This window comes from Manis javanica, chromosome 2 (genome assembly GCF_040802235.1).
Source record: "Manis javanica isolate MJ-LG chromosome 2, MJ_LKY, whole genome shotgun sequence".
NCBI lineage: Eukaryota > Metazoa > Chordata > Mammalia > Pholidota > Manidae > Manis > Manis javanica.
The window spans coordinates 12,161,839-12,233,927 of NC_133157.1; the positions used below are offsets into that span (position 1 = coordinate 12,161,839).

At 40.9% G+C, this 72,089-nt stretch overlaps 5 protein-coding genes across 7 annotated transcripts; 1 reads left to right on the forward strand and 4 right to left on the reverse strand.

The window, feature by feature from the left end:
• Positions 1 to 268: 268 nt before the first annotated feature.
• LOC108405078 (olfactory receptor 1J2) lies at positions 269 to 11,591 on the reverse strand. Of its 2 annotated transcripts, none has more exons than XM_037022247.2 (2): positions 8,235 to 8,728; positions 269 to 1,214 (listed from the first exon to the last, which is right to left on the reverse strand). In XM_037022247.2, exons 1-2 carry the CDS (start codon positions 8,726 to 8,728, stop codon positions 269 to 271), a joined length of 1,440 nt encoding a protein of 479 aa, XP_036878142.2. The 2 variants fall into 2 exon arrangements, with proteins under 2 accessions (XP_036878142.2, XP_073081115.1); XM_073225014.1 differs by lacking the exon at positions 269 to 1,214 and adding an exon at positions 11,574 to 11,591 and having other exon boundaries at positions 7,787 to 8,734.
• A 1,030-nt stretch (positions 11,592 to 12,621) lies between these two features.
• Positions 12,622 to 21,202, forward strand: LOC108405041 (olfactory receptor 1J1-like). The gene is made up of 2 exons (XM_017672956.3): positions 12,622 to 12,639; positions 20,255 to 21,202. Exons 1-2 carry the CDS (start codon positions 12,622 to 12,624, stop codon positions 21,200 to 21,202), a joined length of 966 nt encoding a protein of 321 aa, XP_017528445.3.
• LOC140846880 (olfactory receptor 1J21-like) lies at positions 20,192 to 29,552 on the reverse strand. Of its 2 annotated transcripts, XM_073225030.1 has the most exons (2): positions 28,642 to 29,552; positions 20,192 to 20,207 (listed from the first exon to the last, which is right to left on the reverse strand). In XM_073225030.1, the coding sequence occupies exons 1-2, from the start codon at positions 29,550 to 29,552 to the stop codon at positions 20,192 to 20,194; spliced, it is 927 nt and encodes a 308-aa protein (XP_073081131.1). The 2 variants fall into 2 exon arrangements, with proteins under 2 accessions (XP_073081131.1, XP_073081126.1); XM_073225025.1 differs by lacking the exon at positions 20,192 to 20,207 and having other exon boundaries at positions 28,614 to 29,552.
• An 8,380-nt stretch (positions 29,553 to 37,932) lies between these two features.
• LOC108405294 (olfactory receptor 1J4-like) lies at positions 37,933 to 62,111 on the reverse strand. Its single transcript, XM_073225017.1, has 3 exons — positions 61,614 to 62,111; positions 57,007 to 57,008; positions 37,933 to 38,875 (listed from the first exon to the last, which is right to left on the reverse strand). The coding sequence occupies exons 1-3, from the start codon at positions 62,109 to 62,111 to the stop codon at positions 37,933 to 37,935; spliced, it is 1,443 nt and encodes a 480-aa protein (XP_073081118.1).
• A 7,740-nt stretch (positions 62,112 to 69,851) lies between these two features.
• LOC108405057 (olfactory receptor 1J4-like) lies at positions 69,852 to 70,796 on the reverse strand. The gene has a single exon (XM_037022257.2). It carries the CDS (start codon positions 70,794 to 70,796, stop codon positions 69,852 to 69,854), a length of 945 nt encoding a protein of 314 aa, XP_036878152.2.
• Positions 70,797 to 72,089: the final 1,293 nt, after the last annotated feature.

Consider the following 72,089-nt stretch of genomic DNA (forward strand, 5'->3'; position numbering starts at 1 on the left):
ATTTCCCAAGAAGTAAACAGGAGATGCACATGTTCCACTAGCTATGTAATTTCTCAACCTAATAGACAGGAGCAATAATCAATAATATCAACTCAGAATTCTCAATCTATACTAAAGAATTACGGGGAAAAGACAGAATAACTATAAGAGAATGCAACTCAAAGTCGTCAGATGTTTACTGAGCACTTACTCCAGGCTGGGCTCAAGATTAGGCGTCTAGCATCTGAAGTTATGTGAGTACATGCATCATCATAAAGATGAGCCGACGTCATTGAGACAAGACGGTTGCTCTGCTGAAGAGTTTCTCCAGGGCGTCCTTCATGTCCCTGTTCCTTAGGCTATAAATGAAAGGGTTCAGCAGTGGGGTGACCACTGTGTACATCATAGATGCAATTATGTCCTTGTCACTGGAGGTGCCAGATGAGGGGAGAAAATACAGCCCGATAATTGTTCCATAGTACAGAGACACCACGGAGAGGTGGGAGCCACAGGTCGACAAGGCCTTGCAGATCCTCTTGGTAGATGGAACCCTCAGGATGGTGGCCCCAATGTGACCATAAGAGATCAAGATGCATATTAGTGGTATAGCTATAACTGCCACGCCTACTGTGAAAATGACCAGCTCATTGAGGGAGGTGTCTGAGCAGGAGAGCTTTAGCAGGGCACCAAGGTCACAGAAGAAATGGAGGATGGTGTTGTCAGCACAAAAGGACAGCTGGGCCAGGAGGAGGGTGTGAGAGAGGGCACTGGCACAGGAGAGGGTCCAGGATCCAGCTACTAGGAAGATGCACAGCCCCTCTCTCATGATGGTGGAGTAGTGGAGGGGGTGACAGATGGCCACATACCTGTCATAGGCCATTGAGGTGAGAAGGAAATTGTCCAGATCAGTAAAAAATATGAAAAAATATGTTTGTGTTATGCACTCTGCATAGGGCATGGATTGATCCTGAGTCTGCATGCTCATCAACATCTTAGGAACAGTGACAGATGCGAAGGAGACATCAGTGAGGGCCAGGTGGCTGAGGAAGAAGTACATGGGGGTGTGGAGGTGCGAGTCCAGCCTGATGAGCAGGATGATGAGCAGGTTCCCCAGCACCGTGGTCAGGTACATGCCCAGGAACAGGGCAAAGAGCATGCCCTGCTGCTCCGGGGGGACGGGGAGCCTCAGGAGGAGGAACTCGGACACGCTGCTCTGGTTCCCAGGCCTCATGTGGCTCTTCTGTCTGCTGGGGGTGAAGGGGAGTGAAAGAAACACAAACCAGCAAATCTTGACATGCAGCAGACAGATAAAAATGAGATCCTTTCTACTGGTGAACATGCCAATGTCTCTCTGCCTTACCATCTTGCTGCAAAAAAACCTTTATGGTGGGTGGGGTTCTCATGTAAATGAGAGCATTTGCAAACAGAAGAGAGTCTGATTTAGTAGAGGAATTGGCTCAGTTGGCATTTTTCCACAATGTAGGGAGAGACAACCCCTGAGTCACAATTTGCAGCCATGTCTAGTCAGTAAAGAGAAAGTCACTGACTTAGCAGAGGGGTATATTAAACTAAAATTTCTTTAATTCCTCTTCTGTTTGTGCATGTTTAAAAACAATCTTAAGGCTTGACCTTCAAATTGTGACATACTGAATTTTTGAAATCTGGCTTCAAAATCCATTAATAAGTAGAGTACAGGGAGGAAACATCAGCATTTACTCAAAGGGAAGTGGATCAGAAATAAGCAGCCAAAGTTCCCATTATGTGTAAAAGTCAAAGAGAAGATAAATATAACTGTTGATAAAACCCAGAGTTTCTCAGAGCTCAGTCTTGCAATACCACCACTTTAAAAAGTAGAAATATATTACTGGCAGTTATGTATTTATTAATAGTAATCACCTTTATCAGGCTTTTTAAAATCACACTCCAGTCTCCTGATTCACTGAGCTCTCATGACACCATGAAAACCCACAGTCCACGAAAGGAAGAGCTGTTATCAAAAGAGGTCAGAGAGAACAATGGAACATTATTCAGCCATAAGAAGAAAACAAATCCTACCATTTGCAACAACATGGGTGGAGCTAGAGGGTATTATGCTCAGTGAAATAAGCCACGTGGAGAAAAACAAGTACCAAATGATTTCACTCATACGTGGAGTATGAGAACAAAGAAAACAATCAAAGGAGCAAAACAGCAGCAGAATCACAGAACCCAAGAAGGGACTAACAGTTACCAAAGGGAAAGGAACTGGGGAAGTTGGGTGGGAAGAGAGGGATAAGGGAGAAAATGGGGCATTATGATTAGCACACATAACATAGCCAGGGGCAGGGGAGGGTAGGCACGGGGAAGGCAGTATAGCACAGAGAAGACAAGTAGTGACTCTATAGCATCTTACTACACTGATGGACAGTGACTATAATGGGGTATGTGGGGGGGACTTGATAGTAGGGGGAGTCTAGTAAACATAATACTGCTCATGTAATTGTACATTAATAATAGAAAAAAAAAGAGGTCAGAGAGAAAGGCCATGATATGCGCCCCCTCCCCTGCCTTGTGGGCTCCTGGCTTCCTGAACTACATCTTGTTAAATTAACCAGCCCCACAAAAATTCCAGATACATAGAGGTCTCCCTGTAAGGTGTTGTATCTTACAAAATCTATTGGTGTCCTCCCCCAGCAGCACCTTCCTATCTATTAAAATATTCTAAAGCCTAAGTGCCAAATCCTGCAAGGCAAGTAGGGAAAGAAGTTTATGATCTCACTGTATCTAAACTAAAAAATTCCCTTTAAGCCAAAAATCACTGTCAAATGCCTACATACAGTAAGTGAGGGTTTAAGACTTCAGTATACCACCTCCTCTTAGTCAAGAAGGATTCAGAAGAGCTCTAGCCAGGTTAATGGTAGGCTTAGCCGATTGCTTCTTCAAGCTGGTAAGTGGAGCACATTCCTATTCCATATGATATCACCACCCTCCTTTTTAAACTTACAGAAGAGCAGCCAGCACAACAGGGCTGTGGACGGGCCAGAAAGCAGCACGTGCACATAAGCCTGGCCCGGGTTTGAGGTCTGTGCCTGCTCACCCAGGCATTTCGTGGCTCCTGGCTGTGACCTTAAGGATAGAGCCCCACGTCCAGGGGCTGTTTGGTGTGTTGGGAAAAGCATTACAATTAGAAGTAGATTCAAATTCTGGCAATACCACTTCATATTTATGAGTTCTGGACAAGAGGGCCAGTTTGTGCCTCAATTTTCTCATCTCTAAATTGGAGATAAGACTATGAGCCTCAGTCATGAGAAAACTGGGAATATTAATAAGATAACATTAGTGGAGCGCCACTGCAGAGAGGCGGCACCAATTAATGTTAGTTTCCAGCCCTCCACTTCACGAAGCCATCTTTATTTCTCCCTTCCCAACTGCTCAATGCTCTTGACAAGCAGATAGGAGAGATCAGGTGCCACAAGGCCACTTCATGGTGGGGCTACAATGTGACGGAGGCAAAGACCATGGACAGTCATGATGACGCTGGAGCTCAGGCAGGTGCCACCACACCCTGCCTGGTAGCGAACAAGGACTCCAACACCCCAGCGTTCTGGACTTCTCCCTCCTTTTCTCCACTCTCTGGTTTCTCTCATGCTTCACAGAAAGGATTACCCCTTCCCGCATGTGTAAACTTATCTAGTCTGAGATTTAGGTCTTTAACAAAAACCCCTGAACCCAATTTGACCATACCTCTTCATTTTCTCCACATTAGCCTTATATAAGGACCATATACAGACTCTCCACCACATCCAACCTTCTGGTCAGTCATACCTCAGCCACTGCTTCCTGGTGACTGATAGCTCATTGACAGGGGGGCTGTGGATGATAGAAGGCAAAGCCTGGGCTTGGGAGCCAGAAAGGACAGCTTCAAATCTCTTCTCCAACACTCGTGAGATCTGTGTCTTCGGGCAAGGTGCTGCACCTCTTGGAGCCTCTGGTTTCCTCTGTAGAATGGGGATACTAGTCCCTGAATCATAGTAAGATTTGAATAAGCTAGTGTATGTAAAACACCTCATTCCCAGCAGGTGTCCTGTATGAGATGACATTGTTTCCATTAACTATAAAATGCAAAGATCTCTTGTGAAGAAACTCTGTGTCTTATCTTCACTGGAACCCAGGCAAATGTAACTGGGGGAGGAGATCTTTCCTGGGCCAAGTTTGATACCTCTGATGAAGGTATGGACTACACTAGGGATTGCAGGCAGGAAATTGTTCATCGGATTCTAACAAGCAGCTCTAGTTAGGTGCTCATAGAAGAGAAGAGGCACCAAAGCTCTCTTGGTTGAACTTGTCCTTCAAGTATACTTTCAGGAGAAAAAGCAGCAGCACTGTGCAAGGGGAGGGAGTGGTCAGGGACTCAGGAGAGCAGCACAGAGAGGGCTGGTTGACGCTGCATGCGCCGAGCAAGCACACGTTCTGACGCCCGGAGCTTGAGTGATGGGATGGGGCACCCAGCCTGGATTAGGGCAAGTGCCCTTAATTAACGCAGCCAGCCGGCTCAGTGCCTCATCTCCCAATCTCCCAAGGCCCAGGGTTAAAGGCCAGTGGCAATTGTAATAAATCCCTGTCTTTAGGAACTGGTAGTAAAAAGTGACTTCAACAAGAGCACAAGAAGTGATGAGCACCTGTGTACACACACACACACACACACACACACACACACACACACACACACCCCTCCTCCTCCTGATGAAGGATACCCAGGTCTACTTCAAACTTTATGCTTAAGTCATCTCATTCCCGGGAATATAGACTGGTTTCTCAGCTTCCCTGTAGGACATGCAGAGGACTGACTGAGCCTAGAACTTTATCCCTAAACCTCTCTCTGACATCAGAGAGAAAAGTCATGAGCCTGGGACTTGCCTCAGTTAACCAGCCTCAGAAATGGAGATGTGAAGACTCCACTCTCCCCACCAGGGAGAGGACCCAAGGGGACAGAGCACCACGCTCCTCGTTAGACACATGCATTACACATACAGTAATTGCTCAGTTTTCTTACTCCCTCCAGGACAGATGCCCCAGGGCAGTGGTCCCTAAACTTTGAAGTTGAGCAGAATCACCTGGGGAGCTCATTTAAGATGCACACACCAGGTCCTGCTCCACAGATGCTCGTTATGAGGTCCAGGGCCTGGTCCTTCTGAGGCAGATGGCTCTCAGGGCGGACACCTGTCCTGGGGAGGAGCATCGGAGTGGATGCCCTGTGAAAGTGAGCCCAAAGGAGATGAGGAGAGCCCTCCTCCAGACCCTTCCCTACCAGATTCGTGTTTCCCCTAGTTAGGTCGTAGTGTGGGATGCAAAGATGGACTTTTCTCCCCAGTGGAAATTCCTTTTTGGTTTGCTGCTTATAAAATTAATTATGCTTCATAATGGAAATCCACATAATATAGACATGAAAACAAAGGATAAAATCAAAGTAATTGACCCTTCCATTTTTTTATCCTTCTGAAATGGTTTTTTTTATTTGTAAAATGTGCAGTTTACATAAATGGGATTTAGTTTATGCAGCACTTTATAGCTTCCTTTTCCTATAATAATTTATTGTAGTAATATTTGCATTTCTACTTCGATGCATAACCATATATAGAATACATACAATATCAATACAGCAATCTGTTAAACAATTTTAAGTTTTAATCAATCTCTTATTGAATGAAAAGAAAGATTCACTGTGAAACTTTCCTATAGATTCTATTGTGCCTTAAAATCTCCTCTTGTCAAGGCTGCTTTAATATCTCCGAAAGCAGCAATGTTCCTGGGCTCCCTTGTTCCAGGTCCACGGTGCCTGTGGCTCACTCTTTTGAAAAGAGAGGGTAACTGAAAATGCCCATAAAATAGAAGAAGAATGGAATTCCAGGTTGAACTCTGTGGAAGGAAGCAGCAAAGCCGGATTGTTTTTATTCACCTGTTGCCTAAGTCAAAATCTGAATGAAATAAGTGAATAATGAAGGAAAGTTGCTGCTCTGACATGCTGCACATGTATCAAACAACAGGCTCCTTCAAAATGCTTTGATTTGCATCTTCACAACCCAAAGAGCCTAGAGTTCAGGGCACCATAACTTTAAATGCCACTCCAGTTGCTGGATGCCTACTAATTAGTCTTATATTTATCTATACAGTTGGGTAAACATATTGCATTTTGAGTAGGCAAATGCAAAAAAAAAAGTAGATGAAAAGACAAGGATAAAAAAACCTGATGCCCGTAGTAACAATACTATGGACTGGATTATAGACAAATGCTATTTTATGGGCTACGTCAAGAAACACGGCGAGGTAAATGAGGACTCTTAGCCGCAAATGACATCCTAGAACATAAAATTGTACAGTGTCCTGTCAGGAACTCAAATATCCCTTTGTGGAGGTACAGCTACTCTGAAATCAACTTGTGCTTTACAACAAATGTGTACATTTGATTGTGCACTATACTGTGAAATACTTGTTAGTTAAAACTATTTTTGAGTGACATGAGCAAAGTGACAAGTTGCCCTGAAATCCCACAAGGCTTAATGGAAACAGGAAGCAACCAGTGGACATAAGATGTAACTTTTATTTCAAAGTTTAGGTTTCATATTCATTGAACATTTAGTCTGGTGTGATGACACAAAGCATGATGTGTAGTATCAGAGATGTAGAAATATATGATATTTTCACATGCTGTAGGAAAAATAAAAAATAGGATACCTGAGAGAAGAACCTCTTATATTAAGAGGTTGAGAAAAGGAATTTGCTGCATCCAGAACGAATCAGAAAATATCAGCATGAACCACAGATTTCTTTAAGCATTCTCTTGTTTCACTCTACCCACCAGAATTCGTGTGAGGTGATATCAACGTGCATCCCCCAGCATCCATGATCTGATTCTTTACACCAGTGCCCTTCTCACTGTAGTTCACAAATCTGCAGCATCAGGGTCATGTGAACGCTAGTGAGAAATGCAACTTTGGAGGTCCTGTCCCAGATATACTGAATCCAATTTCATGGTGGTAGATTTCAGACATCTATGTTTTATTTGTATGCACACAAAAGTGTAGAAGCATTGCTTCGTTCCTCATTTGGGAAGGCAGGATGCCCATGAAAGACAGTCAGTGATGAATCTGGAGTGGCATTTGTAGGAAAGCAATGGCACATTCAAAGAGTATGCACTATAATGTGGTTATGTTTACAAAGGACAGCAAGAAGCATGCTTACATCATGACTGTGTATGGGGGCTCACCACAGTGTCGGCAAGGAGGAATCCCAGAGAGTCTTGATCTTTTCCAGGACCTTCAGCTTTAGAGCTGCTGTAACATTTTATACCATGGCCAGAGATTACTGTGTTTCCTCTAGGCTAAGTGCCAAGTAGTTTGAGTTCTTTGAAGCAGACCCGTAAAAATTAAAAGAAAACCCATTTAGTCTGCATAAGTGTGTAGCGAATCCTATAGCTAATCCTTTAGATTACCAGGTGTTAAATCCTGAGATTATGGGCCCAAAGTATAAGGGTTTCCAAAGATCTCCTCAGATAAGGGATAAGCAAACTGTGTATTACTGTATTATTTATGCCTCAAAATTGCAGAACTAAGAAATTAAAACTTAACATTTACTGATCAAAAGTTATTTATAAAGGAGAGCATTGTTAATAACAGAATTCTGGTCAACAGGTATTTACCAAGTACACCCGACATGGCATCTTTTGTCTTAGGGCTTGGAGACATTAAAGTTTTGAGACATACTCAAACGGAAAATCAGATACACAAGATCAACCAAAATGAGGTTCTGATTTAAATAAAAGGCACAGATATCACCGTGAGAAAAATGTCACTCTAGTGAGGAGTTTCCCAAAGGCCCCTTTCATGTCCCTGTTCCTCAGGCTGTAGATGAAGGGGTTCAGCATGGGGGTGACCACCATGTACATGAGAGCCACAATGATGTCCTTGTCAATGACATTGCCTATTGTTGGGAAAAGGTACTGCCCAACTATCGCCCCATAATACAGAGACACCACCGAGAGGTGAGAGCCACATGTGGACAAAGCTTTGCAGATCCCCTTGGTAGAAGGAACTTTCAGGACGGTGGCCCCAATGTAGCCATAAGATACCAGGATACATATGAATGGCAGGGTAATGACCACCATGCCTACTGTGAACATGACCAGCTCATTGAGGAAGGTGTCTGAGCAGGACAGTTTGAGCAAAGCAGCAGGGTCACAGAAGAAATGGGGGACAGTGTTCGCAGCACAGAAGGATAACCGGGTGAGGAGGAGGGTGTGACAGAGGGAGTTAGCACAGGACAGGACCCAGGATACAGCCACTAGTAAGGCACACAGCTCTTCCCTCATGATGCTGGTGTAGTGAAGAGGGTAGCATATGGCTACATAGCGGTCATATGCCATTGATGTAATAAGGAAGCTGTCCAGGTCAGTAAAAAATATGAAAAAGTACACCTGTGAAATACACCCTACATAGGGGATAGATTTGTACTTAGTCTGAATGTCCATCAGCATCTTTGGGACGGTGACAGATGAGAAAGAGACATCAGTGAAGGCCAGGTGGCTGAGGAAGAAGTACATGGGGGTGTGGAGGCGCGAGTCCAGCCTGATGAGCAGGATGATGAGCAGGTTCCCCAGCACCGTGGTCAGGTACATGCCCAGGAACAGGGCGAAGAACATGCCCTGCTGCTCCGGGGGGACGGGGAACCCCAGGAGGAGGAACTCGGACACGCTGCTCTGGTTCCCAGGCCTCATGCTGTTCTTTCCTCTGCTGGGAATGAAGAATGGTTGAGAATATGAAGGACTCTGAAATAATCCTGTTTAGTAGCCCTAAGAAAAATATGTGTTTTATTTTGGAAAGTGGGAAACTTAACCTGCTTCTTGTATGTTCCTTATATGTTGGCATGTAAAGGAATCAGAAAAATTGTCAATTAGCTTAATTTCTGCCCGAAGAATGCTCTGTGGTGAGTATCCCATATCATCAACCATGGCACAGCAATTTCTGGAAGATTTGACTTCAACACCCATTATTAAATTTCAGATGGGAGGTGGACTTTTCAAATAAAAGGATGCAAAGAATAATATTGTACTGGTACAGTACTCATCACTGAATATGTGTATTATGTCACTGTAGACACACATTTTGTCTATTTCAGTTCAGTAGCAAGCCGTTAAGAAACTCTGGATTGTATCAATCCATTTTTCCTACAGCAGCCAAAGAGAGAAGTTTTTTTAAAACCTGTATTTCTTTAAAACCTATATGACTTCCCCTGTTTAAAAACATTCAAAGGATTCCCATGGGGCTTAAGATGAAGTAGAACAACCTTAATGTGGCTTAGAGAACCTGAAAGATCTGTCTCTCTCCTATATGTCCACCATTTCTGGCTCACCCCCACCTCTTACCCTTCCGAACTTCTCTCTTTCAACTTCCCTGGAAAGACACATTTCCATGTGATGTCATTTAGACTCTACCCCCTTGGTGTCTGTGGGTTTCCTGGAATCCCATGTCACAGTGAGAAAGCAAAGGCTAGTCTGACTCCCAGAAATTATATTATGCAAATTTATTTATAGTGTATTTTCTACTGTCAGCATATAGACGGTTAAGTGACAATGCAACATCTTATATACAAAGTATGTTTTTTTAAATACGTTTCCTTTCCTCCCTCTGCAGCATCACATCTCATAATTAAAAATGAGGCCTGTTTTCAAAAGATGCCAAAGAAGTAAGATTTTTAGCTGTCTCCCAAGCTTATATCTCCCTCTTGGTGTTCCTGCCATCTGAAAACACCACCTGCTACGTGGTGGTGATGAGCAGAAATAAAAACCCCTGAAGAGGCCCACTTCCTAATGCTCAGAACCGATGGCTGTGGTATGGTAGGTGACAAGGTGAATGAATGTGCAGATGGAATTAGGGTTGCTGATCAGCTGACTTTAAGATGAGATTATCCTGGGTTATCTGGGTACCCCCAGTGTAGTAACAGGTGTCCCTAAATGCAGAAGAGGGCAGAGGAAGTCAGGCACTGAGAGATTTCAAGATGTTATGTTGCTGGCATAGAAGGGGGAGGAGGCCTCAAGCTAAAGTAAGGGAGGCAAGTAGCCTCTAGAAACTGGGAAAGGCCAGGAAACAGATTTTCCCTTAGAGCATCTGGAAGGAATGCCGCCAACATTTCAGACTTCTGACCTCCAGAACTGTAAGATAATAATCTGTGTTTTTTTAAGCCACTGTGTTTGTGGATAACTTGTTAGAGCAGGAATAGGAAACTGATACACCAATATTGGAAAGATTTCTGGTATATCCAAAGCTTCTGGTTGTCTGGGTACCAGTCTGCAACAAAATCCACGCGTCCTTTCTCAGCTCCCACCTTGTATACAACAAAACAAAGCCGTAGCTTCCCAGAGCTTATTTCTACCTAACACATCGGGAAATGGGATGACTGTCTCATTGGAAGCATTTGGCTTTAAACACAATGGTGCCCTAACACCTGCCTCCTACATTCAGCACCTGGACAATGTCAGGATCTAAAGCCAATGGACATGACATTCCTCCTGAAAGGCTCTGCTTCCTGCATCTGTCTTTCGTTCTTGGTTCACTTTCTCTCTTGTTCTGCTTGCTGGTCTCTTCCTGTGTGTCCCTTCACTTAGTCTTTCTCCCTCTCATTTCCTCCTTCCTTCCCTCTGCTTGCAGTCTCCCCACCCCAGTATCTCCCTGCTTCCGTCACTTCGTGCCTCTGTTCCTTCCCCCCACCCTCTCTCACTCTCTCTTTTTCACTCTCTCTTCTCCCCCATGGCAAAATCAGCTTTCCGATTCTTCCTTTTCTATCCCCATATAAAATCCCGTACATTGCTGAGAAACAATACCCATTCCATCCCCAGTACTGACCTTGACTGCATTTACAATCCAGTGCTTTGTGGGTAAATGTGTCCTGAGATTCTCTTTATGGGACCTCCAGCTCAGCCTCCAAGGTCCTAGGCATTCCTTGGGCATCAAAAGGAACACAAGCCGCAGTCGTCGTCCTGTCTGCCAGCCCCACATCTGTGAACTGAAGAGGGTGACCCGGAGAGAGCTCTAGGGGGTAGGGAGCAGAACTTGTCATTTCCAGGTAGAAACATCCATCCAACCTGCATTAGTTGCCCAGTTTACCCGTTGATTCCCCTTAGGAAAGATGCCCTCTGGGAGGGATCTTTGTGCTGGAGACCTCAGAGAACAAGTCCAGAGAGAAGGGCTCCCAAGACGCCCTCAGTCTCCTCTCTGTTCCAGACTCTGCTCTCCCAGCCTTAATCATACTTTTGCATAAGATAAACTCCAGAGAGTTTAGGTCCAGACAGAAAGGTCCAAATGACTGGATGGCCTCTGAGAATTCGGGTAGACCCACATCCCACTCAAAGGGATCTTACTAGGCCCCACCCACAGGTGACCCAAAAGACAGGACTGTCTGTCTCTCTCTGATGCAAAGGGGGAATGACCACTTGTTCTGATGTTTTGTTGCCTTCTTGACAAACAGGTTTGGTTACATCAAATAAAAATAGTTCTCAAGAAAGAAGAAAAGAAAAGAAGGAAGGAAGGAGAAACAGTCAAAAATAACCCACAAAGAAGGAAAACTTGGAAAAAGGAAAACATGTTGACACATACATTCCAGAAAAACTGTCTCAAAATTTGGCCCTGAACCTAAAGTTTCAAGTTCTTTGAAACGGACCTTTGGAAGAAAACAATCACTTATTGGGGCGCTAGTGATTTTTAAACGTGAATATGTAGGACAAACAAAGAAGTATGTAGACCCTGAGATAACAATTTTTGAGAATTTATTTTGGCCTTTCTGATATCTGGATTTACCACCACCTGTACCTGGGCAGCTTCTTTCTAGTGGTGATGACCATGTATTGCTGCCCCAAGCTTGCGTGCCTTGCAGCAGAGGAACTTGGGGTACAGTCAGCTCAGAATTGTAGAAGTCCAACAACATTCTGGGCAAGAGCCAGAGAATAAAACTGCCAGAATATTAGCCAAGTAGCAGCTTAGCAAATGCAACATGGGCTCTAAGCTAGACTGTCTACGGACTCTGGATCTCCTGGGAGGGACACACCAGACCCTTGGTGCAGTGGGAGGGAAGCTCATGGTGAGTCAAGTAAGCAGACTGAGCAGAAAAAAAGACTTGATGACAGGGTGTAGGGAGCTCAGATAGTGGATGCAGGAAACTATGTAAGCAAGCAGTACAAATAGGAACAGACTGCAAGGCCCGGACAAAGGTGTGTGTGGTGGATGTGGACAGTGAGTAGGAAAGAGACACCTTGGGTTAAGACCTGATGCTGTGAACAGAAAAAAAGACCTGTGGCAGACAGCATGGGAGAGGTCACAGAGGAGCTCACAGTTGGATGGGTGCAAGGCAAGACTCCACCTGGAAAGCAAAAGACAAGTGATTGCATTTCTCACAGAGCTCTGTAGGCCTCTTATGATTTTGTAGACAGTTCATACAACACCAGGAATTCTGCTCTGACCAGTCCAAGATGACTTGATTGGCAGCTGGTTTTAAGTAGGAGTGAGAGCAATAGAGGTCTCTGGCTGATTTGGGCTATGGGATGAGAACCCTACTGACTGTATCATCTAAATCAGCAGAACCCACATGCTGGGGGTATACATGGTAGATAATGGCACCATGTGGAACCTCTGGAAAATTCTACTGAAAGTTTTGTGATGCAGTGTTTCTGGAGCCAGGAGTTTCTGGCAAGCTACTGGGCCTTAGTAGAGGCTGAGTGCCCAACCAGAGGTCTCCAGGGGACTGGAGCTGAGCATTGCCAGGCGCAGAAACTCATAAGGTCAGGTAGACACAACAGCAAATTTGGCATTAAGCTTTAAAAGTAGTTGTATTAAGTCTGGAGATAAAAGTAAATTTAAGAAACAGGTGGCCTGAGCCCTCATATCATCCAAGTGATGCTGGGGTTTTTGTTCCCAGAGTTGAAGAATGAACTTCGCAAACACTCAAGGTAGCAGAGCAAGTGAGTGCTATTTAGAGGTAAAGCGAGAGGACAGAGCTCTTGGCTCATAGCAGGAGGGGACAAGAGAATCCAAGACTGCTTGCTTTGCTCCCAAGGTGGGCTGAGTTATTGTCTGTTTGTTAAAGAGTATGTTAAGAAACTTATTTTTTAACTAATTGGGTTTTAAAATGCAATCTTATTTTCAAGATGGAATCCTTCCTGTTTGTTTTGGGTTTGCTTGTTAAATTGCCCAGGTGGCAAATCACGTAATTAGGGCTGGAGGAAGAAAAGCAGCACCTGGGTAAAATCAGAAAAATAATCTGGGCCCCCCAGCAGGCCAGAGCAAAGCCCGCAATGGATTATCTTGCTTTGTTTTTTCCAGAGGCCCTCACCCTACTTTGTCTAAACCCTTTGTTTTTTTCAGATGCCCTAACCCTACTCTGTCTAAGTCCACAGTCCCTGTCTCACAAGTATGTTGCACTCATGTCTCTTCCTCAGCTCACACCTAAGGCCACATCCTAAGGGTTCCATAGCAAGACGTGAATGGACTTGAACAGTGTCAGGAGCGAATGTAGCAGACTGTCTGTTCCCCACTCAGCTGTTAACCTTCTTTTTCAATGTATTCTAGAGAGAACCTCAATTACCAGTGTTCTTAATTCTTTTAGGGCTTTCTCTGGCCACTGACACCCAATCTGCCAATGATGTAGCAGGTCAGCAGTGCTAGAAAATCAACACCCTCCATCCCCCACAACCACCCCCACCAGTCCTCAGTTATATACAGACAGGAGTTGGTACATAAATACACCAGCTCACTCCTCCCTAGTGTGGAAAAATCTGAGTTGTGTTGGATTCTAGTGTTTCTCCCGTGGAATTAGTTTCCATTACAGGGTAATTTTGTTGATATGTGTCCTTCATGTATAGCCTTACTTTCCCTGCTTACTTCCCTACTCTCCTGTTGCTGTTTCCTTTGATCCCCAAATAAACTACTTGTCCTTAATTCTTACTTCTGAGTTGACTTCTAGAGGAATGCAAGCTAATCCGTCTTCTATAATCTAATAGTGATTTTCTACTGTTGACTATTTGGAAACAACATTCTTACCTTCACTATGATTCAGGGAGCATTCTTTAAGTGGATCTCTTTGTGCCCAATGCTAAGGGATAAAAATTCAGGGATAAATCAAAGATCTTGCTTTCTTCTCTCCCTGCATGTACATTTAGAAAGACTGAGGCCCCATAGAGCAGTCGGCTATCAGCTGTTTGCTAGTGTCAATTGCATGTGCTTGTTGGCTGCACCACCCCATCCATCTAGCTAAGCTTCAGTCTTGGCTCGGGCCAGCTAGCTGCCTTCTGCCCTTCCATGTCTTCCAGTTATTCCTCAATCCCTGTAGTCTAGATTCTGTTCCCACCGCTCGCTGATACTGCTCCCCGTGACGTCAACAAAATCCTCCTAATCACTAAATTCAGTGGGTGGTTTTCAACACTTAACCTTCTTGTCTCTCAGCTCCCTTGGTCCCACATTTTCATATTTTTTCTTCTGTGTCTTTAATTGTTCTTTGATGTCTTTGGGGGACACACTTTCTGTCATTTCCTTAGTTGTCAGTGTTCCCTGTGGTCTGTTCTCTTCCCTTCCCTCCCCCTTCATCCCCCTCCTTCTCTCCTCTCCATTCTTATCCTCTTTTCTCAACTTTTCTTATTCATCTTGCTATGGAAAAACTGGAAAACCTGGACTGGATCGCTGACAGAAGAACCACGAGGCACTCGGAGGTCTTGGAGTGCTGAGGTTTTACTTTCACTCCGGCGGGCCCAGAGGGGAGTGATCCCCCAGGGTCTGAGCCCTGAGCACAAGCAAGGGGAGCGATTTATTTATTTTTATATGTGGCATTTCGGCGTGCGCGCAGGGCAAAGGAGGAGCCCGGAGGAGGGGAGGAGGGAGCTGGGGGGGCTCTGCTGACTTTGCCTACCGGAGGAAAAACGCGGTTTGCTGACCTTGACAGCTGTGCCAAACGTTTTCCTTATCCATTTCATTTCTTTAAAGGCAATGTCATCCTCTTCGCCTGGTGGTCCGTGAATTTCCATCTCTGTCACCTGCCTTTCCTGACTCTCCTTGTAGTGCCCACAGGTACTTCACAGTCAGTGTATTAAAAGCTCCTCAGCTGTGTTGCTCCTCCTGTGTCTTCTGTCTCAGTACGCAGCACAAGCATACACTCAGCTGTCCAAGCCATCAATTTAGAGGTTTTTAATTCCTTTATTTTTCTCATTTTCCTATAGTCTTATCAAAATTCAGCTCACATCAAAACTACCACCTCCTTTAGATCGACTCTGAAGGAGACTGAAATCCACGCGGTTCTCTCCAGCTCCACCAGCTCTTAGACAGACCTCCGTAATCTCCTGCCTGACTAGCCGTGACCACTTCCCAACCAGTTCTCTTGCTTCTGGTCTCGCATCCCATCACCCCATCCTTGCCCTGCCCTCCCTCCACCCTCTGCACACACATGCCCATTATCCACTCTTCACCTAGAGTGATAGCTTTTAACATGACCCTGTTAATCTTCCGATCACATCTTTCTGTGGTTCTCCCCATCCTTTTGGATACAATGCAAATTGTCCAGCATAGCTTCCAAGCTTCTCCGTGGTTCATTCCTGTGACTTTCTCTGGCCTCATCCTGAACCCCCTCCCCTGCTGAAGGGTACATTTCAGCCATTCTTATTTTCCCTGTAATAGTTCCCCAAATTTGTCGTCCTTCCTTCACTCCAGGTCTGTTCCCGTTCCTCTGTGTTTCTCCCTTCCAAGTGCTCTGCCTCTACACGGTCCACATCACCCTTTGCTTGTTCGGCTTGTCTTGGGGCTCTGCTTCCTTGTACCTTCCTAAAGCCCACCTTGCGTGACGCCTTAAATCTGGGTTGGATGCACCTTCCCTGTGTTTACGCAGCCCTCGGCACTCGCCCTCATCACAGCATTTGGCACACATGGTTTTGCCTCTCCAGCTCCCTAGGTTGGGGGCTCCTTTAGGGGAAAAAAAACAGTCTTTTCAAATCAGTACTCACAGTACCTCAGAAAATTCCTGCCACCTAGTAGTTCTGCAATACTTGTATGAATGAGTAAGTGAATGAATTCTTGAAAAAAAGTAATGAATAAAATGCTATATCCTCCACTTGATTCTGTGTCTATTCTGTTTTTGCCAATCTGAATGGAGTAGGTTTCTAAAGGTAGGTTTCTGTCACATTCATTCTTATGGTTAAAGAATATATTTGGGGCCCTGCAGATGTACCAACTATTATGTGACTCAATTAACCCTGCTCCCCCCTCAAAAAAAACCTGCATACTTTCAGGTGTCTCTATAGGAAGAAAAAAGTCTCTGTTTCTGAGAAACAGAAGCCCAACTTCCCTTGGTGAATTTATTCCCCAGGGAAAGGTAACAACTCTTCCCCTAGTTCCAGATTGAAAGTGGGAAGAGAGAAGCCCGTTTGATACAGGGCCCACCGTTACAAGGGAGGCATCATGCTGTCATAGAACCAGACTTTAGGTTTGGAGTTAATGTATTTGGATTTCAATTCTCATTTGGCCATTTTCCTTTCAGCTGCTCTCAAATGCAATAAAATGGGAAAAAAATACTATCTACCTCAAGAATTACTGGGAGAGTTAAATGAGCTCATAGATGTGAAAAATTCCTTAATAAATCAATCTGCAAATAGTGAGTCCTCATTTATATTCCCAAAGGAATTGACTATCTTTAGTATCTGGCAAAGGCACATCTCCACTGAGAATGGATAAGGGAAATGTAGTAATTATTCCCAAATTGTCCCTGCCCATAATTTATGGCCTTGGTCCCCTGAGTCCCAACATGGCTGGTAAAAATCGATCTGGTAGAAAAGAGAGCATGTGTACTTCCTCCCCACTTGAAGGCTGAGCTTGTGACTTTTTTCCCTGTCGCAGATCTAAGATGTTTGGAGAGAAAAGAAAAATTAGTTCATACCCTGGAGCTGACAGTATTTGACTTTATCACTCCTGAGCTAGGTAAGGTCAGTGCTTAGCAATAAACGTGTGTGTGTGTAAATGATCTGCTACAGAATCTTGTAGATAGATACACTTGTTCTAAGCACTTTTATAATTTTTTGTGTCATCTCAAATAGCTTAGATGGACATATTAGAATTCCTTTGGGTTTGTACTCTCATCTCTAGTAAAATGTTCTCTCTTGCACAGTTTTGCTGAGTATCTAGCATGCATCCAAGCTGTGAGCAAAATCTTCCAGGTTTAAAAATAATAACATAATATGCTGATGGACAGTGACTGTAATGGGGTATGTGAGGGGGGGACTTGATAATAGGGGGAGTCTAGTAACCATAATGTTATTTAAGTAATTGTACATTAACAATACCAAAATAAAAAAATAAAAAAATAATGACATAATATAATCTGCATTATGTTTGCAAATAGTTGTAAACATGTCTATATATAATTTTCATATTATGTTCCTTCAAAAATTGTAAGATTTTCATGACCTCATGTTACTGGCTACATGATATGACTTGCAACGGATTGTACCACAGCTGCCTAAATCTTTGCCTTATTGATAGAAATTAGAGTCTAACATTGACCAGGGCCTGGCTTGCTTTTGTCCAGGAGCATGAGAAATTCACTTTATGAGCAGCTGTCTTTGCAAAGCTGGTAGCTGGTATCCTGGCCTCTCTATTCACTTCTGATCATCTGGTCAAGGTCTGACACAACACGTCCATCCAAAGGCCGGCGGGAAATTATCCATCCCATCTTCTCTGTAATGAGGAGCACATATGCAGATGTCCCTTTTTCATCAAATAATGCTCTGCCGGAGGCAATATAGCATGGTGATAAGGAACATGGGTTTGAAATCAGATAAATCTGGGATTGAATGATCTGCCCATCATTTTTATGCTGACAGATTTCAGGTCAATTACTTACATTCTCAAAGCCTGTTTCCAACTGGTAAAATAAGAATAATGCCTTTTTTTTGTGGTCCTGTTAGGCTGCTGTGATATAAAGTACATGTCCCGGCAGCTGCCCTGCATTACTCACACATTAAATACAGATCAATGAATGATTGTTAATATAATTTACTGTTATCATTATTATGGACATTCCATTTAGGTGCATATCTTCAAACTATTCATTTTCATTCATCCTTGAACTTCCTGATATACCTCCTAAAATTCTGGACTGCTCTCAGGCAGAAAATACTATGTTACTTGAGGATATAGTTGAAGGCACGTACTGTAGTAAGGATATAGTCTTTGAAGGCAGATAGAGCTAGGATCAAACCCCAGGCTCACCCGATGCTAGTGCTATATAACACTGGGCAAGTTTCCTCACTGAGTGCCAGAGTTCTCTCTAAAATGAGGCTCAGGATGCCTATGTTAAACAGTTGTGGGAAGAAGTGAACAGTATTTGAAAAGCATCTGGTGCAAATTATTGCTCAATCAGATTTTATGGACAATGTGACTACTTCTAGCCCTACAGTAGTCATCTTAGCCAAAATGCAAAGACAGCACATTTGTTCTCTGTGTCTGCAGCCTCGGCTTTCATTCTGCCTGTAATCCCCAGCCCTCTGCCTTCCTCATTGTCTGAGGAGGTCAGCACCCTCGCTCTGCCATCCAAACCTGGTCCCTCCATGTGACCGGGGACCAGCCATTCCATCTCAGAGTGCTGGCATAGGGCTCTCTCTCCCAAGGATATTCATTTTTAAACCTAATCTATAGGTGGGACCTTAAAGCCTTTTTCTCTTGCTCAAAGAATTTCCATACCAGCAGCCTATTGCAGGTGCTGTTTTGGGTAGGGATAGGGAAGGCACAGAGTTGTTCTGGAAGGCACACTACACAGGCATAGTTCTGCATGCCCCCCCCACGAAAACTGACCCAGACAATCTGAAGACTCTCAAGAAAATTAGAGGGCTCCATCACTGATTTTCCACAAGCCATGAAGTCTTTGCGGCAGGGCTGGGTCCAAGGTGTTGGAATCCTTGCAGAAAACCTTCTGCCTCTGGGACTAAGTAGCAAACTATCTTTCACCTGTTTCTGGGAAACCCAATGGTAAAGGATTCATAAATATTCTGATTTGGTATCTGGTTTCAGACATTGTAGGGAGCCAGTAGGCTACTTTGCTATAGGTACTGAAAGTTATCTTTTGACATGAATTTTCATCTACTGGAATTAGCTGGTTCATAATCACACCCAGTTGCTGGTGGGGGAACCAGGATGGATGATGGTCCATGGTTGCCTTCTGAATTGCTTGACAAAGTGATAGTGACACCAAGTCCTTGTTATAAACATGTCCATTTCTAGGCCATTTTTCTCCATTGATTTATTGATTTATCTTTGCAAAAATACATTATTTGTTATAATCAATATAATTTTGTAACAAGCTTTGAAACATTATAGTGAATTTTTACCTTCTTTTAAAAATTTATAGATATTTTCATAAATATTGATTTGAGTTAGGAAATAAATTTCTTACAGGTTAGAGATTTAAAGACACGGAAAAGATTAGAATTCCTTTTAAAAATTATGTTCTGCTGTTATCTTGTACTTCTTTGATGCCCTATGGCAACTAAATAACACAAGGATTATTAGGTTTAAGTCTGAGTCTTAAACAAGGCCTGATGAAAGGTTCTTAAAGAGGCTGCCATGATTAATTTAACTGGATGTGACATCTTCTATTTGATGACAAATTTATACTGTGTATTCATTCATTGTCTATGATAGATTCTGGGTCTACAGCCAATGAACACGTTAGAAATAATCATGGAATGTGTAGAGAAGAGGATGCATAATTAAACAGATGATTACACACGGCATTAGGAAGAGCAATGAGATTTCTGGTGTCAAGTAATTTGTTCTACGTCCAGAGAATAAACTCTGGAGGCAAAATTCTGAGTCCAGATCTCAGTGTGTCCTCTTCCTACCTCAGTGACTCTGAGACCGTCTGCTTCAGCTGTCTCACCTGAAAAGAAGAAATGACAGTGCGTACCCAGCTCAGATACGTAAGACTATTGAATCCGTTCCTACATGTAAAGCTATTCGAGCAGTGCATAAGGACATTTAATAAACATTAAACAGTTAGTGTTATCATATATAGAAACTGGCATCAGATTGAGAAAGTGGGTGTGTACCTAAACCTATGTTTTTCTACATTTATCCAGCAAAATATGCACCAACTGTAAGAAAATATGAAGACATTACCTAAAACAAAAGAATATCTCTAGGAAGCTATGTCACAATGGTCACTTTTTTAAAATCCTGAGACATTCCCTTCACCTTTCCCCACCAGCCCCTCCAGCTGATACACCAGCATGAGGCCTGGGAACCAGAGCAGCGTGTTCGAGTTCCTCCTCCTGGGGCTCCCCGTCCCCCCAGAGCAGCAGGGCATGCTCTTCGCCCTGTTCCTGGGCATGTACCTGACCACGGTGCTGGGGAACCTGCTCATCATCCTGCTCGTCAGGCTGGACTCGTGCCTCCACACCCCCATGTACTTCTTCCTCAGCCACCTGGCCCTCACTGATATTAATTTCTCATCTGTCACCGTCCCTAGGATGCTGATAAACATACAGACGAAGTACAAAGCCATCCCCTATGCAGGGTGCATTTCACAGACGTATTTTTTCATACTGTTTGCTGATTTGGACAGTTTCCTGATCACGTCAATGGCCTATGACAGGTGTGTGGCCATCTGTCACCCTCTGCATTATACCACCATCATGAGTCAGAGCATTTGTGTCATGCTGGTGGCTGGGTCCTGGGTCATTGCGTGTGTTTGTGCTCTTTTGCACACCCTCCTCCTAGCCCGGCTGTCCTTCTGTGCTGACCACACTATCCCCCACTTCTTCTGTGACCTTGCTGCCCTGCTCAAATTGTCCTGCTCAGACACCTCCCTCAACCACTTGGTAATCTTTACTGCGGGATTAACCGCCATTGTGCTTCCATTCTTATGCATCCTGGTTTCTTATAGCCGTATTGGGGCCACCATCCTCCGGACTCCCTCTGCCAGGGGCATCTGCAAAGCCTTATCCACCTGTGGATCACACCTCTCAGTAGTGGCTCTCTACTACGGGGCAATTATTGGTCTATATTTTCTTCCTCCATCGAGCACCACCAATGGCAAGAACATCATTGCTTCAGTGATGTACACGGTGGTGACCCCCATGCTGAACCCCTTCATCTACAGCCTGAGGAATAGGGACATGAAGGCAGCCTTGAGAAAACTCTTGAGTAAGAAGACATATTCTACCAGCTGATACTTACTGTTCTTTTAAAACACCTGTATGCTCTTATTTCCTCATTACATGTTAATGCAAGTTATTTTAAACATAGCTTATTTGTCTTCCTTCCACAGCTGTCACTCAGAAACGCTTTGCTGACATTATTCTTGCACCTGTTAGGGAGAATAATATAATGGGACTGGCTTCATAGGACTGGATAATAAGATTAGAAATTACTTTGAAGATGCTCTGTCACTCTGGCTGGTATCACCACATGGGAGCCCTCAGGGCTGGCCTTTCCCCCAATGTTAAAGTTGTCACATAATGTATGTGGCCTGTCACACCTGCATTTCTAAGGAATTTTCCACTTTCGTGGTGATGTGGCTCCTCCTTCACCCAAGCACCCAGGCATCCAGGGACCCTGAGCTTTTCTGGAACTTCCAGGGAGAACATGCTAGATTTTATTCTCCTTACATAATAATTAACACATTGCTTTCTTATCCTTCAGGAATTCACCCACACTTGCTTCCTTCCCAAACACAGATGTTTAACAACAAAATAAATGTCACCTCAGTTGTCGCAGATACCAGCCTAAGAGCCTACTGTGCATTACAATCATCTAATTTAATCCTGACAACAACTGTAAGAGATATTTTAGGGGAACTCGGGGTCAAAGAGGTGAAAAACACCTTAAGGTCATAGTTAGTGAAAGGAAGACTTGAATTTTGGCTGTGTGACTCCAGAGACATTCAGGGCAGCAAGGACTGTAATGATTTCTGCGGAGCACTGTGTCCTGGGGAGGAAGGATTGGCTCAGCCTAGTGGCGGAGGATACGCAAGACTTCCCAGAGAAGTTGTGCCTTACCTGAGACCTAACAAACAGAAGTATCCAGGCACACAAAGTTCCCGCTTGTCCTGATGATCAAAGGAAGAGAGGGAAGCCCCTGTCAAGATGTTAAACTGAAGTTTCAGCTGGGGTATGAAGACTGGTAGACACCAGATACCAAAGTGAGATGTGAGACACAAATGAAGACGTTTACATGAAATGCCCAGTCATCAATTTTATAACTCTTGATCCTTTGACCTAGATGTGGGTCTAAAAAGTACAAAGAGTTGGAGATGGGAAGTTCTTGTAAACGGGTGGGGGTTTTTGAGAACATTGCACAGTGAACCCCAAATCTGCTTAACAGAGGGGGACACTTTCCTACCACTTTGAGCTTAGTGGGAGAAGCTTCGAAAGAATCATTAAGAGACTCTGATATATATCCCTGGCTGTGGGAGACAGAGGATTGGAAGTAGGGAATAGAATTATGTTTGGGAAATACCTCCATTTCTTTCCATGGTGGAGCAATAAAGGCAAAAAATGTTTCCTGTGGACCACAGGCAGGGTATGTGAGAGACCTGATTATGGAGCCATTTTCAGTTCTTCCTAAGGAGACCACTTAGAAATTCTAGGAAGCTCCAAGAGAGAATAAGCGATCTGCAGGGAATGTACCACCACAAAACCAGGGGCTTTTCCTGAGTAGCATGTGTATATAAGTGTGCAGCACTTGTCGAAAAATCGACATTCCAGGTATTAACTGTGGTATATTGGACTATTGTTTAAAAACTATTTACTCCTTCCTCTTTACTTCCGTGGCAGGAAGACACTTCCCCACTCCACTGATGCTCCGCTGGCCTTTGTGACTAAGGACTTTTTTGTACCCCTGTGTATCAGCCAGCTCTTGCCACAAAAATGCCAGATAACAAATGGCCACAAAGTCCCAGCAGCATTCAGCAATAACATTTATATTACTTATGATTCTGAGGGTTGGTTGAGGCTTGGCTGATCTAGCTTGGGATGGTGGTTTTCCTGGACTTGGCGAATCTACCTCACGCTCCTGTGGCCAGCTGCAGGTGAGCTGACCTACAGTGGGCTCGTCCCAGAGGGTTCTGTCCCAGGCATCCTTCATCCTGTTCCTTGGACGTGCATATGGGCACTCAGCCTCCTGTCCAATCCCCCTTTCTTGTCCTTGTGCCCTATGCTGGACTGTGTTGTTAGCATCACCATCACCCACTTCTAAGGCTTCCCTGCACTCTAGTGATGAGGCTGGCAACTACATTTTCCAGATTCTTCTTGGCTGTATTGTTCATGTTTAATGTTTTCCAACAAGAGGAACTCATAACCAATTTGGAAAGCAGAAGGGAAGTCATTACTCTTTGGTAAGTAATTATAGGCAGGTGTGAGATTCCTGTACTTTCCCACTAAGCCTCTAAGAGCCTTCTGAATTACTGAGACAGACCCAGATATTTGGGAGGTTTTCAGTGATTCTTGAGATTTGCGACTACAACCCATTAACCTTTCAAAGCCATCTATTTTATGCTTTGGGTTGAATTCTTTAGTTTTAGCGTTTTTAGCCTTCAAGGGCAGCTTCCCTGACCTCTGTTTCCCAGCTCTTTAAATCATTGTACAAGAAAGCACTTCTGCTCCGCCCTCCTGAACAAATCCTTACTGATACACTTCCACTTGATAATTATCCATGAATTATCTACATCTCTTTTTTGGAGATGAAACTACCTAATTAATTCTTTCATTTTTAGTCAGGGACTTCTACCGCAAAATAATGGGAAAACAACGAACTTTTTAAAAATGACTTATTTTTTAAAACTTCATTTTTAGTATGATAAACATTAAAATGAATCTCTACCTCACACTTCATTAAAAACAATCAACTCCATGTACTTCAAGGACCAAAGACAAAATTTTAAAATTTTACATGAAAATATAAGACACTAGGTAGGGGGCTGGGTGAAATAGGAGAAGGTTATGAAGAGGGTCAAACTTCCAATTATAAAAAAATTGGTCATGGGGATAAAAGGCATAGCATACGGAACATACCCAATAATTTTGTAGTATCTTTGAATGGTGACAGTGGGTAACTACACTCACCATGGTGAGCATTTCGTAATGCATATAATTGTTGAATCACTATGTTGCATGCCTGAAACCAATGTAACATTGTATGTCCACTACACTGCAATAATACATACATATATATATATATATATATTGCTATCTTCAAGTACATGAGACAGAGAAGTTCTTTTTTTTCTTTTAAAAATTCAGATATATTTGATGGAAAGCACATGATTTACTATCTAATGCCAGTATGAAACCCAAGGGGGGACTGAAATCTCCAAAGCGCTATGAAAGCTGGATCCTGTTGAATTGTTATCAACACATATTGTGTTTTTTTAATTCTCACTAATATTTTATCCCCTTCACCAATTTTTCTATTTCCCCAACCCTCTCTCCTGTGGCAACCACCACTCTCTTGTGTGTTAATGAGTCTGTTTTGCTGTTTTATGCATTTCTTTTGGTTTTTAGATTCCAAATGTAAGTGAAATCATATGGTATTTGCCTTTCTCTGATTTATTTCACCTAGCATAATACCTCCAGTTCCATACATGTTGTCCCAAAGGCAAGATTTCATTCTAGTTTATGGCTGAATAATATTCCATTGTTTATTCCACATCTTTATCCATTCATCTATCAAAGGACACATAGAGGTTGCTTCTGTATCTTGGCTGTTGTAAATAATGCTGCAGTAAACATAGGAATGTATACGTCTTTTCAAATTAGTGATTTTATTTTCTTCAGGTAAATTCCCAGAAGCGAATTACTGGGTCATATGGTGGTTCTATTTTTGGTTTCTTGAGGAACCTCCGTACTCCCTTCCATAGTGGATACACCAGTTTGCGTTCCCCCCAACAGTGCAAGAGGGTTCCCTTTCCCCCACACCCCCTTGCTGACACTTGTTATTTTTCGCCTTGTTGATATTAATTACTCTGGCTGGTGTGAGATGATAAGCTCATTGTGGTTTTTATTTGCATTTCCCTGATGATTAGTGCTGCTGAGAATCTTTTATGTGTTTGCTGGCATATGTGTCAAAACATGTACTATCGATATTCTTTTATTCTATTCTGATGGTGTCTAGTTGAGCTTCTTATCACACAGTATTAATTAGGTCAGGAGCATGGGTTTCACGCCACTGATTCAATTGGCTGCTATTCTCCAAGGCTGCAAACTTCCCCGGACTTTGGGCAATGCCTTGTACATACGAACTGTTAGTCATAAGGGCTGTGTATGTGCATGTGTGTGTGTTTGTGGAATTGATAATAGCATGTGTGGATTTAAAGGACATCACTGTGACGCTGACACTACAGTACCACAGAAGTCTAGTTGCACGTCATTTTGCTAAACAGCTCTATTCTTTGAGCAAGAGCACAAGGAGAACCTACTTAATGCTGAATTATCTGTAGCAAATCATTCTAGATGGGATTCCCCTGGGGTGTCCTCCTATTTATGCAAATTCAGGATGCCCCTCTTCCCAGAAATCTGAGTCCACCCTTCCTCAGCGTCTGTGCTTGTCTTGACACAGTAACCCCTCCTTTTGCCCGTGAAATAGAACAGTTGCCATTTTTAACTTGACTTTCTCAAGGAAGCACCTAAAGTCTAGGGCACAAGTCCTAAAATAATGCATTAATAACTTTAATCATGTTAAAATGAAGACACTGATAGTTCATTTAAAAAGGAAGTAAGTTCCCAATAATGGAAGGCATTTACAACATATATAACTGATAAAGGATTGATTTCCAAATTATATGAAGTCTGTCTTTACAATGCAATAAATGAAAGAAAAAGCAAGGAAAAGACATAATCATGAATTTCGCAAGAGAAATTCTCTACTGACCAGGATAAAAATGGCTGCTCTAATAACCCAGAGTGGGTCTTTTAGTAAGTTGATGGCATTTCACTATGTGGTAATTCAGGGACCAGGTTCAATGACCCTTTAAGTCAGTAGGTAATTTGCTTCAGACAATAGAGGCGAAGACATATGTGCTGTTTTAAAATTCTGGCCAGGAAATAATATGTATTCTCTTCCACTGGGGAGAACATACCACAAAGCCACACCTACATTTGTAGGAAATGGAGTAGCTGCTTCCCAGTGACAACTTCACCCTTCGGAAAGAGGTCATGAAATTTTGATGGGCAGCCAACCATCTCTGCCACAAATATCCAATAAGCATAAACTAAGCTGCTCTACCTCATTAATAATCAGAAAGTAAAGCCACAATAGAATATAATCTCTTCACCAGAATTGCAAAAATTAAGAAATCTGCCAATACCAAGTATTGTTGAAGAAGTAAAGTAATAGGAACTCTCACGTTCACGTGCCAGAGATTTAAATTAGTATGACCTTTTAAAACTTAATAGACTTCCTTTTTTTTCATTTATTCATTTATTCAGTTACTTGATCAGAAATGGACTTGATTTCTTAGAGCGGTTTTAGGTTTACAGAAAAACTGAGCAAAAATTTCCATTTACTTCTCCACCTTTACTCAGTTTCCCCTATTATTAACATCTTACATTAGCATGGTATACTTGTTATGATTGTACAGTATTAATATATTACTAACTAAAGTCCATAGTTTAGAGTTCACTCTTTGTGTTGAGTTTTGAACAAATGCATAATGACACACATATACTGTTAAAGCATCTTACAGAATAGTTTCACTGTCCAAAAAAGTCCCCTTTTGCTCTATCCATTCACCCTTCTCCCCCTCAAGCCCTGAATCCCCTGGTAACCGCTGATCTTTCTGCTGTCCCTATATTTTGCCTTCTACAGAATGTCATATAGCTGCAATTATACAGTATGTCGCCTTTTCAGACTGGCTTCTTGATACAGCTGTTTTACAGAAGAGCTTAGCAGTGATGGTTAAGTTAAACACACAAACACACACACACACACACACCTACAACCCAGGAATTCTTCTTCCTGACGTATAATTTACAGAATCTCTTGCATATGTGCACTAGATGATGCAGAAGAATGTAGCAGCATTGCTTGTAATAGCAAAAGGCTGGAAACAAACAAGACAGCCATAGAAAATAGAACAGGTAAGTGTGTGAAGTCTCACAGTGGAATGTGATAAAATATGGATGAATTTCCCAAGGGCAATATTAGCAAAAGCAAAGGCTAGAAGAAATAATGTAGTACTATTCCATTTATATGCAATTCTAGAGCAGGCAAAAATTGAAGGATCAGTATAGAAGGTGTTAAAGCTTTATAGAAAAGCAGGAAATACTGAAAGTATTAAAGATACTGGAAGCTTTCAGTAGCAGAGGAAAATACAACTGAGGAAATCCAAGGGGCTTCGACAATATCGTTAGTTTTCCATTTAAACCGAGAGACTGTTACATGAATATTTCTTTATATTAATGCTATCTTTGAAGTGTGATTATATGTCACACATGTATATAAACACATACACACATATATACATACATACAACATACTATATATGTATACACATATATTTAAACTGTATATATGTTATATATGCTTTTCATTTGTTGGCTATTTCAATATATTTCAACATTTAAATAAAGTTTCCAGTAAAATGGGTAAAAATATTGCTCAAGTTCAAAAAATATTCAAGTGACTTAAAGAGTTGAAAATATGACTCACACATACAATACTTTGAGTACCACCTCCACACATTGCTGGTTTAGTATCACTAGGCTGCTCAACCAAGCCTCTCTTAATATGCTTCCCTCCTTTGTACCAACTGCTAGGAATAAGTGATACAATGGGTATGGAAATATTTGTTGCAGTTATCAACTTACAACAATAAACTTAGTTATATTTGCCTTAAGCAAAGGTGCTTTCTCAAGGACTGAAAATAAAACTTCACCATTTAAGATGGAAACATAGGACACTCTATTTATGTACTTGGGACAGGGTTGTACTTCAAAAAAAGAAATCTGATATATTGGGTTCAACCACACTGAAGTCCTCAGTTCAATTCAGGGCGCCTGGACTTCTGGATATTCTGCCTAGGCATTCGTAGCCCCATACCCTGAAAAGCTGTTACCATCACTCTCTAAACCTAACTGAAAACCCAAATTTGGACAATTGTTAAGAAACTAGAAACAAAAATAAAACTCAGTTTCTAATTAATGTCATTCATAAAAATTAATTTCAAATGTATCACAAAATATTAAACACACAAACAAAATCATGAAACTGCCATGCCAGAAAGAATATTTTTGTTACCTTGAGGAAGAAAGAACTTTACTACATAAAAGTTGAAAACTATGAAAAAAGAAAATAAATAAAAAGACTGAAGGCTCTGACTGCATAAACATTTAAGATGCTTGTGGGACAAGGGATACCACATGAAAGAGGAAAAAAGAACGGTTAGGAGAGGATAGTTCTGCAGGTCTGTTAATATACCTTTTTCATGACTCTCTAAACTGAACAAGAAAACTCAACAGAGAAGAAAACTAAGTCCAAGATGAAGCACATTGAAGATTCACTAAAAAGCAGCTGTTCACACAGGCAAGTACACTCATGTTTCATGGAGCAGGTCTTACGTCCACTTAATAGGGAAATCAGTGCACCTCATGGTGAAAATATTCCTCTACTGAACATGTTTTCCAGAGCTCCTTTCATGTCCCGATTCCTCAGACTGTAGATGAAGGGATTCAGCATGGGAGTGACCAGCGTGTATAATATGGCCACAATGACATCCTTGTCATTGGAGTTACTGGATGATGGGAAAAAGTACAATCCAATAATTGCTCCATAGTACAGAGATACCACAGAGAGGTGGGAGCCGCAGGTGGACAAGGCCTTGCAGATTCCTCTGGTAGAGGGGACCCTCAGGATGGTGGCTCCAATGTGACCATAAGAGACCAGGATGCATATAAATGGAAGGGTGATGACCACCACCCCCACAGTCATGATAACCAGCTCATTGACAGTGGTGTCTGAGCTGGACAGCTTCAGTAAGGCAGAGAGGTCACAGAAGAAGTGGGGGAGAGAGTTGCCTCCACAGAAAGAGAGACGGGCCAGGAGGAGGGTGTGCAAAAGGGCACTAGCGCAGGACAGGACCCAAGACACAACTACTAGCAGGAAACACAGGCTCTGACTCATGATGGTGGTGTAGTGGAGGGGGTGACAGATGGCCACATACCTGTCATAGGCCATCGAGGTGAGAAGGAAGCTGTCAAGATCCCCAAAAAATAAGAAGAAATACACCTGGGAAATGCATCCAGCATATGAGACGGATTGACTCTGTGACTGCATATTCATGAGCATCTTTGGAGCTATGACAGATGCGAAGGAGACGTCAGTGAGGGCCAGGTGGCTGAGGAAGAAGTACATGGGGGTGTGGAGACGCGAGTCCAGCCTGATGAGCAGGATGATGAGCAGGTTCCCCAGCACCGTGGTCAGGTACATGCCCAGGAACAGGGTGTAGAATATGCCTTGATTCTCCATCCAGATGGGAAGCCCCAGGAGGAGGAATTCGGACACACTGCTCTGATTATGCCTCGTCATGCTCTTCCTCTCTTTGCTGGACATGAAAAAGAGGTGTAAATGTGAAAGAATGAGAAATTGTCATGACCATCACATAATGGCAACATGGTTTTGAATTAGTACAGGAATTGTAACCTGAATAGCTCATGCTTTTTGCCCCACTAATGGGCTAGTGATGGTCTGACATCAGGATATTATGTGCCCACCAGAAACCAACACAATCTCTTTTGGAGAAACCATGAAACATCAGAATGATGATCACGTCAGATCAAGTTCAAACTTACAGAGTCCAGGAGCTCATGACAGAAATCTGAGATGAGGAAATTAGGGTGCAAGGCTAGACTGGTAACCAGTTGTTAGAGACATTAGTGAGGCTCCTCCAATTGGTCTGTTTGGCCTTTCTTAATCTTCTCCACACCTCTCACACATGCTTTGGCTGATGACTGATTTCCATGGATTGGATCAAGATAAGACCACCCAGTGGGCTGCTCTGGATCTCCCAGATATCAGGATCCAGAGATTTGGTGGAAATACCAAACAGCTGGTGAAGGCAAAACCATTAAAGACAAGAATCTATGTCAATAATATAAAAGAGCAGGTGTCAGACCTTCTCATGTAGCTATTGGCCCTTCCTTTAAGAAAAGTTCTCTCTTCAGCATTGTCAGTCTACATCACTCTTGCTAAAGGAATTTTCATGGAATGTGGAGAAACAAATCTGTCTCTCTTCCAAATTCCCACCTAATTCTCTCAGTTCTAATTAGACCACTCTTCTTCTAGTTCTCAGAACAAACACCAGGAAATAGTTTGCTTTTCCTGTTATGTCCTAGATCCGCCAAAGAATAAGCTTTTTGTAAGTATGTCCAGTTTATTTACCAAATAATCCTTCCTTTTCCCTGGTTCCTAACCCAGGTTTTACATGAGTGACTCATAGCTGATGTATTTCATGTTATATTCTAATACTTCTAATACTATCATTTCTGTCTGTCCTTTAGGTCAGTTAGCCTTAGACCTGGTCATGTGAACATTCACAAAATGGAAGGGAAAGAGAGAGAACGCAATGGCCTATCTACTAAGAAACAGAATCCACATATTATATAAACACTTATTCACTCCAAAGGTCTTTCTTTCGAGTGCTCAGCAATATCCTCCTACAAGACTCATCATTCATCATGAGGCTCAACTCAAGTTTCCATTATGTACCAATTCTCCCAATTGGATTGAAATTATCTCTATGATTCCTACGTTCTTCAGTCCCCTACAATAAAAATCCTGTTAATTTAATATTGTTATCTGAGCTGAATTACACATTCAGTGTTGCTAGTCTTCCCATGTTAATAATAATCAGTTTATCACAATGAAAGTACCAATTAACTGTCTAATGGCATTTAGATTGTTTCTTTTATTTTATTAATAATAATATTAATAATGTTTTTCACATACCAGTTTTCACATTAGCATATGTATCTATAGCATAAATTCCTAGAAATAGAATTGGAGGATATATATTCACAATTTTGATAGAGATGAGGTAGGGCAGGGAAATGGAACAAGGGTCATGCCACTGTAAAATATATTTAACCTGTGAAAAAGGTCCAGCTTTTCCTTAACTTAATCTATAGTCTATTCTTCCTCTTCTTCCCTCCCCTTAATCAATAAGGAGATAGACCTCCAAAGTGTAAATGAACCTATGTCGATCAAGAACGCCAAGATCTGGACCAACACAGTTACCTAAATAACCCTATTCTTAAGACAAAACTTCAAAGGAATTATGAATCACCTGTATACATCATGCCATATGCTGACCCTACCCAAAAGGCTCTGTAAGAACCCCAAACCCCAAGTGCCTCCTCTCTGAGGTTGCCCACACTCCCTTTTCTTCGAGTGTCTGCTTTTTAAATAGTCTTCTCACTGCTCAACTTACTGCATGTTGTCGCCGTGCTCTTCCAGTAGTAAGTGTCTTTGTCACTTTGCTCTTTTGTTCTATTTTCCAGACTTAAGCACAAGTCTTCCTCTGTCTCTGTTCTACTCCAGATAAATAGGGAGAGGCTATTGAGAGCTCTGATTGGGGCTTGCAAGTTCCCGTTGCCTGGGCGACCCAGGCAGGCCTGCAGCTGCATGATCATGCTCTTTAGTAGCCTGTCTGAAAATCTCCTTTCTTTGCCTTTGGGAAGTTCTCAGAACATAATCTCACTCCATTCAACAGCTCCCCTAGATCCTGGGGTAATAAGGACTTAGTTCCCATGCCATGCAGATTCAAGCAGACACTAGATGCCAGGTGACCCTGGCTTTAGGAGTTGGCAAGAAATTTGCCTTATGCTGAGCAGTTCAATGAAGTTCTCTTCCTTGCCCTCTGCTGCCTGCACAACTGCTGCCATTCGCTGCTACTCTTGATTAAATGAATTCCTTCCTTACCTACATTTGTCTGACCTTCTCAAGAATTCTTCCTCATTCAGGGTCAAGAAGCCTCCCCCATCCAGGTAGAAGTTTCTCCTAATGTGCAGGTAGAGACCTCCCCAGACGCAGCTACCTGGCAGCAGATACTGTCAAATTACAAAAAGCTAAGGTGCTGAGGAGGCCTGTTCTTATGGGTTCTTTGAAATGAGTTCTGAATAATAAGAGCCTGCTGCGTGAAGATAATAAAAATGGACATTGTAGTTAAGGGTTTGGGAAGAACAAGGTTATGGTGTTTGAGGAGCAGAGAAAATCCAGGAACATGTTCAGCATGAGAAGGCTACACGTTGGAGAATTATCTCAGAGCCAGACTGTGTAATGTTCTCTGCTATGATGGAAAGTTTTGATTCTGGTATCAGAGCAATAGACACCCAATGAAAAGGTTTAAGTAAAGGAGTGAGAAAAAATTAAATAGTATGTTGACTATGGGGTGGAGAACAGATTATAACAAGGCAAGAGTGTCAACAGGAATCTCAACGGAGGGCGATTGTGGTAGTTCACGTACAAAATAACCCGCTCACACCCGGACCATGGCAGCAGAGATGAAGTTAATTACAGGTCTGGTATAAAATTTGGAGGAAAAACCAAAAAGACTTAATGGAGATGAAGATAAGGAAAAGGAGATGTCTTTTTCACTATCTTTTCAAAAATTAGAGGATCAGTTTGAGATAAATTATTCTACATGATGCTGACTGTTATATTCTGGTGTGGGGAGGAACAGAACCACATTAAGGTTTAGTAGCACACACTGGACACACACACACACACACACACACACATGCAATCACTTTACGGGCTGTAAATTCTACTGCTCTGACATTGCCTCTTAAGCGATGAGCACATATACCTTCAGCTACAAGGCTGGGGAGGGTTCTTCCATTTCTCTCTAGAAGACGCAGAATAGAGTGAAGCAGGTGAAGTCTCTTAAGAGTCTCAAGGATGCATTGCAGCCAGGAGAATTATCAGTTCAGAACCAAATAAGACACATGTATAGACACATACTTGTTTACAGATCCTAAACAACGGGCATGGGTTCTAATTATATAAATCATGGCTAAGGGGGAGGGGAGCAACTTCCACCCCCAGCTCCAGATTAGAGACAAACAGGAAATAATTGTTTCATTGCCTTTATTTCCCTTGAGAGAACTATTTGTTGATAGCAGGCAATGGGAGTTAACCCTTGGAGGAATAATAATAATAACCACAAAGCTGCACTAGGAATGTGGCAATTCACAAAGCTTTTAGCTTTACACACAGGCATATAAAGAGCCTCCCCCTTTCACTTCCTCTTTCCTATATTCTTCCACAACTACACTCTGTTTCATCATGTGGATGGACCACCATGCAACTAGAGAAAATTGCATTATTCCCAATTTTTTTTTTACAAAGAAGACTGTAATGAGTAACACTTGTTCATATGTCAGGTGTGGATGTACTTTTATAGAATAATTTCTCTGCCCTAGGATTGCAAAATCAGAAGTTAAATACATTTGTACTTTAGATATACATGTGGCCAAACTGCTTCCTTGGAAGGCACCTAGCATTACCCATTAGCAAAGAGTAAGTTTTTCTATTTCCCCAGAGCCTCAGAATGTACACTGGCTTTTATTTTTGTAATGCAAGTGCCTGACTTAAGCTTTGATTACCAAGGCATCCACTTCAAAGAAGCATATCTCCAATAAATGCATTGCCAGCCACGTAACTAGATGAAGAGCCTGGAAGCTCCCCTTCCCAACCCCAGGCTCCTTTGTTCAGAGAACTTGGTTGATTTTTGTTTATGATCTTGATTGTGGTGATGGTTTCACAGGTAAATACTTATTTTCAAATTCATCAAATTGTATGTATTAATTATATACAGCTTTTTGTATGTCAATCATACCTCAATGAAGTAGTTAAAAAAAAACAAAACTGTGCTAGAAATCCTAGTCAATGAAATAATCAATATATGCCACCTTGTATATACCACTCATAGGAATTCATATTATGTGCACCAAAGATATGCTCAAAAATTTCTGTAACAGAATTATTCAAAATAGCTATCAACTGGAAACCACAAAAGTTTCTAACAGCAGTGAAATTCACTGTACAGCCACACAATGGAATACTATACAACCACAATAAAGAACTACTACTAAACGTAACAATGATAAATATTACTAGCTTTATATTGAGCATACACAGCCAGACAAAACAGAAACTAACTCAAGTATAAAAGCTACTAGAAGAAAGCATACAAGAATATCTTTGTGATCTTAGAATAGAAAAGATTTCTAAGAGAACACAGAAAACATGACACATAAAGAAAAAAAATGATAGATTAGGAATTCACCAAAATTAAAAACTTCTGTCCAGCACAAGACAGCTACAAAAAGAAACATAAGTGAACCACAGACTAGGTGAAAATACTCCCACCATATACATATCTGACAAATGACTGGCATCAATATGTATAAATATCCCCTACATCTCAATAAGAAAGACAAACAACTCAGTAAGATAATGAGCAGAAGACTTGAACAGACACTTCACAAAAAAAGATAAACAAATTGTCAATTAGCACATGAAAATTGCTTTAATCATCAGAGAAATGCAAAATAAAACCAAAATGAGATACTATTATGCACTCACTACAAAGGACAAAATGAAGATTGACAATACCAGCCATTGGAACAAACGTAGAATATATTTTTATAGATATATTTTTTCCTGATCCCTTTATTTTTTTGTTTTGTAGATAAGAGCATATCTTAATGTTTAGGTTGCTATAGCAGAATACCAAAGATTGGGTGCTTTAAACAACAAACATTTATTTGTCACAGTTGTGAAGGCTGGAAAGTCCAAGATCAAGGAACCAGCAGATTTAGTAGCTGGTGAGAATGTGCTTCTAGGTTCAAAGACAGCTGTCTTCTCACTGTCCTTCCACAGCTAATGGGGGTAGGGAGTACTCTGGGGTCACTTTCATATGGGCGCTAATCCCATTCCTGAGAGCTCCACCCTTGTGACCTAACCACATTGCAAATGCTCCGTGTCTTAACGCCATCACATTGGGCATTAGGATTTCAACATATGAACTTGGGGGACACAACAACCTATAGCAGATCATATACATAAGATCTACCTACTTAGCAACATTTTTATATGATACAATATTGTTAATGTTATAGACACTATTCCAGCACAATTTTGAATTGAAATAATAGAACTGATACCCTTGTTCTTGATTTTAAAAGGAAAGCTTTAGGTTTTTCATAGATACCCTTTACCCATTTAAGGAAGTTTTCTCTATTCCTAGGTTTCTCAGATTTTTAAAAATCAAGAATGGATATTAATTTTATCCAGTGTTTTTTTCTTCATATATTAAGATGATAATCAAATTTTCTTCAGCAGTCTATTCAAATGATGAATTACTATAACTGACTTTTGAATGCTAAACCAACACATTGTATAGTGAAACCTAGTTGGCTATGGTTTTAGCCTTTTTATATATTGTTAGATTTGATTCAATAAAATTTTGGTAATGATTTTTGCACCATTGTTTATGGGAGATATTGATCGGTGGTTTCCTTTTCTTATACTTTTATGAATTTGGTATCAGGGTTTAATGCTGGCTTAAAAAAAGTGGGTTAGTAAATTCCTTCCTCTCCAATATTCTAGAAGAGAGTTGGTATTTTTTCTTACTTAAATATTTGGTACAGTTCACACATAAGACCATGTATACCTGTTGTTTTCTTTATAAGATGGTTTTGAACTGCAAATTCAGTTTCTTTAATACATATTTTATATGTATTTCTTTTTGCATGAGCTTTGAGATTTTTGTTATACAAAGAATTTGTTTCATCAGAGTTGTCAAATTTATTGACAAAGTTGTTCTTAACTTATTTTAATTTCTTATTTTCTTACTTCCTTTTTAATATCTGTAGAATCTGTAGAGATGTCACCTCCCATTCTTAATATCAGTAATTTGTATCTTCTTTCTTATCTTTCCCAATTAGTCTGGCTAAAAGCTTATTTTATTGTTCTTCTAAAAGAACCAGTTTTGGTTTAATTAAGTTTTTCTATTTTTCTGTTCTCTATTAATTTTGTCATTATCTTTACTGTTTCTTTTGCTTATTTTGTGTTTAATTTGAACTTTTTCTTAAGTTGGATGTGGAAGTCATTCTTTTTCTCTAACATAAGCATTTATTGCTATAAATTTCCCTTTATCCACTGCTTTAGCTGCATCTCACGTATTTGGTATGTTTTGTTTTTATTTTAATTCCATTCTAAATGTTTTTTAGTTCCACTCTTTATTTCTTCTTTAATCCATGGGTTATTTTTGAAATGTGTTACTGAATTTCCAAATGTTTGGAATGTTTTCAGATGTCTTTTGTTATAAATTTTTTAATTTAACTTCATTGTGGTCAGAGAACACTCTTCGTGTGATTTAAATTCTTTTAAATTCATTGAGACTTGTTAGATTGCTCAGAAGTCATTCTTTATCATGGCCTCTAATGCTACCATGCCTGACGTGAGACCTACATCTCTTGTCTATACTATTCCAATAGCCTCATAATTGGTCTCCCTACTTTCACACTTACCTTCTTTCAGTCTAGTCTCAACAAAAGAACCAGAAGACTACTTTTAAAACTTAAGATCATGTAACTCCTCTGCTGATGACTTTCTATTGGTTTTTCAAATCATTCAGTTAAACCACAACCCTTATAACTGTCTACATAGCCTTCCACAACCAGATCCCCTGTTGCCTCTAAACTTCATCTGTCAATCCCAAAATACACTGTTCACTGTCTGATAATCAACCTACCCTCCTTCCTGTTTCTTTAACATGCCAAGCAGTCTCCCATCTCAAACCCTTCGCAGTTTCTACTAACCATGCCCTGAATGTTGTTCCCCTCAGATAAAAGCAGTAACTTCTTTCTCTGTTCTCCTTAAGCTGATTGCTTAAATCCCTCTTTCTTATGGAAGACCACCCTGACCACTAGACTACTTAAAACCACCGTGCCACACCCAGCACTTTGTCCCCCTCACCCTGCTTTATTATTGTCCATAATACGACACTCATTTTCTTATACCATGTGTTTTCTTGACTTTTTTAATTCACAGTGTCTCTCCTCTATAATGTAAACCTTTGCAAAGGGAGAAATTTTGACTCATCCTGAATAGAAAAGCACCTGGCACACAGTAGCTATGGATACAACTTTATTCAATGAGTAACATCCTGTGAATATATTTATCTTTGCTTCACTAGAAATGGGCTGTCTCAGTTTGAGCAGAAAAAAAACAGTCCTTCTCCCAAACTAGAAGAAAAAGAATATAGGCCATCCCACCAAGAAAAGTCCTGTAGAGGAAAAAAGACTTAGAATCAGGAAGTGTGTTCGTAGCTTTGATTGCCCTATGCATCTCTGTTGGGGTTTTTCCCCCGTGAGCGAAATAAAATTAAAACTTTGCATTTTGTTTAGGTTTTAGGAAGCTGTAAGAAAACACTATTAATCAGCCACCTCATTAGGAAAACAAGCATTTTGAATTTCCTTGCTTTGAAAACTAGGAGCTATACTATGTTTTTATAGCTCTGGGGAAAAACGGAGAAACTAAACTATACATTATTATTAATTTTTAGGCAACTGTTTCATGACACCTTAATTTCCCAAGCCACTCAATTCTGTAAACATTAAAACTGACTTAAATAAGGGGTCAAATGTACATTTCACTCTATTTAAAAAGTCATGTTTTACAACACATTTGACAGTGCTAATTTTCGACTTGAAGAATTTAAAGACTGCAAAGTACCTTCTGCAGCTCTATTTCACACTCTAACACCAGGGAGTTTAGGGAACCAAAATCAGGAGAGATTATTAGAAGGAAGCAAGAATTAAGGTTGGTCATTTACCACACATCTTTCAAGGAGATCTCTTACAGGGCCAGTGGATCAAATAAGAGCAAGAGTAGGGGACTGTCACTTGGAGAAAAGGGTCTCCCTTCTGAGAAGTTTCCCCAGTGCCCCCTTCATGTCCTTGTTCCTCAGGCTGTAGATGAAGGGGTTCAGCATGGGGGTGACCACCGTGTACATCACTGAAGCAATGATGTCCTTGTCATTGGAGTTGCTTGATGACGGGAAAAAGTACAATACCATAATCGTCCCGTAGAACAGAAATACCACAGAGAGGTGGGAACCGCAGGTAGACAAGGCTTTACAGATCCCCTTGATTGAGGGAAACCTCAGGATGGCGGCTCCAATGCGGCCATAGGAGACCAGAACACCAATAAATGACAGGATAATGACCAACCCCCCAACAGCGAAGATAAAAATCTCATTGAGGGAGATGTCTGAGCAGGAGAGTTTGAGCAGGGCAGCGAGGTCACAGAAGAAGTGGGGGATGGTGTTGTCAGCACAGAAGGACAGCTGGGCCAGGAGGAGGGTGTGGGACAGGGCACTAGCACAGGAGAGGAACCAGGAGCCAGCCAGCAGAAATACACACAGCTCATCCCTCATGATGGTGGTGTAGTGGAGAGGGTGGCAGATGGCCACGTACCTGTCATACGCCATCACTGCCAGGAGAAGGTTATCAATACAACCAAAAAATATGAAAAAATACATCTGCGTTACACACCCCGCATAGGGGATGGATTGTTCCTGAGTCTGTATGTTTATCAGCATCTTAGGGACGATGACAGATGCAAAGGAGACGTCAGAGAGGGCCAGGTGGCTGAGGAAGAAGTACATGGGGGTGTGGAGGCGCGAGTCCAGCCTGATGAGCAGGATGATGAGCAGGTTCCCCAGCACCGTGGTCAGGTACATGCCCAGGAACAGGGCAAAGAGCATGCCCTGCTGCTCCGGGGGAACGGGGAGCCCCAGGAGGAGGAACTCAGACACACTGCTCTGGTTCCCAGGCCTCATGCTGCTTTACTCTCTGCTTAGATAGAAGGAATATTGGGAATATCCCAGATGATAAATGGTGATGGTGGCAATCACAGTAGTTATTACTTTCTACCGAGGAATTCCTCAGGGTATTTCCCACATGCTGTTGTCTGAATACCCCCCACCCCATCCCGTCCATCCCCTAGCAGAACAGGAGGGAGCCATCAGGGCCCCAATGGCTAACCGTATTCCCTTCAGCATAAAGCAGGGGGATGTACTTATTCATTTAATAACATGTTAGACACTGTACTCTTTCCTAAGAAAAATCCCTTCAGGGAGTTTACAATCTAGAAAGTAGCCTCTTCAAAAACTGGTTCAAAACAGTGTATCTGCAACTAGACTTCTAGTGGGTTCTGACTCTACCACCTGCTAACTAGTCCCAACAACTAGCCTCATTTTGAACCTCCACAAAATAAGCATAATAATGCCTATTTTTTTGGGAGGGGGGTATTGTGGACAAGTGAAATGATTCAATGAGAGTTATGCTCTTAGAACAGAGGTCATATAGTAAGGACACAGATATATCATCTAATATCTTCATGCCAGTGTGAGTGTGCAGACGAATCCTGGGTTAACCTTTAGGAACCCAACATTACCTGAAATGTGAGGTGGGCATTGGAAGGAGCAGGTGGCTTCTCTCAAAGTTGTGTCAACCCATGTGGGCTCTCAATGTCTCAAGGAAGATGCAGGGACACCTGTCCTAGACCCTGTGTTTAATTTCCTCACGGAACTTGACGAATTTCGTTTAATTTGGAAAAAGTAAATTATGCCTCACCCGTCTCCAGTGTTGTCCATTTCCCTGCATATATCTTCAGGGAATCAAACTGGCTCAGATCTGAGTATTTACATGCGGTAGGGCACCTGAACATTTCCCCGAAGACCTGAGAATGGGCAGATGCTGCAAGAATGATGGTGTCTATTAGAATTAATATTTACCTGATCAGCATGACTATTTCCCAACATCAATCTTAATATAATTGACATTTATTGAACAAGTACTCTACTGCACACCAGGTAAATTAAGGGATTTGTGTGTGTGTATGAAAGAAAGAGAGAGAGAGAAAGAGAGAGAGAATACACTTGTGCTGAAGCTAAGAGATATTAAGAAACCAGTCCATGGTCACATAACCAGTAACTGAGAGGGTCATCATTCTTTATTCATGTTTTCTTGATTAAGTCTCTAATCCTATTGGACATACCCTTTGTCCCCTTATTTAACTAAGCAGAAGAGCCGGGCCTTTGAGACATGTTATTTCAGTGTTTGAAAGAGTATTTCTATGCTGTTCCCTCAACCACCAGCTCAGGTATCTGCCCACCAGTCAATCCTACAGCCTCCAATTTGCACATGGCTTTCACATACTTTCAGTTACATGCAATCAGTATATTTTATGTTGGCTGAGGAGAGAAGAAGGGAGCTTTTTCTCTCATTCTACTAATGTGAAAAGTGAAGTCACTTACACAATGTATTTGGTGGTGGAACTTAATCTCAAAGATAAGTCTTCTCATGCCCTTTTCACTGGAGACAGATGCTTCCCATGTCTTCATGGCAGCGTGGTGAATAGAGTTAAAGGAGCCATACGCCTGGGAGAGGAAGCTGACATTAGCACACAGGACTCCATGTCTGATAGCAGCTTCTTATTCTGTATCAGGCTGGTTGTCAGGGACACTAGGAGGGAGGAGGTGGCCTCACCCCCCTCCCACATCCCACTGAGGCCTGGCTGCTCATGGGATGATGGAGGAGTGAGAACTTCTGCAGGGGCAGAGTGAGGGAGAAGCAGAAAACCTGATATAGGCACAGCGTTGCAGTGTCAGGGGTGACCAGTGGAAAGGAAGCATTCATCTTGTGTATGAAAGGCAGTGTAACCTCCATTGTAACCTAAGGTTCGAGAATTCTTGCTTCGGCTTGCCGGTCTAGCTGACCCAGCATGTTCTCCTGTGTTCGTTACCTGAATGGAGAGTCAGGTAAGTCAGCCGCCACTTGGGGAGTAATTACACAGCTGGCTACTGTTTACTGGGTGTTTATGATGTGCCTGAAATGGACTAAACCATTACAGACAATACCTTGCAACAGCTGCTCTTATCCTTCTTTATATTTAAGGCTGCTGGCCTCAGAAAGATCAAATGCAAGGCCACAAAACTATGGCTTGGTAACCACCAAATTCTGAGGACACCGTAACCTGGACACTTAACCAGGCTACCATGCCCCCCAAGTGTAAAAATGGGCAAGGCTGAGGGCCAGAGTGAGAAATATTTAGGGCTCTGGATGCATTTTTGGAGCATCCAACTCCTAGTCTGATGGCCCCAGTACGGCTTAAAGAAGATCCGACTGGAATGTGCCTCACTGAGTTCTGTTCTGAATCGAGAGGAACATCAGAAGGTGAGGCTGTTCGTACACAGGTGCACACAAACACACACACCTCATGTTGCTTTGTCAGTTTTAAACCCTCACTTTTCCTCCATCCCTTCTAGGTGAACTTAGTCAAGGTACGAGTTTCTTAAGTACAGTGCAGATACCACAATTCTCTGCAGTTAGTCAATCTCTCTCTCTGTCTCTTTGCACACATACACAACCCAACACATATATTGCTGAGGGATTATTTGCTGTTCTGACACATGAATGCTCCAGATGAAAGTAGTCAGGGTACAAATCTTTCTCACATGAAGTTTATAAATAAACATACAATTATGAGCAAAACACAATGCACAAAGAGTCATACAAAGAGCTAACAACATGTAATAGGAATGCACACACACAGACACTCCCTGGCACAGATATGTGAGTCCCAGCAACACACAGAATCACACACACAACACAGACATCACCACTAAGCACACGCATTGCTCAAAGGACACTTCTAGCCTTGCTTAATCCATGCACATCCCAGGTGGAGAGTTTTGTGTGTATGTCAGTGACACACATGTGTAGAAATACACAGAACACACATACCTCACCTCATACTCACACACACCCATTTATGGGAGCAGAATCTGGTCCCCCTGGCCTATCCTAGTCTTTCATAAGCTCAGATACTTTCTGCTCTGGGCTGTTACCTTAGTCCTCGCTTTCCTTCCAAGAGACCTGAGAGCCGAAGGACAAGACAGAGTCCCCGCAGCCAGAATGCCTTCACAGGCTTGCGTGTCCATTCAGCAACAGAGCAATGGGCAGAAGTATTTTATTTTACAGAAGAGAGTAGACACAGGGGAAAGACACCCAGGATCCTCAATAAAAAAAAACAGTCAACATGGGCTAATTGAACAATTCCTGCTGGCCTCTTGGGGAGAAGCCTGTGCAGGGGCCAGAGGGGCTGAGCCACTGGAGTCCCTGGGGACAATCTCTCTTATGCCACTGGCACTCTGAGCTCCTTTCTCTTTTATCTGCTGGTTCCAGGTGGGGGGCAGGGGTGGCATTCTGGGCCCCTTCAGTATCCACAATGATCAAGTAAGCCTGTCCCTGTATCGCAGAGCAAGAGTCCTACACAGGCGTCCTCTAAAGCTCACAGGTGCCCCCTACCTGGAAAGGCTCTTTAGGGTGCAGGCTGTACTTGCTCATAAGGTAGAAGACCCCATGGAGTCTTGACAAAGACACGTCTAGAACTGAGTTTGGACTCTGCCATTTACTGTTACTGTCTCCTGAATAATTCAGTTCTATAACATCCAGAGGTTTTAAGTGTAAAGTGGGGATAGTGGGGAGAGAACAGTACCTTCCTCATGAAGTGATTGGGAGGATTAAATGAGACAATCATTTAATTGCATTTTAGAGTTCTTATCACAGTTCCTGGTACATGAACACATTTAAGACATGGTAGGGTTTATCACCAATAATGTTTTAATCTCAGGGCACTTAAGAGCATTGAGAAATTATTAAACGAATTCATTTATTCATTCATTCATTTGTTCTTTCTGATAAATATTCACTAAAGATTTCATAAAGGTGACAATCTAGGCAGTGGAGCACAACAGTAAATAACACAGAAATATATCATCTGGCAGAGCTTGCATTTTCAAGAAGGAAGCAAACAAAAACCACACCAAACAAATCAATATGCAGCAAAATAAGAACACGAAAATCAAAACAGTAAGACTGGGACATGGTGACCGGTGAGAAGTGTCATGGAGTAAAACAAAGCAGCAGGAGTGACAGGAAGCAGGTCGGATAAATAGGAGGTCGCCGTGTCCTGGGAAGGGAGCTATGAATAAAAAAAGACTTCATTAGAATGGGAATGTTTTCATTAACCTCACACTCCAACAAAGAATTTAATAAATCCACAGAAAATGGACTAATACACGAAATCAACATTTTTGCGCTATCATTCTCTGTTAACCCACAGTGAGAGCTGTCACCACTGTAATTGCTGGGATGACTGGTTCAGACACTCTTCTCCTGTCAAAAATGCATGATTTCTCAAGCCCAATCATCCATCTTGAAACACATCTATCTGCCCCCAAGTATTATGAGGCTCATTTACTCTACCCCAGAAAGTTGCAGGCATGCCAAAGAAAGAGACCTTTAGTGGACTTTTCTCTTTCCCAGCTGCCTGGTACAGGTCTGGACACATAGAAGGAGCTCAGTAATTACGGAGGTCAGATCAGTTCCCTTCCTGGGGACAAAGGGAGAAAAAAACTAAGTCAAAACCTAAAACACTGGCAACACCAGATGCTGGTGAGGATGTGGAGCAACAGGAACGCTCATTCACTGCTGGTGGGAAAGCAAATGGACAGCCACTCTGGAAGACAGTTTGGCAGTTTCTTGTGAAACTAACATACTCTTCCCATGGGATCCAGCAATTGTGCTCCTTGGTATTTACCCAAATGAATTGGAAATTTATGTCTACATACAAATTCGCAAAGATGTTTATAGAACCTTTATTCATAATTGCCAAAACTTGGAAGCAACTGAGATGCCCTTCAGTAGATGAATGGGTACTTGTGGGGCATCTGGACAGAGATTCACAGGGTGCCTGTCTCAGTCCATTCGGGTGCTGTAACAAAGCACCACAGACTGAGAGGCTTACGCATGATAGAAATTTATTTCTCAAAGTTCTGGAGGCTGGCAGATTTGGTGTCTGTTTTGGGCCAGCTTCCTATTTCATAGATGGCCATCTTGCTGTGTCCTCACATGGTGGAGAGGGCAAGGGAGCTCTCTGGGGTCACTTACATAAAGGCACTAATCCCATTCATGAGGGCTCCACCCTTATGCCCTAACTGCCTCCCAAGGCTCCCCCCAAATACCATCACACTAGGAAATAGTCTTCAACAAATGAATTTTGGGGGGACTTAAACATTCCATCTATAACATATACTAATTATGCAGTAGATTGTGATAATTCCTTCTGAGCATTTCACTATTTCAGTTGCTTTGAATGGTTTTCCATTTTGTGTTAGCCTATTTAATGCTGCTACCAAGATGACTTACCTCTTTTCTCTGAAATTTTGAGTATATTATTGAAGGCCGTTTCCTATATTTTTTAAGACTTTAAGAATTCTTTCACATCTTTCTCAGCGTTATTTCAACCCTAGGTTTTCTTGTTTCTAACACTCCTGGGCTCTGGTTTCATGTTAGGTTAAGCCATGGGAGGAAATCTGAGGTCAAGATTTCCTCCCCCCTGCCAGGGTAGGACTTGATTTGCCTATGTTCCTCTACCGATAGCCATAGCTCATTTTAAGTGGCCTCTTTCTCACAGTTGGGATACTCGCAGTGTGTGCTAACAACGCTTGGCTTCGTCTGTGTTCAGAACTCTGGATGGAACCGCTTCTCACCATCTGAGTATGGAATTTTTTGTTGTTGTCAGGACCTAACATAAAAAAGCAAGTGATACCAGACATTGCCCTTGATACAGACTCTCAAAATAGGATTCTGGGATGAGGTCGCTCCCATATTTGAAGAGCACCGAATCACTGTCATGACAGCAAGAAGGGCAAAAGATGATTGCTAATCTTTGCGATATGGTGGCATCCTGATAGCTCAGATTCTCACTGATGGTGGCTGGCCATGGACGAAAGACGGAGGGCAAAGCATAGGAGACCAAGTGATGGTGGCTTAGAGCCACTAAGACAACACCAATAACCACATTTATGGGGTAGGATAGATGACTCTGTCTGCACAAAAGGTATGAACAAACAAAACCCAGAGCCTTTAAATAAAGACAAGTGCCATAATGCTGCTAAAGCGCCCTAAACAGAAACATTTCTCAGGCCAAAACCATGGTGTAAGGATTATAACGTTATAATAATAATTAAATGGCACCACCAGTTTTCTTATCCTAATATAAAGGCATTGGTTGGGAAGAAGTAGACTGAGAAACATTAATCCTTGTCCCATTAAAAGTCTTGGAAGAAGAATTACTATGAAATAGAGTGATTTTTGAAGTTTTAAAATAGGTGTTCTTCATCAGACCTGGTTCTTTCTTTTATGGGAGTTTTTATTATGAATGGTTGTTGAATACATAAAACACATTTTTGCATGTATTGAGATACTATGTAATTGTAATAGTTTTGTGTCAATGTAGAGAACTGTACTCTTTTTTTCTAATATTAACCTTTCTTGCATATTTAGAATGCATCTCACTTGACCATGTTATATCACTTTTTATAGTATGTTAGATTCTTTTTTAAAAATGCTTTGTTATGACATCTGTGTTCAAGAGAGAGACTTATCTGTAATTTTCTTGTCTTGTGTTTGCCAGGTTTAGTATCAAGGTTATGTTAGATTCCTGGAACAAGTCAGGAGGTGTGCTCTTTTTCTATTACCTGGAAGAACTAACTAAAACTATTGTTATTTTCTCTTTAAACATTTGGAACTTTTCCCAGTGGAGACATCTGGACTTAGAGATTCTTAATAATAAATTCAAGTATTTTATTTTAATAATAAATGCAACCTTGTGGATATCAGTGTTTCCATTTTCAATGTCTTCTGTCAGTTTTAATAAGTGGTATCCTCAAGAATTCATCCATTTGATACAAATTTTCAAATGCCTTAGCACAAAGTGGTCTGTAGTAAACTCAGAGTATAGAGAATATAGTTAGTAGTTCTGTAAAATCATTCTGTGTTGACAGAGAGTGACTACACTAGTTGGGGTGAGCATTTAATAATGTAGATTACTGTCAAGTCACTATGTTGTACACTTTAAACCAATATAATATCATATATCAATTATAGCTCAATAAAATAAGTAAAATAAGATAAAATAATATTAAATTATAAAAAATAAACCCTTACCATCCTTTAAATATCTACAGAAATATCTACCATGTTTTAGTCCTGTTTGCATTTTCCTTTTTTTCTTTAAAAATTATTTTACCGACATAGAATTGACATATGACATTATATTAGTTTTGCATGTTCAACATAATGATTTAATGTTCATGTATATAGTGAAATGATCAACACAATAACTTTAGTTAACATCCATCACCACGCATAGTTAAACATTTTTTTTTTCTTGTGATGAAACATTTAAGATCAACTCTCTAAGCATCTTTCAAATATGCAGTACAGGATTATTTAACTATGTTACCATGCTGTACGTTATATCCCCAGGACTTATATTTCACTTATCATAATGCCTGCAAGGTCCAACTGTGTTGTCACAATGGCAGGACTTTTTCTTTTTTATGACTGAGTAATAATTCAGTGTTTGTGTGTGTGCATGTGTGTGTGTGTGTGTGTCTGTATGTGTGTGTATCACATCTTCTTAATCCATTCATCCATTGATAGACATAGGCTGCTTCCATGTCTTGGCTATTATAAATAATGCTGCAGTGAACTTGAGGGTGCAACCATCTTTTTGAGTTACTGTTTTTATTTCCTTTGGATTAATATCCAGAAGTAGAATTCCTGGATCATATAATAGTTCTATTTTCAATTTTTTGAGAAACCTCCATACTATTTTCCATAGTGGCTACACAATTTACATTCTCACCACTGATGCACAAGGGTTCCCTTTACTCCACATCTTTGACAACACTTGTTATTTCTTGTCTTTTTGATAATAGCATTCTAACTATTTTTTATAATACCATTTTAGTAGGTGTGAGGTGATATCTCATTGTGGTTTTGATTTGCATCAAGACTGATGTCCGAGAGCTTACCACCTGTGTTTTCTTCTAGGAGATTCATGGTGTCAGGTCTCATGTTCAAGTCTTCAATCCATTTTGAGTTAATTTTTGTGTGTGGTATAAAATAGTGGTCTGGTTTCTTTCCTTTTGTTTTTGTTTTTTTTTCTGCATGTGGCTTTTCTGTTTTTCTAGCACCATCTATTGAGAAGACTGTCCTTTCCCTATTCTATATTCTTGGCTCCTTTGTTGTAAATTGATGGACCATATTTGCATGGGTTTATTTCCTGGCTCTCTATTTTGTTCCATTGATCTATGTGTCTGTTTTGATGCCAATAGTAGCTTTGTAATGTAGCTTGAAATCAAGGAGCATGATGCATCCAGCTTTGTTCTTTTTCAAAATTCCTTTGGCTATCTGGGGTCTTTTGTGATTCCAAACAAATTTCATGATCAGTTGCTCTATTTCTGTGAAAAATGACATTGGATTTTCATAGGGATCGCACTGAATCTGTAGATTGCTTTGGGTAATATGGATACTTTAGCAATATTAATTCTTCCAATCCATGAGCACGGAATATCTTTCCATTTCTTGCATTTTCAATTTCTTTCATCAGTGTCCTACAGTTTTCAATGTACAGGTTGCTTAAATGTATTCCTAGATATTTTATTCCTTTTGATGAAATTCTAAACGGTATTGTTTAGTTTCGCTTTCTGATAACGTGTTGTGTATAGAAATGCAACAGGCTTTTCTATATTGATTTTGCATCATAGAACTTGATTGAATTCATGTATTGGTTCTAACAGTTTTTTGGTCGAGTCTTCAGCATTTTCTATATATAATATCATGTCATCTGTAAATAGTGACAATTTTCTTCTTCCTTTCTGGTTTGGATGGCTGTTATTTTTTTCCTGCCTAAATGCTCTGGGTAGGAATTTCAGTATTATGCTGAATGAAAGTTGTAAGAGTGGGCATCTTTTTTCCTAATCCTAGACAAAAAGCTTTCAGCTTTTCACCATTAAGTTTGATATTACTTGTGGGAATGTCCATATGACCATTATTATGTTGAGGTATGGTCCCTCTATACCCACTTTGTTAAGAGGGTGGTTTTTTTTTGTTAATGTGGTGTATCTGCAAATATTGAACCAACAATCCTTGCATCCCTGGAGTAAATTCCATTTGATCATTGTTTATGATTTTTTTGATGTATTGTTGAATTCAGTTTGCTAATACATTGTTTAGTGTATATACATATTTATGGCACAGACTGTGTTGATGATTTCATAGGTGTATACTTATCTCCAAACCCATCAAGTTGTATGCATTAAATATGTACAACTTTTCATACACCAATCATTCCTCAATAAAGTGTTTTTTTTAAAAAAAAAATTAAAAACTATAATGAAGCATACCATAATCAAATTAACTTGAAACCAGTAATAAAGAAAATCTTGAACACCGATGCAGGAAAAAAAAAGACACATTTTGAAGGAAGATAAAAATTACTGCAAATTTTTTGTTGGAAATAATTCAAATCAGAAGACAATGAATTAACAACCTTAAAGTACTAAGAGAAAAACTGTTATGCTAGAAGGTTTCACCAGTGAAAATAGAAGGTTAAATAAAGACTTTCAGATGTAAAAGAGCTGAAAATATTCATCACCAGAAACCATGAAGAAAACAGGGAGAGAAAGGCCTCCAGGCAGTAGAAAATGATAATGATGATAAATTGAAATCTGGTTGAAGAATATCAGAAATATTAAACACACGGATAAATAAAAACAAATGCTCTTATTTTTAAGTGACATTAAAATGTAATTAGCTATTTAAATCCAAAAGAATAAATCTGTAGTAGGTTTTATAACAAATTAAAAAGAAGATATACAATGACAATAGCACAAAGTCTGGGAGAGTGGAAATGAAAGTGTGTGCTGTACATTGATTGCTTGTGCTATAATTTAAGTGACGTAATATTATTTGCAAGTAGACTTTGATAGGTTAAAAGTGTTTGCTACAAGCCCAAAGACAATCACAAAAAAATAGGCATACCTAGTAAGCCAACAAAGGAGATAAAATGGAATCTTTAAAGATGCCACAACTAATCCAAAAAAGGCAGAGGAAAATGTACAAAAAATAGATGAAACAAATACAAAACAAACACCAAAATAGTAGATTCAAACCAAATCATATCAATAATTGTGTTAAATGGGAGCTGTTTAAAAACACAAGTTAAAAGGCAGAGATGCTCAGGTTGGATAAAAAAGTAAGACCCAAATATATACTATCCATAAAGAGCCCCCTTTAAAAATAAAAACATAAGTAAATTAAAAATTAAAGAATAGAAAAAAGTATATCATGCAAACATTAGTCAAAAGAAAGCTGGAGTGGCTACTTTCATACAGGACAAAGTAGATTTAAGAGCAAATATTGCAAAGGAAAACAACTACCATTTTGTAATAATAAAGGGATACATTAATCAAGATTACAAAAAATTCTAAATACATATGCACCTAATAACAGGGTTTTTTTTAAAAAAAGCGCAATCTGATAGAGAGAAACAGATAAATCCACAGTTATAATTGAAGATTTTAATACTCATTTCTCAATAATCAATAGACAAGTAGAGAATAATGAGTAATAATATAAAAGGCTTGAATAACACTGTCATCCAACTTTTCCTAACTGACCTTCATAGAACATTTTGCCCAATATTAGCAGAATACACAATCTTTTCAAGTCATATGTAACATTTACCAAGAAAGGACTATATGCTAAGGCTCTGAAAACAAGCTTCACTAAGAAGTTTAAAATGATTCAAATCATACAAAATGGATGAACAACATGGAAGTAATTTAGGAATCAATAAAAGACACCAGGAAAAAAAATCCCCAAATATTCAGAGACTAAATTATGCATTTCCAAATAAATCATAGGTCAGGGGAAAAAATTAAAGGAAATTTAGAAAACATTTTCAACTGACAAGGTTTTCAAAATGGGAAACAATATATCAAAATTTGTAAGATAAACCAATAGATGTGGTAGAGGGAAATTTTATAGGACTAAACATCTGTACTTAGAAAAGAATAAAGGTCTCATATCAGTCACCTAAGATTTCACCTTAAAAACTAGAAAGAGAAGAGCAAATTAAATCCAAAATAGGCACATATAACCAAACATAGTGATGCCAGGGTTCTTGTTCACAGAGTCAAAGAATGAACTTCACCAACGCTCAAGAGTAGGAGAGCAAGGCGGAGAATTTCATTTAGAGATAAAATGAGAGGACAGAGCTCCTGGCTCAGGCCAGGAGGGGACAAGAGAGTCCTGGGGTGGTGCATTGTCTAGGCGTTTCACAGGCAGTTGAGAGACAAAGGGCTAGGAATGCACACCTGCTAAGTTGCCCCAAAATGTTTATCTTTGAAGAGACATTAAGTTTCTTATTAGTCTTCTGGGTCATTTACAAGAAATTTAGTGCTCTGATTTCCTCCCAGGATAGCAGCTTCCTGGTCTGGGAGCATATCAATGAAGACTGGCTGCTTTGCTCCCAAGGTGGGCTGAGTTATTGTCTGTTTGTTAAAGAGTATGTTAAGAAACTTATTTTTTAACTAATTGGGTTTTAAAATGCAATCTTATCTTCAACATGGAATCCTTCCTGTTTTTACTAGGTTGTTTTGGGCTTGCTTGTTAAATTGCCTAGGTTGCACACCACTTGATTAGGGCTGGAGGAGGGAAAGCAGCACCTGAGTAAAGTCAAAAATTAATCTGGGCCCCCCAGCAGGCCAAGGCAAATCCCACAGTGGATTATCTTGCTTTGTTTTTTCAGAAAGCCCTCACCCTACTCTGTCTAAGGCCATGTTCCTGTCTCGATAGTAGGAAATAATAAAGAGAAAAGCAGAAATCAGTGAAATAGAAAACAGAAAAACAGTATTTAGTAATACTAAAAATAAAGTTGGTTCTTTAAGAAAAATGTAAAATTGATGAATCAAGTTAAAAAAGAGAAAAGACATACATTACTATTATCAGGACTAAGGGAAGGAGGGCAGGCTTATAAAAGCATATGAGGAAACTTCTCAGGGTTGATGGATATGTTAATTATCTTGACTGGGGTGATTGTTTCCATGTACAATTCAAGATACTTTAAGTTGGGCATTTTAAAACTGTCAATTGGACCCCAATAAAACTGCAAGCAAAAATGAGAAAGTAAGAAGTAAGCAGGAATCCCCTTGGAAAACAGACATTTTCACTGAGACTGCCATCTCACTGTCCTAATTAACACCATTTTCATACCAGGGAAGGCTCTCCATACAAATGTATTTCACAGCAAAATCAACATGGAAAGATTATTTTTCTCCATCTTTATTTTTCAGTGGAGTTTCCTTTGGAAGAATAAGCCTTTTCCAGTCAAATCTAAAGGATGGGATCAGGGTTACACCTGCTCTTTTCCAATGCCTTATCAAGGGATGATTCTTTATGTTTGACCCACATTTCATTGTCTACAAGGCTCCCAAGGGTTAAGAGGTCCTTTCAGCTGCGTTGCAAAATTGGCAGATTTTCTTCCAAGGTTATAACACATCGGTTACTATAGCAGTTCCCAGTGTAGGTGTAGATGTTAATTTTGAGGATATGCATTTTGTCCAGTTACATGTGTTGCTCTAAATATGCTTAGGCCAAGTGTTAACATTGACTGTACATTGGAATCCCCTGACAACTTTGTATTGGGTTTAAATTTGGGGAAACCAAAGCATTTAATTAGGCAGCTATTCCATTCGGTAAGGCAGCATTCTAAATTTCTTTAAACTTTGGAGTTTAATTGACATTTAGAACTCTAGAAAAAAAATATTGATTGAACATGAAACAAGGAGCTGATTGCTAAAATATAGATTACCATTAATTTTATACAGCCATTTTGTGTTCTCATTATCTATACTACTATTTCACGAACATTGATACAAATCTATATAAGAGATCCACATAAATACATGACATTTCCAAACCACATCACATTTGATATTTCTAATTTCCTTCAACACAGGCAACAGAAACTTAAAGAATGTGAGCACATAGGTTATAAAAATGCCTAACAAATCCAAATAGCGAATAAACTTGCAGTCAAAAATTTCTTTTTCCTCAAAGAGGAAACATGTCTCAAAGCAAGGATATTTTGGATCTATTCATGAATATAAGGCAATACTGTAATTGTTAAGGATGACAATTCCCACCCCTGATCAAAGAAGTTCAGTGCTTTGAAGGCAACTAAGGTAATGGTGCTTCTGTATGTGCCAGAGCCCAAGGCTTATGTAAACACAGACATAAAATAAAACTAAAGTAAAAAGAAATCAGCTCAAAGAACACAGATGGTTATAGCAAGTATCATTTGATGTATCTGTGCAGGGAGCTTTGAATGAACTCACTGGCTTTAGGAGGAGTAAAAAGGAAGAGCCGTCGAATCAAGTGACCAGAAACAGGGAGGTGGGAAGGGTGCCAGGGACAAGGATGGTTAACTGCACAGTTTTCCGCTGATGAATCTCTGACAGTGTCATCTGGTGAACTAAGAACTGAAAAGGTTTAGTGATTGTCACTTGGAGAAAAATATCTCCCTCCTGAAAAGTCTCCGCAGAGCCCCCTTCATGTCCCTGTTCCTCCGGATGTAAATGAAGGGGTTTAACAGGGGGTTGACCACTGTGTATATCACTGCAGCAATTACATATTTGTCATTGGATTTCTTTGATGAGGGTGAAATGTATGGGATCGTAACTGTTCCATAAAATAGAAACACCACAGAGAGGTAGGAGCGACAGGTGGATGAGGCTATGCAGATCCCTTTGGCACAGGATGGAGACCCCAATGCTGAGGTAAGAGGGTAGGATGCCAATCAGTGTTATGATGGTTCCAGTGCCCCCATGGTGAAGATGATCAGCTCACTGATGGAGGTGTTGGAGCAGGACAATTTGAGCAGAGCAGCAAGATCACAAAAAAAATGAGAGGCAGTGTTGTCAGCACAGAGGACAGCCAGGCCAGGCTGAGTGTGGGGCATTGCACTGCATGAGAATAACCAGGTCACAGCCACTAGTGAGACACAGGTTTTCTCTCATGACAGTGGTGTCATGTAGGGGGTGACAGATGGCCTGTCATAATGATAGCTTATCATTATGATAGATTATCAATACAACTGAAAAATATGAAAAAGTTCATCTGTGAAATACACCCTACATAGGGGATGGATGTCCCCTATGTCTGAATGTCCATCAACACCTCTGGGACAGTGACAGATGAAAAGATGTCAGAGAAGGCCAGGTGGCTGAGGAAGAAGTACATGGGGGTGTGGAGGCGCGAGTCCAGCAGCAGGATGATGAGCAGGTTCCCCAGCACCGTGGTCAGGTACATGCCCAGGAACAGGGCGAAGAGCACGCCCTGCTGCTCCGGGGGGACGGGAAGGCCCAGAAGGAGGAACTCGGACACAGTGCTCTGGTTCCCAGGCCTCATGTTCCTCTTCTGTCTGCTGGGGATGAAGGAAAGTAGGAGATGCCAGACTTTAAAAGTGTGATTGTGCGTGCCTCATATCGAAATACCGAATATCATAATTCCTCCAGGTGGTAAAGATACCTCGAGACAAGTGCTGGGCATAGAAGCCACAGGGCATAAATCTGCAAAGAAGTAAAAAGCTAACCTTTTCAAACAATATTGCTTCTCTCTCACTTACCAACTTTACATTTCCCTGTCTGGCCCCAGAAGATGACTGGTTAGCCAGAGACGGGTAAGATTCCTCAAGGGAGGAACAACCTAAGACAGGCACAGTCACAGGGGGGCCATCAGTTGAGAAATTGGGGATCAACAGAGGTGAGGCTTAAAACCTCACCCCCCCTGTTTTGAGAGAAATCTTCTGCATCCGTGGATGTTTTGTTGCCCTTGTCTAGCTTGGATTAATACTTAGCTTATAGGCACACACCTGATCATCTACATGTGCCCTCTTAGAGCACTAAACTATGTTTTCTACCTTTATCTTGCATCTACCTACCACTTCAGCATTTTATTAAAAAATAATAATAATAATAATAATAATAATAAGGGAGAAATGTGGGATTCACATATAAATCAAGTATAAAAATCAAACGAATATTTATATTTGACCTGATTGTTTATAGTTCATAATGCGTGATCAAAACCAAAAGTTTCTGTGATGACTGCCCTTGCACTGTTCACCATGTAAGAACTTACTCACTATGTAAGAATTTGTTCACAATGCAAGAACTTGTTTGTTATGCTTCAGAAGATTGGAGACTGTTGAGAATTAGGCTTGGGGTGGATTAATGATTGTGCATTGAGCATTGACTCCCCTATACAGAATTTTATTGTTGTTAACAACCACTTGATCAATAAATATGAGAGATGCCCTCTCAAAAAAAAAAAAAAGATATGTACAACTGGAAAAAAAAGTGTGATTGTGGCCACCACAGGAGGTTTCTTGTTTTCTACTAGAGAAAAATATAGTAATAGTAACTGTCTGAATTTCTATCATCTTGTGCTGCCAAAGCAAGGGGGTATATTCTCAATGCCCAACACGATTCCTTTTGATGGAAACCAGAGAAAAATCGTTTTTATTTTTTTAATCAACCATGTTCCTGGCACTATGCTACCAATTGGAAAGAGGGCACATCGTCCCTTGGGAAGCTGACCCCCTTGAGAACACCTGACAGAGGACAACTAGATGTGGGTCTGCAGTCAGGCTCCTCGTGTTGTGCTTCTGGCCCCACCACTTTAAAGCCCTCTGACCTGGGGAGCTGTAGGGAAAATGGAAGTTCCATGGCCAGAATCCTCACCTGACCCTAATCTACTCACCCACTGCACACATGCAATGATGTCATACTTAGCCTACTGTGCAGGCATGTGCTTGCACACCTGTTGACAATGAGCCATTATTGTGTATTGCTATATAAAGACCTCTGCCCTGTGCTTTGCACCCATAGGCCCAGAGAAGAAGATGGGGAAGTGGGTGGTAGGGGCAGATGTGCAGACTGCTGGATGGGGATGTGGTTCTAATGTTCAACCTGCCACCCATGAGATTAAAACTTGGTGTAAACACTTTTACCACCCCCCAACATTCTGTTTTCATTATTCAGTCTCATCAAATTCAGAGTGAACATGCCCAAAGTTGGAAATCCCCTCTAACCCACAGTTACAGGAGCTAAGTCTCTCTTGGCCTTGCACTGTGCTTCTGTAATGTACAGATGCCAGTGTCGTGCATTCATACAGCCCGTAAGAGGATTCTAACTCCACATGCATTAATATCTATGAACAGTGTCCTGTGTAAAATAAACACACACCGTTTTAGCAATTACTTTTATGAGAGGATAAGTATCCAAATACAACCAGGATCTGGTTCAGGTTTTTAATAGCATTATGAGATGGTCAGCGCAAAGGACCAATTTAGCTGACAATTTGTGTGAGTTTATTTGAGTTCTCATGCTTTCAAGGGGAGTTTCTGAGCTCAGATCCTGTCACTGGGGTGAATTCCCTGGTGGACGATGTCTTGGGGCATGCTTATCTTTTTCCTGAGAGATAAACCATGCTTCAGTTCATGGATTGCCATCTATACTTGCTGCTTCAAGTTGACTCAGATCTGGGTATTCATAGGCAGGAAGGCACCTGAGACCTGATATCTGGGATCCAGGATCTGAGAGCTGGGAGATCCTGAAGGATTGGAGGTCTATTAGAATTAGACTTGCCTAATAGACTGTCATTATTTCCTCATACCCATCTTCACACCAATGATAATTGACTTTTAATAAGCACTGTGTCAGACAAATACACTTTGATATTATTACTTCATTTTTTTCAGCAGTCCTAAAAGGTAGGTATTGTTAAAACTTCATTATATATATACTCAAAGGAGTGAGAAACTAGCATGATCTTATTTACTAATGATCTCAGTAACTGCTGTGGTCACAATTCTCTCTCATTTTGAAAAAAGGTGTTAGAATCTCTGCTCCTATGACACAACTATTTCTCTCTCTCTCTTTAATTAGATAAATTAGCCAGCACCTTAAGAAACATAATTTCAGGATTTGGAGGAGTCCTTCTGCTCAGATAACAGTTGCCACTTATATTCTTAAAGACCTTTATTTTGCAAATGGCTTTCATATGCCTTCCATTTTACTAAATCCATCAATGTTTATTTTGTGTCTGAGACGTACAGGAGGTGGTGATTTTTCTCTTTCATTTTACTAATAGGAATAGTGAAATTGCTTGCATGATATCACATAGATATTACAGAGTGGAACCTGGTCTCAAAGGTAGATTTTCTGATCATCTCATCTTTTCACTGTAAAGAGGACCCACTTATTTCTTTCCATGAGAGGTAGAGACACTAAAGTTAAATGTTGAAGTGCCCATAGGCTTAGGAGAAGAACCTGACATTATCATTAGTGTGAAAGTGTCTGACAGCAGATTCTCATTCCAGGCCAGGAAATTGCTTGAGGTCATTGATTGGTGCCATTTGTGGGGCACAAGGAGGGGATAGGGGCTCATCCTTCTGCCCAGGACTGGCTTCTCACTGCAGACGTAACCCTCAAGGCTACAGTTTGTAGCCTTACGACTTGCCTAGTGCTTGGTGGGCACCTTAGCAGCATTTGTCATTGCTTCTGCCTGACAGTGGAGGCTGCTGAGCCTCAGAGAGGCCAAACCCAAGGCCACAAAGCTGTCAAGTAGGAAAAAGACCAAGATTTGAGGGTATGTGACACCAGAAGTGATACCATTTAGTCTCTAAACTATGTGACCCAAATTTTTTTTTGAGAGGGCATCTCTTGTATTTATTGATCAAATGGTTGTTAACAACAACAAAATTCTGTGTAAAAGACTCAGTGCACAATCATTAATCAACCCCAAGCCTAATTCTCAACAGTCTCCAATCTTCTGAAGCATAATGAACAAGTTCTTACATGGTGAACAAGTTCTTACATAGTGAATAAGTTCTTCTATGTGACCCAAATTTGAAGAAAAGTGTCAAAAATATTGGGCTTCCAGGGGCCCACCTGTCACATTCAAATCACTGAAAAGTGGCCTCCAACAGCTCTTCCAGGTGGCCTGTTTTTGTGGCTGCCCATGTGGATTCTGGGCCTAGGCAGAGTTAGAATGTGAGGAAGTCAAACACACACACACACACACAAATGTCTGCATTTTGGTTTTAAGTCTCTTTCTAACACATCTTTTGTGTGATGGAAGTCAAGGTATGAATTTGTTATTCAAAGTGCACATGGACACTCACTTGCCAAAGGGAGATACATAGACTGTTCTGGTTATATTCAAACTAGGTAAATAGAATCAGGATATGGGTCAGCTTCACATAAATCTATGCAAAATTCACAAATGAAATACACTGTCACGTGGGCTGCTATTATTTCCATGCTGAAGAACCTGCATCTCAGAGATTTTTGATAAATTGCCTGGGGCTGCTGTTAGGAGAGCCCAGAGCTTGCAGACTCAATGCCTTACTCCTGAACCAGGCACAGACTCTACCCTGTAGAGTCAGGATATGGGTCAGCTTCACATAAATCTATGCAAAATTCACAAATGAAATACACTGTCACGTGGGCAACGCAGCTACCCACATGGAACTATCAAGCATCCTGTACCAAATACATTGTGATCATAGGCAGTCATATGTATGCTGATTACCGCAAGGCACACAACAGCATAATGCAAGTAAGGTCTTACCCACAGCACACAACAGCATAAATGCAAGTAAGATATGAGGAGATTCCATCCTTCTCTCTTACATATCTTAGATAAAGACACTCAGTGTGAGTCAGTTACATATACACACATAAAGTCATACAACACACGCACATACACACACACACACACACACACACACACACACACACACGGCTCTGGAGGTTTAGGTTTCTAGGCCCCTCTGATCTATACCAGTGCTATAAGCTCAGATACCACCTGCTTGGTGCTGTCACCTGAATTCTCACTTTCTGCCCAGAAGACTCAGGATCTGAGGAAAAGGAGCAAACCTCCGTAATCCAAGGACCTTTACAGACTTTCGTGTCTGTTTGCCAACTTCAAAACAGGCGAAAAGATCTTTTACCCATCAGAAAGGGACCCAGAAGGAAATAATCCCAAGTCCCTGACTCCAGAAGCTGTCGGCTTGCGCTTGCCGCCCAGCTTCCTCCTGCGCCGGGAAGGAGCACCAGTGGGGTCCGTGGAGGAAGAGGCCCTCATGTCGGAAATGCCTCAGGCTCTGGTCGGTCCTCCCGATGGGCAGCGAAAGGCTCTCCAGCCACCCGTGGCCTCCACATCCTGAGGTCAGCTTCTCCATGCAATGGTGCACGGCCCAAGCGGGGCAAGGGCCCAGCAGGCTTCTGCAGGCTTCCATAACACCCACTCAGGACTCTGTTAGAACACAAAGCCCCTGAAGGTCTCCCCACTGCTCTGTGAGGTCCTGTCCGGTAGAGTCTGTGCCTGGTTCAGGAGTAAGGCATTGAGTCTGCAAGCTCTGGGCTCTCCTAACAGCATCCCCAGGCAATCTATCAAAAATCTCTGAGATGCAGGTTCTTCAGCATGGGAATAATAGTAGTCTCCTTCGTATGAGTTTGAGGGATAGTCAGGTGAACACACAATGAAGCTTAATAAATCACAAGGTTCATTGTCAATGTCTCTGTATTCCTAGGGATCAGCTGTGGCACACAGTAGGCACTTTGTAATTGCTGAATGAATTACTTTCATTAAAATGAAAAGAACTGCTGCCGTCATGGATCACTGCACCTATGGAGGACCTGGAACTCTCACATGCTGCCAGTGGGAATGTAAAGCAGAACTACCACTTTGAAAACCGGTTTGACAATTTCTTTCAAAATGAAGCATATACCTAGCATATGAACGGTTATTTGCCCAAAGGAGAGAATGTATACAAGGACTTATACAAAAATGTTCCTAATGGCTTTCTTTCACAGCACCAAACTGAAAACACCCAAATGTCCATCAGCAGGTGAATGGACTAAAGATGTGAATGTGGTATATCCACACAGTGGAATAAAAAGAATGGACCACTGATAAACACTGAAACATGGATGAATCTCAAAATGATTTTGAGTGAAAAAAAGCAGCAGTGAAAGAATATTTCCCATGTGATTCCATTTAGATAAACTTCTAGACCAGGTAAACTAATCTATGTGACAGAAAACAGATCAGTGGTTCCCCTGGTGACAGATAGAAGCAAAGAGGAGGCGGCGGGTGGGCAGGAGGGAACTTCATGATTTCTGTGGTTTGTGGGGATAGTTTCATAGGTATACATGTGTCAAAAGCATCTTGCCACTCCTCTGTTGGATACCTTCCAGTGTGTTCCCAAATTGCTTAGACTGGAAACCAAACTACTCTGATGGTTAATTTTATGTGTCAGCTGGGCTAACGTACTCAGGTATTTAGTCAAATAGTAAGCTAGACGTTTCTATGAAGGTCTTTTTTGGATGGGGTTCACATTTTTACCAGCAGACTTCACGTAGATTGCCCTCCATAATGCAGGTGGGCCTCACTGAATCAGTTGAGCGCATTGAGAAAAAGACTGACCTCTCCCAGAGAAGAGGCAGTTCTGTCAGGAGGCTGCCTTTGGATCCAAATTGCAACCTCTCCCCGGGTTTCCAGCCTGCCATCCTACCCTGCAGATTATGGACTTACCAGCCTCCACAATCTCAAGAGCAAATTCCTTAAAATAAATCTCTCTGCACACACACATACACCCTACTGGTTCTGTTTCTCTGGAGAACCTTACTAATACACCTACTGTGATCTTCAGTGTCCTACAAATCTGATCATCCCCTGATAACTCTAAACCTAGAGCCTGCCCACCCCCCACTTGTCCCCTTTCAGCTTCAGAGGCTCCCTTCACGCTCCTGAAATAGACCAGGCGCCGTCTTTCCACAGAGTATTTCTACCTGCAGATCTTCACACTTGGAATGTTTTCCCCCCAGTAGCCCCATGGCTCACTTACCTGTCCTCACTGCCTTTATCTGGATATTACATTTCCAGTGAGTCCTACCTGGCTCACACAATGTTCCATGGTAAACCCCATCCCAAGTACTCTTGCTTCCCATTTTTAATCTTTATTCACAACAGTTTTTACCTCCAAACAAAAAAGAATTTATTTATTTATTGAAGAGACAAAGCTCATCCCTTGTAGTGCCTATATTCCAGTAAAGAGCCAATGACACTTAAAGAAATGAATAAATCTTCTGGTGTGTTTGAAGGTTAAAAACTACTGTGAAAAAAAACGAGTGTCCTGAATGGGGTCAGAAATGCTGAAATGTAAACTCTCCATGGGGACCCACTTGGGGTCTTTTTTAAAAATTTGTATGCCTGGAACCAAAATTGCCTGGCATATAGTAATCATTCAGTAAATAATTTTATGTGCATGAATTATGAATTCGCACATTTAGCTCTTCCTTCTTGAAAGTGGAAGCCTCGGTTTGGAAACAAGATGACACTCAGTTTCCCAGACTAAAATTAACCAGGCAGATACAGGCTGTTCTCACCACAAAAACCCAACGTGGAGGGAAAAGAAACATCTTCCTAGAATGGGGAAATCTGGTGATTGGATGGACTCCTCTGTGTTCCATATGAATTTCTTGTCACAGGCACAATCAAATGAAAATTTATTTACGTTTTAGCAAATCATCAAAGGCACTTGATTCTCTAGCTACTGCGTTAAGAAGGTAAGCTTTCTGGACTTTTCTAAAACAAAACATTAGGGACTTTATGTGTAGTTTTGAAAAACAATAGACAAGAAAGAGGAAATAAGGGGCTGATCTAGAGCTCATTTATGCCAACAGACAGAGACTGTGAGTTATAATTTAAAGTTATAACACCTGTTGCTGATGACGTTTTTTTTTTAAAGCTATCAAAACAATACCATAGCATCTTTCTTCAGGGAGATAAAAGCATACCACAACTTACTCAGAATGATCAATCAAACACCCAACTCATAAGGTGTCTGGCACTGAAGACTACAAAGATGAATGTGTGTTGTGGGCAATGCCGTACTTAGGGTTATGGAAGAAGGAATGGACCACAGATGTGACTAGATTGAAAGGAGTAGGGTCCTAGATCATGACCACCCATTTAGAGGACAGTCAGGAGGGTGCTAGAGACATGAGTGGTCAACACACCATTTTTTAAGAAGGCATCTGTGACAAGGTCGGCGGGTGAAGTGAGAACATGAGTAGGTGATTCTCACTTGGCAAAAAGGATGCTGTTTCTGAAAAGAATCCCCAGAGCCAATTTCATGTCCCTGTTCCTCAGGCTGTAGATGAAGGGGTTCAGCATGGGGGTGACCACTGTGTACATCAGCGAGGCAATCATGTCTTTGCCACTGGAGTTGCTCAGTGAGGAGGCAAAGTAGAGACCCATAATTGTTCCATAGAACAGCAGCACCACAGAGAGGTGGGAGCCACAGGTGGACACGGCTTTGCAGATCCCTTTGGTAGATCTGGAGGATAGAGGCCCCAATGTGGCCATAAGAGACCAGGATGCCACTTAATGGAAGAATGACAACCGCAGCCCCAGCAGTAAATAAAGCCAGCTCATTGGAAGAGGTGTCAGAGCAGGACAGCCTGAGTAAGACGGGGAGGCTACAGAAAAAGTGGGGAATGACATTGTCAGTGCAGAAGGATACCTGGGCCAGGAGGAGGGTGTGCAAGAGGGCACTGCCGGAAGAGAGAACCCAGGAGCCAGCCACCAGAGACACACACAGCCCTTCCCTCATGACGGTGGTGTAGTGGAGAGGGTGACAGATGGCCACATACCTGTCATACGCCATCACTGCGAGAAGGAGATTATCAACACAGCCAAAAAGTATATAAAAATACATCTGTGTGATGCACCCCGGATAGGAGATGGCTAGGTTCTGAGTCTGAATGTTCATGAGCATCTTAGGGACGGTGACAGATGTGAAGAAGACGTCAGAGAGGGCCAGGTGGCTGAGGAAGAAGTACATGGGGGTGTGGAGGTGCGAGTCCAGCCTGCTGACGAGCAGGATGATGAGCAGGTTCCCCAGCACCGTGGTCAGGTACATGCCCAGGAACAGGGCGAAGAACATACCCTGCTGCTCCGGGGGGACGGGGAGGCCCAGGAGGAGGAACTCGGACATGCTGCTCTGGTTCCCAGGCTTCATGCTCCTCTTCTGTCCACGGGGGATGAAGGGGAGTGGGGATGGCAGGAACTTAGAAATACTGAGCATAGCAGTTACCATCTGTTCCACCCTCTCCAGGTTACTGTGTCCGCACACAGACACATCTCACTGCATGGCTCTCTCACGTAGGTGCCTTGTCCAGTCCGTGACGACCATGCAATGAGATGTGTCTGTACACTGACACAGCCACTTTGAGTAAGTGTGGACATCAAACTCTTCAATGAAAATCAGAACAACTCACTCTTTTTTCTATTTTATCCATGTGGAGATGCTCTGATAAGCAGTAGGGAGAGTGTACTAAATAAGACTCAGTCCTTTCCTTTAGGGAGCCCACTTTCTAGCAGCAACCTCATAGAGTACTGGTTAGGAGCACGGCTCTGCAGCTCAACTGCTACGTGCTTGTGTCTGATTCTTGCTTATCCCAGTTGTTGCACATTCTCTCTGTCTCCATCTTTCTCTCTCTCACCACATGCAGCACTATAGCATTATTGGAAGGATTGAAGAAACGTACCATTTAAAAAAACAAGTGCTCGACACGTAAATTCACTTCACACCATTAAAATGGCTTATCAGAAAGAGAGAGAGAGAGAAGGAAGGAAGGAAAGGAGAGAGGGAAGCAAGTGTTGGTGAGGATATGGAGAAATTTGAACCCTTGTGAATTGCCAGTGGGAATATAAAATGGTGCAGCCAGTGTGGAAAATGTTATGATGGTTCACCAAAAAAAATAATGATGGAATTACTGTAATATCCAGAAATTCTGCTTCTGGGTATATATCCCAAAATTGAAAGCAGGGTCTCAAACAGATATTTGTACACTCCTGTCAAACTAGTATTATTCACAATAGCCAAAAGATGGAAATTACTCATGTTCATTGAAAAAATGAATGGATAAATAAAATGTACACATACATACAATGGAATATTATTCAGCCTTAAAAAGGAAGGAAATCCTGGGACATGTCACAACATGGATGAACCTTGAGGACAGTATGCTAAGTACAATAAGCCAGTCACAAATGTAGAAGTACTGTATGATTCCATTTAGATGAGGTTCCTAAACAAGGTTCCAAAATTAACTATATGCACCATGTTCCCCAAAGGGGAAATATGGAAACCAGTTGATAGTCAATGAAGAAAATTTGGGGCCCTGGAGAAGTTCAGGAACCTTCAAACCACATGGACAAATTACCACCAACTTTGCATAAAGGGGACTCTGCACAGAGCTTCCCATTTACGTCGAGAGCTGAGAAGGAAGAGTCAGACTGTGGGACCGTTTGCCCAGATCCTACGCATACACGCATGGCTGTCACTCACTTGGCCCTTTCTGCTCTACACTCACTCAAGGCAAAGAGAATTAGAATGTGAGTGTGGTATGCACACAGACAGACACACAGAATGGCACACAGTGACACAGAAACAAACAAACCACGGGGCTGCTTTTTGGCCCTCTCTGACCTACGTTCATCCTAGCTGAAAATATAGGAGTCTGCATGGATTCATAACTTGCATTGAACTTTAACGTGAAATGCTCCATCACGCACAATTTTAAAAACGCACAAACAGGACCCCTTCTACACTGTTGGTGGGGATGCAAAATGGCCAGATGCTATAGAGAGCAGTAGAGGGGTTCCCCTAAGATGTTAAAAATAGCACTACCACATGATACAGCAATCCCACTTCTGGATATATACCAGGAAGAATTGGAAGCAGGATCTCGAAGAGATACATGCACTCAATGTTCATTTGCAGAATTATTCACAATAGTTAATTTATGGAAACAACCCACATGTCCATCAACAGATGAATGGATAAAAAAAACGTGGTATACATACAATGGAGTATTATTCTGCCTTAGAAGAGGAGGAAATTCTGCTATCTGTGACAGTATGAATAAACCTAGAGGACATTATACTAAGTGAAATAAGCCAGTCACAGAAGGAAAAATACGGCATGATTTCACTTGTATGAGGCATCTAAAATAGTAGACTCATAGAAGCAGAGAATAAATAGTGGCTACCAAGGGCTGGGGGAGGAGAAAATGTAAAGTTGTTACTCAGTTGATATAAAGTTTCAGTTCTGCAAGATGACTTAGTTCTAGAGACTTGCTGCAAAGTGTAGTGCCTATAGTCAACGAACTATATTATACACTTAAAAATTCATTACAAGGGTAGATCTCATATTAAGTTTTGCCACAGAAAAAGAGGGCACAAGGACATTTTTGGAGGTGATGGACATGTCTATTGCCTTGATTATGTTGGTAGCTTCCCATGTATATGCTCATGTGAAACTCATCAAGTTGTATACAATAAATATGTACTGTTCTGTCTATCAATTATACCTTAATAACACTGTTCAAAATAAAACAAACACCGTATCTAATCACCCATACATCTCACAAACCACACACACATACAGACTCTAGTACACATACCAAGAATTACATAGTCAAACATAAAACATAAATAACATAAATTGAAGCAATATACGCATCCCACAAGCACATATAAGCACACATACATGCATTGGCAAAAGACTTCCAGTTCTCCACGGTCCATTATCAGCACTATACAATATGACTTTCTGAAGTGATGAAAATGTTCTGTATCTGCATATAAATATAATGTCCAATACAGCAACACTAGCCTCATGTGACTACTGAGCACTTGAAATATAGCTAGTGCAACCGAGGAATCAAGATTTTCATTTTAGTTAATTTTAATTAATTAATTTTATGGCCACATGTGGCTTGTAGCATTATTTAGGTCAATGTGCAAGTCAGCTACCCACTAAAAACACGTGGTTACGCAAGCAATGTTAACATGCATTTTCTCTCTTCCCTCCTAATCCTCACATAAACCCACATACTTAGTTCTAGTGATGGTTTCCACCTTGCTCTGATCTATGCTGATTCTTGCTCATCCAAGCTGCCGCTTGAATAGTCATCTCTTATGCCTCCTTGACGTACGGATCTTTAGTACCTCCCATACCTGTTTAGAACAATGAGCAGGAAGATCCACATTTACCAACAGTGCTAAGACCCAGGGGAACACAACCCTAAGCCTCCGGTTAGAGAAAAAGCCAATGAAGCTAATTGCACAATTACTTGCCTTCCTTTGAGATGGAGCCTGTGTAGGGCCCAAAGGGGCTGAGCCCCACATGTCCCTAATGTCTGTGACATGTTGACCTCCCCTCTGCCTGGTCATGAGAAGGAGGAAAGGCTGTGAACTTGCTTGACCTCAGAAGAACCCAGCCATGTGCAATCCAGTTTTCCCAGGACCACATGTTGCAGAGGCTATCCTTTCCCCATTGTCCATTCTTGGCACCATTGTCAAATATCAGTTCACCATATAATTCTGGGCTCCCTATTCTGTTCCACTGGTCTACATATCTGTCTTTATGTCAGTACCACACTGCTTTGATGAGGGTAGCTTAGTAATATATTGTGAAATTAGAAAGCATAATGCCTCAAACTTCGGTCTTTTTTCTCAAGATTGCTTTGGCTATTCTGGATCTTTTGTGTTTCTACATGAATTTTAGAATTGATTTTTCTATTTTTGTGAGCAATGCCATGGAGATTGCACTGAATCTGTAGATCACTTTAGGTAGTATAGACATTTCAACAATATTAAGTCTTCCAATCAATGAGATTGGTATGTCTTTCCATTTATTTGTGTACACTTTCATTTCTTTCACCAATATATTGTAGTTTTCAGTGTACAAGCCTTTCACCTCCTTGGTTAAGTTTATACCTATGTATTTTATTGTTTTTAATACTATTGTAAATGCTATTGTTTTTTACATTTCTCTTTCAGATAGTTTCTTATTCATGTACAGAAATGCAACTGGTTTTTCTACATTGATTTTGTATCCTGCAAGTTCACTGACTTTATTAGTTCTAACAGTTTTTTGTGAAGTCTTTAGGGTTTTCTACATATAAGAACATGTCATCTGAAAACAGAGACAATTTTACATCTTCCTTTCTAATTTGGATGCCTTTTATTTCTTTTTCTTGCCTAATTGCTCTGACTAGGACTTCTGTTACTATGTTAAATAGAAGTGACAAGAATGAGCATCCTTGTCTTGTTACTGATCTTAGAGAAAAAGCTTTCAGCTTTTCACTGGTAAGTATGATCTTAGTTGTAGGCTTTCCATAGGTAACATTTATTATGTTAAGTTCCTTCTATGCTTAGTTTGTTGACAGTTTTTATCATGAAAAGATGTTGAATTTTGTCAAATGCTTTTCTGCAGCTGTTGAGATGATATGTGGTTCTTATTCTTCATTCTGTTAATGTGGTGTATAATATTAATTGATTTACAATATTGAACTACCTTTGCATCCCAGAGATGAATCTCATTTGGTCATGGTACATGATCTTCTTAATGTGCTGTTGAATTTGATTTGCTAATATTTTGTTGAAAGTTTTTGCTTCTGTATTAATCAGGATATTGGCCTTTAGTTTTCTTTTTGTGTAGTGCCTTTGACCATCTTTGGTGCCAGGGTAATGCTGACCTACTAAATTGAGTTTGGAGGCATTCCCTGTTATTCAGTTTTTTTGGAAGAAATTAAGAAGGATTGGTGTTAATTTTTCTTCAAATATTTGATAGAATTCACCAGTGAAATCATCTGGTCCTGGCATTTTCTTTGTTGGAAGGTTTATGACAATTCATTCAATCCTCTTATTTTTTATCGGTCTCATCAAGGTTATTTCTTTGTGATTCAGTCTTGGTAGGTTGTGTATTTCTGGGAATTCATCAGTTTCTTTTCAGTTACAACTCAATAAATTTGCTAAAAGTTATGAGATGAATTTTATTATATAAGGTTGCAAAAATAAAAGACTATACCAGGAATCCTAACCAGTGCATTAAGTAAATAAAAATGAATAAAGAGTCCAAGTATTGAGAGGGTAGAACTCAAATTTTATTATTCACTGATAAGATTATGGCTCACCTAAAATATCCAAAACAATATGCAAACAAATTATAAGAATAAACAAGTGAATTTAGCAAAGTCATATATTGACTTTGACATGGAAAAGTCAACTATAGTTAATATATGATAGAAAAAAGTACATATGAAATTTAAATGATTATAACACCTTTAAACTGCCCACAAATATGAGATATCTAGGGGAAGTTTGTTCAAAAGATGTGTAAGTCCTCTGTCCTAAAACTACAAAAATGTACTGAAAGAAAATAAGAAGATATAAATAATGCAAGATATATATAGCATGTTTCTAGATTGGAGATTCAATATTTTTAATCAATTATCTTTAAGCTGTTTCTATTTTTACTACCATCCCAAATAAAATATGAATACTTTTATTTTGTTTTTAATTGTTAAGCAATATCTGAAGTTCAAAGGGAAATGCAAGAGAAAAAAAATCAAGATAATTTGCATTCCATCATTTGATTTATGAGAAAAACAATATTGCAGTGGAATGGAGGAAGGACAGGATTTTTTTTTCTCTTCCTAGACCTGACAAATAACATTATTCTAATTTTTAGGGATTATTTAAAGATATTTTAATAAGAGGCTCAGTTAGTCACCATGCATTCAATTTTTTTAAATTAAGAATATTTTAATACAAATCATATGTTTTATTTTTTAATTCATGTTCTGTACTACTGCTCTTTGATTTTAGCCATGTCCAAACCTGTAAAGTGACAAAATGCACTACACAAGAGACAGAGTATTTTGCATTCAGTAGACTCAACGATTCAAAGAATCTGTGCTTGTCAGGACCATACAGTCAGGACATGGAAATGATTTATTTGGGGGGTAATTACTACTCTCAATTAAAAGTTTTACTGTTAAGCAACACCATGAAATGTGAGCAATGATAAAGATCAGGTAATATTTTTAATAATATCTTTTATTTAAATATCCTAAGATATGAATTTTATGCATAGGAAGTACCCCCTCTACCTTTTAGATGCAATACTATGTAAGCCATCTATCCTGACCTGGTCTCTCTACCTCATTCTTGTGTCTAACTGTAACTGTAACTGCTGTACAATGAATCTTCATTATCTGCACTGTGAGCTCTAGCACAAAATAATTAAAAATTGATCTACCTGTGTAAATGACAGAGAAGTTGGTTATGTTGCACACTTGATCAACTAGTGAAATGATGCAATTTTTAATAATTTATTATTGTTTATCTATTGGGTATCCATATGGAAGAAAGTTAATTTGTATCCTTATCTTAGAACCTTTGCCAAAAATGAACCTAGATGGACTTTAGATACATATATTCAAGGCAAAACAAGAATTTTTTTAAGATTAAAACTTAAGGGAATACCTGTAAGATCTTTCGGTAGTCAAAAGTTTCTTAAATAAGACACAGAGTTAGCCACATAGGAAAAATTTTTATACATATGACTACATTAAGATGCACAACTCCATTCATCAAAAGACCCACTAATATTTTGAAAAAGCAAGCAACATAATGACAGACTAAATCCTCAATACATATATCCAGCAAAGGACTTTTATCTACGATACATAAAGAACTCCTAGAAACAAATACGAAAAAACAGACTATCAAATAAAACAGCAGCAAATGATTAGGAATAGACCATTAAATAAGAGCACATACCCAAAAGACCAATAAGCGTAGGCAAGGAGATAAATTCATGAGTTATCAGACAAATACAAATTAAAACCACAACCCAGTACTTCTACAGACCCTTAAGAATGTGTACAGCAGAAAAGATGGACAGTATAAATGTTGGCAAGGAAGTGGACCACACCTTTTTATATATTACAGGGAGCACTGTAAACTGGTACAAACATTTTGTCTAACTTTTTTTATATTATCTATTAAGTCATTGAAATAAACACAAATTTTCTTCCAAAAACTTTATTGCTAGGTATACACACAATTTTTTTTAAATTAAACTGGGAATGACCCAAATGTCAATCAAAACTGGAATGGATGACTACATAAAGGCAAACAGATACAACTAAAATATGTGAACCATGTGAATGAGTTAACCATAACTATATGGAAAAAGACCAAAGAGTACATACTCTATGCTTCATGTACAAAACAGCCAAACTAGCCAATTGTACTTGAAATCAGGATAATGGCAACAAAGTAGTGAGGTAAACACCTGATATTTTGAAGTCCACATGTTTGAGGTTAAGTCTTGGGACGACTACTTACTGGATCTCCCTAGGCTTTAGTTTGATTCTCTGTAACAGTGAACTGAATAAACACCCTCTTTAAACGACTCTGCTGAGGAGTTCATAAACATATATTTAAGTGCTTAACAAATGCCTGTGTGACAGTTATTCTTCTCTCTGTCATATACACAGCAGTTTGGGAACTTCTGAATTTCTCACACATGAAATGAGTGGTATTATGAAAACTCAGATTAATGTGTATGGGCATCAACACCAGATACAGAAGGTTGTAAAGAAAAAAATTAATATTGGTAAACTTCTTAAAGTCCAAAGAAGTGAGCTCCAAAGTTTCACAAGCTCTCAGAGGACATTATCAGGGTATGAGAGGGCTTGCAGTTCCACTGCGGTGGATTAACAAACAGAATTCAGAGGCCAGGTAGGGAAAAAGATCAGGCGAACATAAATACAAGAGGAAATGTAAAATGGTAGAGAATGTTAAGAGTTCACAGGACCATTAAAGAGCCGGCCAAGTTACAACTTTTGAGGAGACCTATTTTACAGCCCCCGTGAGTGCCCAGTACAGGGGGATTGAATTAATGACACCAAGGGGTGTCCTTGGCTCTGAAAATTTTCTGAAGAGCACGTTTCATATCGTTATTCCTCAGGCTGTAGATGAAGGGGTTCAGCATGGGGGTGACAATTATGTACATCACAGAGGCAATGACGTCCTTGTCTTTGGACTTGCCTGATGAGGAGAAAAAGTAAACACCTGCAAATGTCCCATAGTATAAACACACTACGAAGAGGTGGGAGCCACAGGTAGACAAGGCTTTGGAGATCCGTTTGAGGGAGGGGACCTTCAGGATGATGACCGCGATGCGGATATATGAGCCCAAGATGGCACCCACTGTCACAATGAAGAGCAGTCCACCTTCAATGAGGATGAGCAGCTCATTGAGGGAGGTGTCTGAGCAGGAGGACTTGAGCACAATGTCAAGATCACAATAGAAGTGGGGAATGATGGTCCCTGCACAGAAGGACAACTGGTTCATGAGGAGGGTGTGCAACAGAGCGTGGGTACAAGAGAAAAACCAGCACCCAGCTACAAGGGTGATACACACCTCATCCCTCATGATGCTGGTGTAGTGGAGAGGGTGACACACAGCCACATACCTGTCATATGCCATCACTGCAAGAAGAAAACTGTCAAGACAACTAAAATGAACAAACAAATAAATTTGTGAAAGGCACCCAGCATAAGGGATGGAGTGATCCTGAGCATACATGTTTGTCAACATCTTTGGGACAGTGACAGATGAAAGAGAAATGTCAGAGAGGGCCAGGTGGCTGAGGAGAACGTACATGGGGGTGTGGAGGCGCAAGTCCAGCCTGACGAGCAGGATGATGAGCAGGTTCCCCAGCACCGTGGTCAGGTACATGCCCAGGAACAGGGCGAAGAGCACGCCCTGCTGCTCCGGGGGGACGGGGAGCCCCAGGAGGAGGAACTCGGACACGCTGCTCTGGTTCTCGGGACTCATTCAGGTTTGGGAATCTCAGGAACCTAAAAAGGTTGAGCAGGACCCTTGCATCTCATACTGTAATTCTCCAGGAAAACAAGGCCTTTTTAACTACACTCCTACTAGTTTGTCACACTGTGAATGCACACATCTTCACTCTAGCCCAGCCGGGCTCCAGGAAAGCATCACACCTAAGAGCCGCCAGCAAGAGCTCATTGCACAGAAGCAAGAGGGTGTTTGCTGTTTTATTCAACCCTTACTCACTGAATATGGAGTCTATATGGGGACCTCTGCTAAGGATGGAGAAAGCAGCAATGAACAAGACAGGCAAAGCCCCTGCCCTCTATTGATGAGCAAGGTTTCCTACACTAGACAAGTCAAATCATAACAGCTCACCGTGGCAGGAATAGTAGATGAGCCCCAGCAAACTGGTGTCAGTTGTTTCTGCATTAACGTAACGTGAGACTCCGGTGCTGAGGTGGTGTTGGAGCGCTGTCACTCTCCTCCTGTGAGCTGGCCTGTCCCATTGACCCACAGCCCTAAACTCATCAGCCCTGTAGAAACGGGTGGTGTGGTCATTTAGAGCTGCTTGATGCCCGAATAGCTCCCAAACCAAAACAGTTCATAAAGTACCTTATATAATAATGGTGAGCATTTAGGTACTAGACTAAGGGCTTTACCCACATCCCCTAATTATATCCATACACCAGCCTCCATTCCCAGATTTTTAAAAATCTTCTAATGTTAATCTGCACTAATCTATTTTAGCTTTGAAGAATGGAAATATAAATGATACAAACTGCATAAGCATATAACACTGCAGTGGGAACAGACATGCACACACACACATATGTGCTTATATATGCATCTATAACATACATTCTATATAATACACATAATATATAATTTATGTAACAACCTTTATGTATTACCATTTTCTGTTGATTAAAAATTACCAAGTATTGGCTATTTCATGTGATTGGGTCTAATGACTGCGCTCAGAGCCAGTCCTCTTAACCACCACACATGAGAACTTTTCCTTTCACTGATTAGAGGAGCAAACACCTTCTATTATTTCAGAACTGCTAGGAAGCCAGTGTTGTCCAGAATTTTCTTAGTCCTCTTCCTAAGTCATTTCATTCATTCATATTTATATACTTTCCCACTGGAAAAAAGATTTCACCTTAACTTCCATTTAAACAATAAATATTTACTGAGGGCCTGTGAAGTTCACAAGGCATGTGTAATTCTTTCCATTTTGTAGATGTGGAATCTGAGGCCAAAGAGTTACATAATTTTCCCATGGTCTCACCA

Excerpts from the sequence above, each read along its gene's own strand:
- LOC108405078 (XM_037022247.2), bottom strand. The coding sequence starts at position 8,728 with ATGAGGCCTGGGAACCAGAGCAGCGTGTCCGAGTTCCTCCTCCTGGGG. Across the intron at positions 1,215-8,234 it reads CACACCCTCCTCCTCACCCG|CCACATGAGGCCTGGGAACC; the intron begins GTTATCCTTCTG and ends CAGACAGAAGAG.
- LOC140846880 (XM_073225025.1), bottom strand. The coding sequence starts at position 29,552 with ATGACGAGGCATAATCAGAGCAGTGTGTCCGAATTCCTCCTCCTGGGG.
- LOC108405294 (XM_073225017.1), bottom strand. The coding sequence starts at position 62,111 with ATGAAGCCTGGGAACCAGAGCAGCATGTCCGAGTTCCTCCTCCTGGGC.
- LOC108405057 (XM_037022257.2), bottom strand. The coding sequence starts at position 70,796 with ATGAGTCCCGAGAACCAGAGCAGCGTGTCCGAGTTCCTCCTCCTGGGG.